Source organism: Arachis hypogaea, chromosome 6, assembly GCF_003086295.3.
Source record: "Arachis hypogaea cultivar Tifrunner chromosome 6, arahy.Tifrunner.gnm2.J5K5, whole genome shotgun sequence".
In the NCBI taxonomy this organism is placed as follows: Eukaryota; Viridiplantae; Streptophyta; class Magnoliopsida; order Fabales; family Fabaceae; genus Arachis; species Arachis hypogaea.
Window position 1 is genome coordinate 91,379,831 of NC_092041.1, and position 72,089 is coordinate 91,451,919.

Genomic DNA, 72,089 nt, shown 5'->3' on the forward strand with positions numbered 1-72,089 from the left:
AATTTTGAGCTTAAGCCTCAATTAGTTTCTCTGATGCAATAGAATTACAAGTTTCATAGACTTTGATCAGAAGATCCTTTTCAGTTCTTAACTGAATTCTTGCAGATCTGTGATACTGTTAAGACCAATGGAGTTGATCCCAAGGTCTATAAGCTTATGCTTTTCCCTTTTGCTGTAAGAGACAGAGCTAGAATATGGTTGGACTCTCAACCTAGAGATAGCCTGAACTCTTGGGATAAGTTGGTCACGGCTTTCTTAGCCAAGTTCTTTCCTTCTCAAAAGCTGAGCAAGCTTAGAGTAGATGTTCAAACCTTCAGGTAGAAAGAAGGTGAATCCCTCTATGAAACTTGGGAAAGATACAAGTAACTGACCAAAAAGTGTCCTTCTGACATGCTCTCAGAATGGACCATCCTGGATATATTCTATGATGATCTGTTTGAATTGTCTAAGATGTCATTGGACCATTCTGCAGGTGGATCTATTCACTTGAAGAAAATACATGCAGAAGCTCAGGAACTCATTGAAATGGTTTCAAATAACCAGTTCATGTACACCTTTGAAAGAAATCATGTGAATAATGGGTCGCCTCAGAGGAAGGGAGTTCTTAAAATTGATGCTCTGAATGCCATATTGGCTCAGAACAAAATGTTGATTCAGCAAGTCAATATGATTTCTCAGAGTCTAAATGGATTGCAAAATGCATCCAACAGTACTAAAGAAGCACCTTCTGCAGAAGAAGCTTATGATCCTGAGAACCCTGCAATGGCAGAGGTGAATTACATGGGTGAAGCCTATGGAAACACCTATAATCCATCATGGAAAAATCATCCAAATTTCTCATGGAAGGATCAACAAAAGCCTCAACAAGGCTTTAACAATAAAAATGGTGGAAGAAACATGTTTACCAATAGCAAGCCTTTTCCATCATCCTCTCAGAAACAGACAGAGAATTCTGAGCAAAACTCATCTAGCTTAGCAAATATAGTCTCTAATCTATCTAAGGCCACTCTTAGTTTCATGAATGAAACAAGGTCCTCCATCAGAAACTTGGAGGCACAAGTGGGTCAGATGAGTAAAAAGGTTACTGAAACTCCTCCTAGCACTCTCCCAAGCAATACAGAAGAGAATCCCAAAGAGAGTGTAAGGTCATAACTGTGATCAACATGGCCGAACCTGGAGAGAGTGAAAAGGCAGTGATTCCGGTGAGGAAGACCTCAGGGAACGTCCACTGGCCATTAAGGAGTACCCCAATGAGGAACCAAAGGAATTTGAGGCTCATACAGAGACTATAGAGATTCCATTAAACTTCCTATTACCATTCATGAGCTTTGATAACTATTCATCTTCTGAAGAAGATGAAGACATTGCTAGAGGGCAAGTTGCCCAGTATTTAAGAGCAATCATAAAGCTGAATGCCAAGCTATTTGGTAACGAGACTTGGGAGGATGAACCTCCATTGCTCATTAATGAACTGAATACCTGGATTCAGCAAACTTTACCTCAAAAGAAACAGGATCCTGGTAAATTCTTAATACCCTGTACCACAGGCACCATGACCTTTGAGAAGGCTATGTGTGACCTAGGGTCAGGTATTAACCTCATGCCACTCTCTGTAATGGAGAAACTAAAAATCTTTGAGGTACAAGCTGCAAGAATCTTACTAGAGATGGCAGACAAATCAATGAAACATGCTTATGGACTAGTAGTGGACGTGCTAGTGAAGGTTGAAGGCCTTTACATCCCTGCTGATTTTATAATCCTAGACACTGGGAAGGATGAGGATGAATCCATCATTCTTGGCAGACCTTTCCTAGCCACAACAAAGGCTGTGATTGATGTTGACAGAGGAGAGTTGGTCCTTCAATTGAATAAGGACTACCTTGTGTTCAGGACTCAAGGTTCTCCTTCTGCACACATGGAGAAGAAGCATGAAAAGCTTCTCTCAATACAGAGTCAAACAAAACCCCACATTTAAACTCTAAGCTTGGTGTTGAGAGGCCCCAACCATGCTCTGATTATTTGTGAGGCTCCATGAGAGCCCACTGTCAAGCTATTGACATTAAAGAAGCGCTTGTTATGAGGCAACCCAATTTTTATTTATCTATGTTATTTTATGTTTTCTTTAGGTTGATGATCATGTGGAGTGGTGCATGAAATTGTAAATCACACTTTTCACAATTCGTACCTCTAACCAGCAAGTGCACTAGGTCGTCCAAGTAATACCTTCCGTGAGTAAGGGTCGATCCCACAGAGATTGTTGGCTTGAAGCAAGCTTTGGTTATCTTGTAACTCTTAGTCAGGATATCAATTATAATTATCAGTTGACTTGTAAATGAACAAGAGAGCATGGATTAAATAATACTTATTATGCAGTAATGGAGAATATGTTGGAGTTTTGGAGATGCTTTGTCTTCTGAATCTCTGCTTTTCCCCTGTCTTCTTCTTCACGCACGCAAGGTTCCTCCTATGGCAAGCTGTATGTAGGTGGATCACCGTTGTCAATGGCTACCATCCGTCCTCTCAATGAAAATGGTCCAGGTGCGCTGTCACCACACGGCTAATCATCTGTCGGTTCTCACTCATGCTGGAATAGGATCCATTGATCCTTTTGCGTCTATCATTACGCCCAACCCTTGTGAGTTTGAAGCTCGTCACAGTCATTGAATCCCTGAATCCTACTCGGAATACCACAGACAAGGTTTAGACTTTCCAGATTCTCAAGAATGCTGCCAATGGATTCTAGCTTATACCACGAAGATTCTAATTAAGGAATCCAAGAGATACTCATTCAATTGAAGGTAGAACGGAAGTGGTTATCAGGCACGCGTTCGTAGGTTGAGAATGGTGATGAGTATCACAGATCATCACCTTCTTCATATTGAAGTGCGAATGAATATCTTAGATAGAAACAAGCGTGCTTGAATAGAAAACAGAAATAATTGCATTAATTCATCGAGGCACAGCAGAGCTCCTCACCCCCCAACAATGGAGTTTAGAGACTCATGCCGTCAAAGAGTACAAATTTCATATCTAAAATGTCATCAGGTACAAAATAAATCTCTAAAAGTTGTTTAATTACTAAACTAGTAACCTAGGTTTACAGAAAATGAGTAAACTGAGATAGATAGTGCAGAAATCCACTTCTGGGGCCCACTTGGTGTGTGCTGGGGCTGAGACTTGAGCTTTTCACGTGCCCGGGCTGTTTTTGGAGTTAAACGTCAGCTTGTAACCTGTTTTGGGCGTTTAACTCCAATTTGCAACCTGTTTCTGGCGTTTAACGCTAGAATGGAACATGGAACTGGCGTTAAAAGCCAGTTTATGTCGTTTATCTTCAAGCAAAGTATAGACTATTATATATTGCTAGAAAGCTCTGGATGTCTACTTTCCAACCCAATTGAGAGCGCGCCAATTGGACTTCTATAGCCTCAAAAATTTCATTCCGAGTGCAGGAAGGTCAGAATCCAACAACATCAGCAGTCTTTTTTCAGCCTGAATCAAATTTTTGCTCAGCTCCCTCAATTTCAGCCAGAAAATACCTGAAATCATAGAAAAACACACAAATTCATAGTAAAGTCTAGAAATATAAATTTTGCCTAAAAACTAATAAAAATATACTAAAAACTAACTAAAACATACTGAAAACTACATGAAATTATCCCTAAAAAGCGTATAAAATATCTGCTCATCACAACACCAAACTTAAACTGTTGCTTGTCCCCAAGCAACTAGATAAATAAAATAGAATAAAAAGAAATCAAGAAGCAATAATATCTCAGAGTTTTAAGTGAAGCTCAGATTCTAATTAGATGAGCGGGACTAGTAGCTTTTTGCTTCCGAACAGTTTTGGCATCTCACTTTATCCTTTGAAATTCAGAATGATTGGCATCCATAGGAACTCAGAATTAAGATAGTATTATTGATTCTCCTAGTTTAGTATGTTGATTCTTGAACACAGCTATTTTATGAGTCTTGGCCGTGACCCTAAGCACTTTATTTTCCAGTATTACCACCAGATACATAAATGCCACAGACACATAGCTGGGTGAACCTTTTCAGATTGTGACTTAGCTTTGCTAAAATCCCCAATTAGAGGTGTCCAGAGTTCTTAAGCACACTCTTTTGCTTTGGATCACGACTTTAACCACTCAGTCTCAAGCTCTTCACCTAGACCTTCATGACACAAGCCCATGGTTAGGGACAGCTTGATTTAGCCGCTTAGGCCAGGATTTTATTCCTTTAGGCCCTCCTTTCCATTGATGCTCAAAGCCTTGGATCCTTTTTGCCCTTGCCTTTTGGTTTAAAGGGCTATTGGCTTTTTCTGCTGCTCCTTTTTTTTCACTACTTTTTCTTGCTTCAAGAATCAAGTTCATGATTTTTCAGATCATCAATAACATTTCTCTTATTCATCATTCTTTCAAGAGCCAACAATTTTAATATTCATAAAATTCAATATAAAAAATATGCACTGTTCAGGCATTCATTTAGAAGACAAAGTATTTCCACCACATATAAATAATTAGAATTTTCCTTATTAAAAACTCGAAAAAATATTACCTCCTTATTATAAAAATCTGCTATTTTATTCATGTTTGATGATGATGAGAAAGATAAATTATAGCTTAATTGGAGATAAAATCAAAATAGGGATACTAATTACTACTACTCATATATAACTTCTAAGGTAAATTCCTAATAAGAACAATTATCATAGAGTTAAGGCAAAGATTAGGACTCAACAACCTTTATTTTGGGAGGTGGATGCTCCTTTAGTCTGTGGGGTGCTTGGCCCTTCAAGAGATAGCTTCTGACGCTTCAGTTGCTTCAATTCACACCCTTGCTCTTCTTGTTCCCTAAGCAGTTTGCAAAGCATGCTACTTTGATTTTGTTGTTCTTCCTTTAGTTGGTCCATAGCTTCTTGCAACTTGGTGACAGATGCTTCAAGACGCTCCCAGTATTCAATTTGAGGGATTTCCGGGAGGAACTCCTGTGCTTTCCTCTTAATGGGGTCGTCCTGCACTTGTTGTCCTTCCATTGAATTTTTGGTGATTGGTTGCTCAACTGAGATATACTCATTTACTCCCATCTTCACCCCAGCATCTTTACATAGCATAGAGATTATGCTTGGATAAGCTAATTTGGCATCTTTGGAGTTCTTGTTTGCAATTGTGTAAAGTTCACAAGAGATCAGCTGATGAACTTCTACTTCTTTTCCCAACATAAAGCAATGGATCATTACTGCTCTTTTGATGGTGACTTCAGAGCGGTTGCTAGTGGGCAGTATAGAACGCCCGATGAAGTCCAGCCAGTCTCTGGCAACTAGTTTGAGATCTCCTCTCTTGAGTTGGTTTGGGACACCCTTTGTGTTGGTTGTCCACTTGGTTCCAGGGAGGCATATGTCCTCTAGAATTTCATCCAAGCCCTTATTTGTTCTCATCATTCTCCTATTAAAGGAGTCTGAGTTATCTTGCAGTTGAGGCAGCTTGAAGATCTCTCTTATTTTGTCAGAGTGGAGGTGAACAATCTTCCCTCTTACCAGAGTTCGATAGTCATAGAAGGTGGTTCCAGCTATTCTCTGCCTGTCTGTTTGTCATAGATTAGAATAGAATTCCTAAACCATGTTTCTTCTCACCTTTGTTTCAGGATTAGCTAGGATTTTCCAGCTCCTGTTTCGAATTTGCTCTTAGATCTCCGGATATTCGTCTTCTTTCATCGAATTTAACTTCCGGGATCACTGACCTTAGACCCATTATTTTGTAGTAATGGTCTAAATGTTCTTTGGTTAAGAACTTCCCTTGATTCCAAAGTGGTTTTGGAATATTCTCTTTCTTGCCTCTTGGAGTGGTTTGTTTTCCCTTAGGGGCCATGATCTTAGTGGGTATTGGTTTAGTGATCACGGATAAATACACCAAACTTAGAGGTTTTCTTGTCCTCAAGCAAAAGAAAGGAAAGGAGAGGGATAGAGGAAGAGCTAAGTTCGAATTATGGAGGCGAGGAGGGAGCCGAACGTGGATTTAAAGGGAGGGGGTTGGTTTTCGAAAATTTTGAAGAAGATATGATAGAAGATATGATTTGTAAAAGATAAGTATGATAGGAAAAAGATGCTAAAATTTAAAAGATATGAATAATATGAAAGATATTTGAAAAAGATAGATTTGTTTTGAAAAAAGATATTGTGAAGATTTGAAAAAGATATTGATGAGTTGAAAAGATTTGAGAGGGAGAAGAGATAGATTTTATTTGAAAAAGATTTGAAAAGAAGTTGAAGAGGATTTGAAAAAGATTTATGTTTAGAATGAAGATACATTTGATATCTTTGAAAAAGGATTTGAAAAATTCGGATTTGTAATATGTTTATGCAAGAAATTATGGATGGAAACATGAAAATATGAAAAAAAATCAAGTTGGGAACAAAAACTTCCTCCCCTCTACAATCCTGGCATTAAACGCCCAACTACTGCATGTTTTGGGCATTTAACGCCCAGTTGGTGCTTGGTCTGCGTGTTTAACACCCAGCTGTTGCTTCTAGTTGGCGTTAAATGCCAGAAACTCCTTTATCACTGGGCATTTTTCTTAACGCTCAGGACGCTGTAAATCTGGCATTAAACGCCCAGTGGATGCCTCTTTTGGGCGTTTAACGCCCAAAACAGCTCTTACTGGCTTTTTCGCACCAGTGAGCTTCTTTTTGCTGTTTTATCCTCTGAATCCTTCTGTAACTCTGTGAACTCATGCAATTGCTATTTTACCTTGAAGATAATTAATATGAACCTGTAAAGTTATCATTTAATTAACAAATAAGCTTTGTTAATGGCTGGGTTGCCTCCCAGCAAGCGCTTCTTTATTGTCTTTAGCTGGACTATTACTAAGCGTTAATCAAGTTTCAGTTTTGAGCATTCTTTCTCAAAATTACTTTCAAGATAATATTTGACTCTCTGTCCATTAACAATGAACTTTTTGTCAGAATCATTATCCTGAAGCTCTACGTATCCATATGGTGACACACCTGTAATCACATATGGTCCTTTCCACCAGGATTTCAATTTCCCGGAGAATAATCTGAGCCTAGAATTAAACAGCAGAACTTTCTTCCTTGGCTCAAAGACTCTGGATGACAGCTTCTTATCATGCCATATTTTTGCTTTCTCTTTGTAAATTTTTGCATTTTCGAAAGCATTGAGTCTGAATTCCTCTAGCTCATTTAACTGGAGCAATCTTTTCTCTCCAGCTAACTTGGCATCAAGGTTTCTGGTTGTCCAGTAGGCCTTGTGTTCCAGTTCCACTGGCAAGTGACAGGCTTTTCCATACACGAGCTGGTATGGAGAGGTCCCTATAGGAGTCTTGAATGCTGTTCTGTATGCCCACAGAACATTATCCAAGCTTCTTGCCCAATCCCTTCTATGGTTGATCACAGTCCATTCCAGGATTCTTTTAAGTTCTCTATTAGAGACTTTAGCTTGCCCATTTATTTGTGGATGATATGGAGTTGCTACCCTGTGGCTAACTCCATATCGAACCATAGCAGAGTAAAGCTGTTTATTGCAGAAATGAGCGCCCCATCATTGATTAGTACCTTAGGGACACCAAATCTGCTGAAGATGTGTTTCTGGAGGAATTTCAGCACTGTCTTAGTATCATTAGTGGGTGTTGTAATAGCCTCCACCCATTTGGATACATAATCCATTACCACCAGAATATAAGTGTTTGAGTATGATGGTGGGAAAGGCCCCATGAAGTCAATACCTCATACATCAAACAACTCAATCTCCAAGATCCCTTGTTGAGGCATGGCATAACCATGAGGCAGATTGCCAGATCTTTGGCAATTGTCATAATTACGTACAAACTCTCGGGAGTCTTTATTGAGAGTAGGCCAGTAGAAGCCACATTGAAGGACTCTTATGCCTGTTCGCTCACTTCCAAAATGTCCTCTATACTGTGATCTATGGCAATGCCAAAGGATCTTCTGTGCTTCTTCTTTAGGCACACATCTATGGATTACTCTGTCTGCACATCTCTTGAAGAGATATCGTTCATCCCAAAGATAGTACTTTGCATCCGAGATTAATTTCTTTGATTGCTGCCTACTATACTCTTTGGGTATGAATCTAACAGCCTTGTAGTTTGCAATGTCTACAAACCATGGCACTTCCTGGATGGCAAAGAGTTGCTCATCCAGAAAGTTTTCAGAGATCTTAGTAAGAGGGAGGGATGCTCTTTCTACTGGTTCTATTCGGGACAGGTGATCTGCTACTTGGTTCTCTGTCCCTTTTCTGTCTCTTATTTCTATATCAAACTCTTGCAGAAGCAACACCCATCTTATGAGTTTCGGTTTTGAATCCTGCTTTGTGAGTAGATATTTAAGAGCAGCATGGTCAGTGTACACAATCACTTTTGATCCTACTAAATAAGATATGAACTTGTCAATGGCGTAAACCACTGCAAGTAACTCTTTTTCTGTGGTTGTGTAGTTCTTCTGTGCGTCATTTAAAACACGACTGGCATAATAAATGACGTGCAGAAGCTTGTCATGCCTTTGTCCCAGCACTGCACCAATGGCATGGTCACTGGCATCATACATTAGTTCAAATGGTAATGTCCAATCTGGTACAGAGATGACTGGTGCTATGACCAGCTTAGCTTTTAGAATCTCAAACGCCTGCAGACACTCCTTATCAAAGATAAATGGCGTGTCAGTAGCTAGCAGATTACTCAGAGGTTTTGCAATTTTTGAAAAATCTTTTATAAACATTCTATAGAATCCTGCATGCCCCAGAAAGCTTCTGATTGCCTTAACATTGGCAGGTGGTGGTAATTTTTCAATTACCTCTACCTTAGCTTGATCCACCTCTATTCCCTTGTTCGAAATTTTGTGCCCAAGGACAATTCCTTCAGTCACCATAAAGTGACATTTCTCCCAGTTTAAAACCAGGTTAGTCTCTTGGCACCTCTTTAGAACAAGTGCTAGATGGTCAAGACAGGAGCTGAATGAGTCTCCAAATACTGAAAAGTCATCCATGAAGACTTCCAGAAAATTTTCCACCATATCAGAGAAAATAGAGAGCATGCACCTTTGAAAGGTTGCAGGTGCATTGCACAGACCAAATGGCATCCTTCTGTATGCAAATACTCCAGATGGACATGTGAATGTTGTTTTCTCTTGATCCTGGGGATCTACTGCAATTTGATTATAACCTGAATATCCATCCAGAAAGTAGTAGTAATCATGACCTGCTAGTCTTTCTAGCATCTGGTCTATGAATGGTAAAGGAAAATGATCCTTTCTGGTAGTTGTATTGAGCCTTCTGTAATCAATACACATACGCCACCCTGTAACTGTTCTTGTAGGAACCAGTTTATTTTTTTCATTATGAACCACTGTCATGCTACCCTTCTTAGGGACGACTTGGAAAGGGCTCACCCAAGGGCTATCAGAAATAGGATAAATAATCCAAGCCTCTAGTAATTTAGTGACCTCCTTCTGCACCACCTCCTTCATGGCTGGATTCAGCCGCCTCTGTGGTTGAACCACTGGCTTAGCGTCATCCTTCAATAAGATCTTGTGCATGCATCTGGCTGGGCTAATGCCCTTAAGATCACTGATGGACCACCCAAGAGCTGTCTTGTGTGTCCTCAGCACTTGAATTAGTGCTTCTTCTTCCTGTGGCTTTAAGGTAGAGCTTATGATTACAGGAAAAGTGTCACTTTCTTCCAGAAATGCATATTTCAAGGATCGTGGTAATGGTTTGAGCTCGGGTTTAAGAGGTTTCTCCTCTTCCTGAGGGATTTTCAGAGGTTCTATTATTCTCTCTGGTTCCTCCAGATCAGGCTGAACATCTTTAAAGATATCCTCTAGCTCTGATTTGAGACTCTCAGTTATATTGACTTCTTTCACCAGAGAGTCAATAATATCAATGCTCATGCAGTCGTTTGGGGTGTCTGGATGCTGCATAGCTTTGACAACATTCAACTTAAAATCGTCCTCATTGACTCTCAGGGTTAATTCCTCTTTTTGGACGTCAATGAGGGTTCGTCCAGTTGCTAGGAAAGGTCTTCCTAGAATGAGAGTTGCATTCTTGTGCTCCTCCATTTCCAGCACCACAAAGTCAGTGGGAAAGGCAAATGAGCCAACCTTGACAATCATGTCTTCAATCACGCCTGATGGGTATTTAATGGAGCCATCAGCAAGTTGGAGACATATCCGGGTTGGCTTGAGTTCTTCAGTCAAACCAAGGTTTTTGATAGTGGATGCAGGTATTAGGTTGATACTTGCTCCAAGATCACATAGATCTTTCTTGGTACAAGTACCCTCTAATGTGTATGGTATCATGAAGCTTCCAGGATCTTTAAGCTTCTCTGGTAAGCTTTTCAGAATGACTGCACTGTATTCTTCAGGGAGGTAAACTTTTTCAATTTCTCTCCAATCCTTCTTATGACTTAAGATCTCTTTCATGAACTTAGCATAAGAGGGTATTTGCTCAAGTGCCTCTACAAACAGAATCTTTATTTCAAGAGTCCTGAGATAGTCTGCAAAGCGGACAAATTGCTTATCCTGTTCCGCTTGGCAGAGTTTCTGAGGATAAGGCATTTTGACTTTGTATTCCTCAACCTTAGTTGCTGCAGGTCTATTTCCTATAGATGTGGTTGGAGAAGCCTTTTTAGAGGGGTTGCTATCAGCACTCGTATGTGTCTGATCCCTCACTGGCGTTTGAATGCCAGGGTTGGAAGCTGGAGTGGCGTTAGACGCTAACTCCTTACTTGTTTCTGGCATCTAAACGCCAGAACTGAGCTTCCTTTGGGCGTTTAACGCCAACCCCTTACTTGTTTCTGGCATTTAAATGCTAGAACTGAGCATGGGTTGGGCGTTTAACGCCAGCTCTTCACCATTTTCTGGTGTTTGAGAGCCAAAATTATTCCTCTCTGGGCTCTTACTGTCCTCAAAGGGATTTTGGGTAGCATTTTGTTCATTTCTTGGTTTCCTGCTGCCTTGAAGTGAGGTATTTAATGTCTTCCCACTTCTTAATTGAACTGCTTGGCACTCTTCTGTTATTTGTTTTGATAACTGCTGTTCTGTTTGCTTCAACTGTACTTCCATGTTCATATTAGCCATTCTTGTGTCTTGTAATATCTCCTTGAATTCGGCTAGCTGTTTTGTTAGAAAATCTAATTGCTGATTGAATTCAGTAACTTGTTCTGTAGGACTGAGTTCAGCAGTTACTGTTTTAGCCTCTTCTTTCATGGAAGATTCACTACTTAGGTACATATGCTGATTTCTGGCAACTGTATCAATGAGCTCTTAAGCTTCTTCAATTGTCTTTCTCATGTGTATAGATCCACCAGCTGAGTGGTCCAAAGACATCTGAGCTTTCTCTGTAAGCCCATAATAGAAGATGTCTAACTGCACCCACTCTGAAAATATTTCAGAGGGGCATTTTCTTAGCATCTCTCTGTATCTCTCCCAGGCATCATAAAGAGATTCATTATCTCCTTGTTTAAAGCCTTGGATGTTCAGCCTTAGCTGTGTCATCCGTTTTGGGGGGAAATATTGATTCAGGAATTTTTCTGACAGTTGTTTCCATGTCCTTATGCTAGCCTTAGGTTGGTTATTTAACCACCTCTTACCTTGGTCTTTTACAGCAAATGGAAACAGTAATAATCTGTAGACATCCTGATCTACTTCCTTATCATATACTATGTCAGCAATTTGTAAAAACTATACCAGAAACTATGTAGGTTCTTCTTGTGGAAGACCGGAATAGTGGCAAATTTGCTGCACCATAATAATGAGCTGAGGATTCAACTCAAAACTACTAACTCCGATGGAGGGTATACAGATACTACTCCCATATGAAGCAGTAGTGGGGTTAGCATATGACCCCAGAGTCCTTCTGGACTGTTCATTTTCACTTAGGTCCATGATGGAGAAAGGGAGATGATGTGAATTTATTTTATTATAAAAAAATTTTCGAAATAGTAAAATAAAATAAAACAAAAACTAAAGTAAAAATAAAAATAAAATATTTAAAATATTTTATGAAGATTTTCGAAAAAGTGAGGAGAGAGAAAGTGGTTAGGATATTTTTAAAAAAAGATATGATTTTTTAAAAATTTTAAAAGGATAAGATTTGAAAAATTTTGAAATTGAAATCTGAATTTAAAAAAATTCGAAATAATTGTTTAAAAATAGTTAGAAAAGATAACTTTTTATTTTTGAATTTTATTATGAAAGATAAAAACACACAAAAGACACAAGACTTAAAATTTTTTAAATCCAATGCTCCTTGTTTTCGAAAATTTTGGAGGAAAAACACCAAGGCACACCAAAATTAAAAATTTTAAGATCAAAACACAAAAAAGACTCAAGAACACCTTGAAGACTCACAAGAACAACAAGAACAAAAGAAAGAACACCAAACTTAAAATTTTTAGAAAACCAAAATAAAATTTTTGAAAACTAAAGAAAAATTAACAACAGAACACCAAAATTAAAGTTTGGCACAAGATTTAATCAAAGAAAAATTATTTTTGAAAAAGTTTTAAAAGGAAGATACCCAATTACCAAGAACACAAACACAATGCTCTAGCCAATTGAGTTATAAATGTAACGTGTTTTAAAAAGGTATTTTTAATAAATAAAAATTTTTTGAAAACTGATATTTCGAAAAAGTACAAGAAAAATAAGAAAAGACACAAAACAAGACAAACTAAAGATCAAACAAGGAAAATAGACAAGAACAACTTGAAGGTCAAAGATGAACAAAGAAAATGCAATTCGAAAGTTGAGAGACAAAGAAAAGCATGCAATTGACACCAAACATAAAATATGACACTAAACTCACACAAAACTAAAAATTAATAAAAAAAATAATATTTTTGAAAAAATTTTTTGAAAAGAAAATAAAAGACTCTGACCCAAAAGACAAAATTTTCCTAATCTAAGCAACAAGATTCACCGTCATTTCTTCATACTCAAACAATCCCCGGCAACGGCACCAAAAACTTGGTGCACGAAATTGTAAATCACACTTTTCACAATTCGTACCACTAACCAGCAAGTGCACTGGATCATCCAAGTAATACCTTACGTGACTAAGGGTAGATCCCACGGAGATTGTTGGCTTGAAGCAAGCTTTGGTTATCTTGTAACTCTTAGTCAGGATATCAATTATAATTATCAGTTGACTTGTAAATTAACAAGAGAGCATGGATTAAATAATACTTATTATGCAGTAATGGAGAATATGTTGGAGTTTTGGAGATGCTTTGTCTTCTGAATCTCTGCTTTTCCCCTGTCTTCTTCTTCACGCACGCAAGGTTCCTCCTGTGGCAAGCTGTGTGTAGGTGGATCACCGTTGTCAATGGCTACCATCCGTCCTCTCAATGAAAATGGTCCAGGTGCGCTGTCACCGCACGGCTAATCATCTGTCGGTTCTCACTCATGCTGGAATAGGATCCATTGATCCTTTTGCGTCTGTCACTACGCCCAACCCTTGTGAGTTTAAAGCTCGTCACAATCATTCAATCCCTGAATCCTACTCGGAATACCACAGACAAGGTTTAGACTTTCCAGATTCTCAAGAATGCTGCCAATGGATTCTAGCTTATACCACGAAGATTCTGATTAAGGAATCCAAGAGATACTCATTCAATCGAAGGTAGAATAGAAGTGGTTGTCAAGCACGTATTCATAGGTTGAGAATGGTGATGAGTGTCACGGATCATCACCTTCTTTATATTGAAGTGCGAATGAATATCTTAGATAGAAACAAGCGTGTTTGAATAGAAAACAGAAATAATTGCATTAATTCATCGAGACACAGCAGAGCTCCTTACCCCCAACAATGGATTTTAGAGACTCATGCCGTCAAAGAGTACAAAGTTCAGATCTAAAATGTCATGAGGTACAAAATAAATCTCTAAAAGTTGTTTAAATACTAAAATAGTAACCTAGGTTTACAAAAAATGAGTAAACTGAGATAGATAATGCAGAAATTCACTTCTGGGGCCCACTTAGTGTGTGCTGGGACTGAGACTTAAGCTTTTCATGTTTCTGGGCTGTTTCTGGAGTTAAACGTCAGGTTGTAACCTGTTTTGGGCATTTAACTCCAATTTGCAACCCGTTTCTGGCGTTTAACGCCACAATAGAACATGGAATTGGTGTTAAACGCCAGTTTACGTTATTTATCTTCGAGCAAAGTATGGACTATTATATATTGTTGGAAAAACCTAGATGTCTACTTTCCAACCCAATTGAGAGCGCACCAATTGGGCTTCTGTAGCTCCAAAAAATCCATTCCGAATGCAGGGAGGTCAGAATCCAACAACATCAGCAGTCTTTTTTCAGCCTGAATCAGATTTTTGCTCATCTCCCTCAATTTCAGCCAGAAAATACCTGAAATCAGAGAAAAACACACAAACTCATAGTAAAGTCCAAAATTATGAATTTTGCCTAAAAACTAATAAAAATATACTAAAAACTAGCTAAAACATACTGAAAACTACATGAAATTACCCCCAAAAAGCGTATAAAATATTCGCTCATCCTGGAGTCACAAAAACAACTACAAAAATCAAAGCAAATTCAAAAATAGCATTAGAAATAGCACACTCTGGAGGAAAAACTTACTGGCGTTTAAACGCCAGTAAGGGTAGCAGGATGGGTGTTAAACGCCCAGTCTGGCACCATTTTGGGCATTTAACGCCAAAAATGGGCACTAGACTAGCGTTTAACGCCAGAACAGAGCACCAAGTTGGCGTTAAATGCCAGAAACAAGCAATAGCTTGGCGTTAAATGCCAGAAAAGGTATAAAGGCTGGTATTTAACTCCAGAAACAGGAATGAGTACTCTGGCGTTAAACGCCAGTATTGCATACAGAGGGCATCTTGCATGCCTAAATGGAGCAGGGATGAGAAGTCCTTGAACCCTCAGGATCTATGGACCCCACAGGATCCCCACCTACCCCACCTCTCTCTCTTTCCCCTTCACACATCTCTATAACATTCTACCCAAAATACCACTCACCTATCAAATCCTATTCTCTTCCCTATATTCTCTTCACCAATCACCTCCATTCCTCTTCCCCAAAAACCCCACCTACCTCACTTTTCAAATTCAAACACTTTTCCCTCTCAAACCCACCCAATTCCATTCGGCCACTCTCCCTCCCTTTCCCTATAAATATCCTTTTTCACTCCTTCATTTTCACACATCACAAATGCTCTCCTACCTCCTTGGTCGAACCTATCTCTCCCTCTATCTCCTCCATTTTCTTCTTCTTCCCCTTCTTTCTTTCTTTTTTTGCTTGAGGACGAGCAAACCTTTTAAGTTTGGTGTGGTAAAAGCATTACTTTTTGTTTTTCCATAACTATTTATGGCACCTAAGGCCGGAGAAACCTCTAGAAAGAGGAAAGGGAAGGCTAAAGCTTCCACCTCCGAGTCATGGGAGATGGAGAGATTCATCTTAAAGGTCCATCAAGACCACTTCTATGAAGTTGTGGCCAAGAAGAAAGTGATCTCTGAGGTTCCTTTCATGCTCAAGAAGAATGAGTATCCGGAGATCCGACTTGAGATCCAAAGAAGAGGTTGGGAAGTTCTCACCAACCCCATTCAACAGGTCAGAATCTTAATTATTCAAGAGTTCTATGCCAATGCATGGATCACTAGGAACCATGATCAAAGTATGAACCCGAATCCAAAGAATGGGCTTACAATGGTTCGGGAGAAATACTTAGATTTCAGTCCGGAAAATGTAAGGTTGGCGTTCAACTTGCCAATAATGCAAGAAAACTCACGCCCCTACACTAGAAGAGTCAACTTTGATCAAAGGTTGGACCAAGTTCTCATGGACATATGTGTGGAAGGAGCTCAATGAAAAAGAGACTCAAGAGGCAAGCCGGTTCAATTGAGAAGACCGGACCTTAAGCCCGCGGCTAGAGGATGGTTGGAGTTCATCCAACGCTCCATCATTCCTACTAGCAACCGATCCGAAGTAACTGTGGATCAGGTTATCATGATCCATAATATCATGATTGGGGAGGAAGTGGAAGTTCATGAGATCATACCTCTCGAACTCTACAATGTGGCTGACAAGTCTTCCACTTTGGCAAGCTTAGCCTTTTCTCATCTCATTTGTCACCTATGCAATTCGGCTTGGATTGACATAGAAGGAGACATCCTCATTGAAAAAGACAAGCCCATCACTAAGAAAATGATGGAGCAAACAAGAGAGTTACAACATAGATCTCAACAAGGGCAAGAGGAAATTCCTCATCAAGAAATCCCTGAGATGCCTCAAGGGATGCATTTTCCTCCACACAACTATTGGGAGCAACTCAACACCTCTTTGGAAGGCTTGAGTTACAACATGGACCAACTAAGGGTGGAGCACCAAGAGCACTCCATCATTCTCCATGAGATTAGAGAAGATCAAAGAGCTATGAGGGAGGAGAAACAAAGGCAAGGAAGAGACATAGAGGAGCTCAGACATTCCATTGGATCTTCAAGAGGAAGAACTAGCCGCCATCACTAAGGTGGACCCGTTCTTTGATTTCCTTGTTCTTATTTTTCTATTTTTCGAATTTGATGCTTATTGTTTGTCTATGTTTGTGTCTTCATTACATGATCATTAGTATCTAGTGTCTATGCCTTAAAGCTATGAATAATTCCATGAATCCTTCACCTCTCTTAAATGAAAAATGTGCCTAATTAGTTTAATTATTTTGATGTGGTGGCAATATTTTTTGTTTTTTGAATGAATGCTTGAACAGTGTATATTTTTTATAGTGAAGTTTATGAATGTTAAAATTGTTGGCTCTTAAAAGAATGATGAACAAAGAGAAATGTTATTGATGATCTGAAAAATCATAAAATTGATTCTTGAAGCAAGAAAAAGTTGTGAAAAAGAGAAAATAGCAAAACAAATGGCAAAAAAAAAAGAGAAAGAGAAAGAAAAAGCAAGCAGAAAAAGCCAATAGCCCTTTATGTAACACCCTAATATTCAAATCCTTATGCTCGAGTCATAAGTCAATGATATTACGGTGGTACGACTCTCAGGTGGATTTTTAATATATAAACATAGGTAATTTCGAAAGGAGTATTAATCGAGAAGCCTGAAAAGAGTAGAAATAAAATCGCGAAGACGTATCACTCACGATTCGACAACGAAAAGATAAAACGTGAAGCCAAAATCGATATATGGACAAGGCATAAAGGAGATTAAGAGATAGATAATAGATAGATATATATAACATAAGTAAATAGCCACTAGTCGTGACCCGCGAAGTTTAGGCCGGCTAGGGTACAGTATGAAAGTAGTTGACAACAGAACATCTTAATCTCTCCCAAAGGAAACATAAGAGCCTCTATAGGCAAGTTCCAAAAGAGTTCAACACATAATATAATCTTTTCAAAACAAAGGTGGAGAGATTCTAAGGAAAACACAAAGTAGAGAAAATAAATATCTTCGCCGTCTCTCAGACGAACCGCAGCTCACTTCTGAGCACCTGAACCTGTATCTGAAAAACAAGAGATATATACGGAATGAGAACCCCGGGCCCATGGGTTCCCAGTACGGTAAAAGTGCCAAATAAATACAATGCACTACAATAAAAACTCACTAAGCATCCTAAACTCCTTTTCACCAAGTATCCAGCCTAGATTCTCACTAATCCATAAATAGGCATCTGTCGTAAGGGGATACTAAATCTAGTTCATGTTACACATGTTTCCCAACTCGCTGATTCTTACACGAATCAGACTCAGAATCATAAGCAAAACCATCACCAGTTGTTCTGTCTCAGCAACTCTATATCAATACATCATACCCTCGCCTGGAGCTAGTGAAATCACATCACTGCGTCTACCCAGGGGGCTCAAATTATCTCATTCCAAAAATCATCATCATCATGCTATCGCATCATCAATTCATCTCATCAAGAACAGCCCTCAACATCCAGCGACACCAACATGAGGGATCTCTCAGTTGTACAAACACAAGCAATACAGACAAGTAATACACAAATAAGGTACAAGTAGAACAAGTAGCACGTAATCAGGTAACATAGCATGTATGATATAGAAACCCAAAACAAATAGGCAAACCCAAACAATTCAAACATATGCAAATGATGTATGCCTGCCCTATGGCTGATGATATCGTCTGTCGGTTATATAGCCAACCCGACATGTCCTGGTAGCTAACCATTGGACAGAAACACCCCTTGCGGAGCAAGTAGGTTTGAGCTACAACCCCCTTGCTACTACCCGCTCAGCCCAGAGCCAGTGGAACAACCACTACTGCGGCTACTACCCAGGCGGGTGTTTAACAGCTCAACCTGGAGCGAGTGGATTCACCACTACTGCCGCTACTACCCAGGCGTCACAATCTCTGACCTGGAGCAAGTGGGACGAACCACAACCCTTGCTACTACCCAGGTATCTTAAGCATTAACCCGGAGCAAGCGGGACGAACCACAACCCTTGCTACTGTCCAGGTATCTTAAGCATTAACCCGGAGCAAGCGGGACGAACCACAACCCTTGCTACTGCCCAGGTATCTTAAGCATTAACCCGGAGCAAGCGGGACGAACCACAACCCTTGCTACTGCCCAGGTATCTTAAACATATATTCATTCAATCTCAATTCATATTATCAATCTTCATCGTTATCAAATCTCAAACATTAACCTGGAGCAAGTGGGACGAACCCCAACCCTTACTACTGCCCAGGTATCAGAGTTACATTCATTCAAAACTCCATAATTAAACTCATTTATCATAAACATCCTTTTCCGTCTCACACCCGGAGCAAGTGGACAACGCCACTGCCTACTACCCGGGGTTACACATCACATTTCAACATCTTCCATTATTATCCATTTAACACATTCATTCATTAATCATATATGCAATTATTCTCAGCCATAATCAATAATGGCTTTGCCGTGACCCGGCAATAACTCAGCCATCCGGCTTATGGTCCAATCAAGAACCAGCCATTTATCAATAAATATAGCCCTTCGGCTCATGGCATACACGGTACTCCCACCGTCATCCTCCATATCTCATATAATCATCGTTGATCATCATTGATCATAACTTTTCCCTTGCTTCACTCGCAAGTTACCACATCCCCTAACTCTTTTCTCATTGCTAGGCATATCATAATGATTTAATACATAAGGGGTGAGATCGGAGGCTTAGAAGTATGAGATTTGGCTTTTAAAACTCAAATATCAACTTTGGCATGAAAACAATGCCACGCGTACGCGTACTCCACGCGCACGCGTGGATGACCTTAAAAACTCATCGACGCGCAAGCGTCATGCACGCTAACGCGTGGATTAAAAATTTGCCAAATCGACGCGCACGCGTCAACCACGCGTACGCGTGGATACTCTCGTGCCCCAGGCACAAAGCTGGCACAGTTCTGGCACAACTCTCTGGAAAATGGCTGGGCATTGGGTGCAGCACTATCGGCGCGCCCGCGCACATCACGCGCACGCGTGGATGGCGCTTTCTGGAAGATCGGCGCGTACGCGCCAAGTGCGCCCACGCGCAAGGGGTTATTCTGCTAAAAATTTTTTAAGTTAAAAACTGCAGAATTCACAGATTTAGACCCCAATCTTCCAATGGACATAACTTCCTCATTTTAAATCATTTTTCATCCGTTCTTCGAACGGCATGGACATCCCGGATCCCATTTCATTTTTAAACAGATTTGGCGCAAAACAGAGATCCGTAGTCCAAGTTATGTCTCACCAAAGTATGCCCAAAAACCATATTTTTCATAAAAATCACAAAGTGCCATTTCAAAACAAACCATTTCGAATCCTTTTCAAAGTCAACCAAAACATGCCAATTTTAACCCTTTTTGAAATCAATCAAAATATACCAAAATCAACATCAAGCCTCCTCAACTCATACATTAATACTTTACCACGATTCACAGAACCGCCATATGACCATTTTTACCCATTTCAACAAATGGCGAAATTACAACACATTAACATGTCATACATCCTTCCCCATCCCAATTTCCAACAATACTATTTCCAATCGGTCATCATTATACTTAATCAATATCATACTCACTATCACGTGGTTTCACCCACAAATCAACCTTAATCATTCCTCAAGCATATATCACAACATACATATCTCTCATGCATCATCATATCCTCAAGGCATCAATAATCGTAATTACATATATGACCACATAATATATCTCAACCAAAACCAAACATACCTCATCTACATAATTTCACCCAAAATTACCAAATTCCACACTTCAACTCCTCAAACCTTATTATTCAATAACCAACCCAATCATTCATACATTCATTATTTAAAACTCATCCAATCACTTGTGTCATCATACAATGCACACATCAACTTACCTTCCTTACCTCTTCTCGGCCTCCGGCCCAAAATTCACGGCCTCCGGCCCAATTTCACAATTTAAAAGCATAAACCACAAATCAATACTCATTACCCCATACATTCAATTCTCAATACACCAAACATACAAGGCCACACAATTCTCAACCCAATCATTAATTCACATTACATACCAACTATGCATATTAGCACCAACCATTTACACAATCCAAACTTAATCCTAGGGGCATCTAGCCTAGGAATTCTCATCACACCACACGGTACTTAAATGAAACTTAAACCGTACCTCTTGTAGCCAAATCAATTGAGCCTCTTCTTTGGGATTCTCCACCAACCATAGCTCCAAGCCTCACCAAAGCTCCTCAAGCAACACCAATCTCCCAATCGTGCACCAAAACCATCAAATGCACTAACATAACCAATATTACATACATACATCAACCTAGGGCTCATAAAGATGATAAATCACAAGGGTTTGAGCACTTCTTACCTCAGCCCATATGAAGTAGGGATAGAACCCACTTAGAATCCATGTTGGAGTATCCCTAAACACCCAAAATCACAAAATTTCAACACTAACTTCCCAAAAACGTGTAACAGTGGGGAATTTCGAAAACTGGGCAGAGATGAATGGAATACTCACCACAAAACTTAGATAGAATTGTAGAGGATGAGAAGAGCGACGCGTGACCGTAAACGGCTCGTCAATCGGAACTCCGTAGCTCAAGTTATGGTGGTTTGAAGATCAAAGAGAGTTAGGTTTTCTCTCTTCTCTTCTCTCTCCCAATTTCAGCGCCCAACACCCCCTTCTTTAGGGCAAAATGAGCTGAAATGCTCATAACTAATGTTTATATATGTTGGGTCTTGGGCCCACTTAGGCCCAGTTCACTTATTTTTGTCCGTTGGCCCAATTTTGGACCAAAACCTTTAAGATTAGCGCTCTAAATCGCACTTCAAATATTTCTACCTCCCCTAATCATAATTCCTCATTTCTTAATCTTATTTACTCATAATCAATTTTCTCAGCTGCAGTACCAGACAGGTCTCAGCCGGTACTGTCGGTCAAAATTCCACTGCGCGCTTTTACGCAGAAAACTATGTCTTCCGACTCGGAAAAATTCACTGAATCCAAATATTATATTTAAATCATCAAATTCCAATTGCCAAATATTCCAATCATATTCGCTCCTACTTAACTCATTATTTAATTAATTTCGGTTAGACCAGGTATTACACTTTAAACCAAAAGGCAAGGGTAAAGAGGATCCAAGGCTTTGAGCATTAATGGATAGGAAGGCCCAAGGAAATAAAATCCAGGCCTAAGCGGCTAAATCAAGCTGTCCCTAACCATGTGCTTATGGCATGAAGGTCCAAGTGAAAAGCTTGAGACTGACTGGTTAAAGTCATTATCCAAAGAAAAAGAGTGTGCTTAAGAACTCTGGACACCTCTAACTGGGGACTATAGAAAAGTTGAGTCACAATCTGAAAAGGTTCACCTAGTTATGTGTCTGTGGCATTTATGTATCCGGTGGTAATACTGGAAAATAAAGTGCTTAGGGCCACGGCCAAGACTCAAAAAGTAGTTGTGTTCAAGAATCAACATACTGAACTAGGAGAATCAATAACACTATCTAAAACTCTGAGTTCATATAGATGCCAATCATTCTGAATTTCAAAGGATAAAGTGAGATGCCAAAATTGTTCAGAAGCAAAAAGCTACTAGCCCCGCTCATCTAATTAGGACTAAGTTTCATTGATATTATGAGATTCGTTGTATATTCTCTTCTTTTTATCCTATTTTGTTTTCAGTTGCTTGGGGACAAGCAACAATTTAAATTTGGTGTTGTGATGAGCGGATAATTTATACGCTTTTTGGCATTATTTTTAGGTAGTTTTTAGTAGGATCTAGCTACTTTTTAGTATATTTTTATTAGTTTTTATGCAAAATTCACATTTTTGGACTTTACTATGAGTTTGTGTGTTTTTCTGTGATTTTAGGTATTTTCTGGCTAAAATTGAGGGACCTGAGCAAAAATCTGATTCAGAGGCTAAAAAAGGACTACTGATGTTGTTGGATTCTGACCTCCCTGCACTCAAAATGGATTTTTTCGAGCTACAGAAATCTAAATGGTACGCTCTCAATTGCGTTGAAAGTACACATCTAGGGCTTTCCAGCAATATACAATAGTCCATACTTTGCCCGAGTTTTGACGCCGCAAACTAGCGTTCAAATGCCAATTCCTGCCCTATTCTGGCGTTAAACGCCAGAAACAGTATAGAAGCTACAGTTAAACGCCCAAACTGGCAAAAAACTGGCGTTTAACTCGAAGAAAAGTCTCTACACATTAAAGCTTCAATGCTCAGCCCAAGCACACACCAAGTGGGCCCGGAAGTGGATTTATGCATCATTTACTTATTTCTGTAACCCTAGTAACTAGTTTAGTATTAATAGGACTTTTTACTATTGTACTCATATCTTTGGATTATTCTTAGATCATCTTTGGACGTTTAGTCCTTAAACCTTAGTCTTGGTTATTATGGTTCCCTCTCTGGGGCCGAAGCCAATGAACACAATGATCACTTATATATTTTCAACGGTGGGGTTTCTACACACCATAGATTAAGGTGTGGAGCTCTGCTGTTCCTCATGTATTAATGCAATTACTACTGTTTCCTATTCAATTCATGCTTATTCTTGTTCTAAGATATCTATTCGCACACAAGAACATGATGAATGTGATGATTATGTGACACTCATCACCATTCTCAACTTATGAACGCGTGCCTGACAAACACTTCCGTTCTACATGAAAACAGGCTTGAATGCATATCCCTTGGATTCCTGGTCCATGCGTTTGATTGCCTCTCCTGACAACAGAGCCTTCAATTCCTTGAGATCAGAGTCTTTGTGGTATAAGCTAGAATCAATTGGCAGCATTCTTGAGATCCGGAAAGTCTAAACCTTGTCTGTGGTATTCCGAGTAGGATCTGGGATGGGATGACTGTGACGAGCTTCAAACTCGCGACTGTGGGGCGTAGTGAGAGATGCAAAAGGATCATTGGATCTTATTCCGATACGATCAATAACCAATAGCTGATTAGCCATGCGGTAGCTGTGCCTGGTATTTTTCATCCGAGATGAGAAATCCTACAATTGATTAGCCGTACAGAAACCGTAGAGGACCATTTTTAATGAGAGGACGGGAGGTAGCCATTGACAATGGTGATCCCCAACATACAGCTTACCATGGAAAGGAGTATGAATGATTGAATGAAGACAGTAGAAAAGCAGAGATTCAAAAGGAATAACGCATCTCCATACGCTTATCTGAAATTCCCACCAATGAATTACAAAATTATCTCTATCTTTATTTTATGTTTATTTATCTTTTAATTATCAAGACTTCATAACCATTTGAATCCGCCTGACTGAGATTTACAAGATGACCATAGCTTGCTTCAAGCCGACAATCTCTGTGGGATCGACCCTTACTCACGTAAGGTATTACTTGGACGACCCAGTACACTTGCTGGTTAGTTGTGCAAAGTTGTGAAAAAGAGTTGAGATTACAATTGTGCGTACCAAGTTGTTGGCGTCATTGAGATCACAATTTCGTGCACCAAGTTTTTGGCGCCGTTGCCGGGGATTGTTCAAGTTTGGACAACTGACGGTTCATCTTGTTGCTCAGATTAGGTAATTTTCTTCTTGTTTCAACCTTTATTTTATTTTCAAAGAGTTTTCAAAAATCTTTCAAAAAAAATTTTCTTCTTTTTCGTCTTTCCAAAATAATTTTTGAAAAATTACAAAAAAAATTTATAAAATCATAAAATCAAAAAAAATATTTTTGTGTTTCATGTTTGAGTCTAGTGTCAAATTTTAAGTTTGGTGTCAATTGCTTGTTTTAATTTTTCTAAAAAAAATTTCTTTCGAAAATTCATGCATTGCATTCTTCATGATCTTCAAGTTGTTCTTAATGAATCTCCTTGTTTGATCTTCATATTTTCTTGTTTTGTGTCTTTTGTTGTTTTTCATATGCATTTTTGAATTCATAGTGTCTAAACATGAAAAATCTCTAAGTTTGGTGTCTTGCATGTTTTTCTTTTCTTTAAAATTTTTCAAAAAATATGTTCTTGATGTTCATCATGATCTTCAAAGTGTTCTTGGTATTCATCTTGACATTCAAAGTGTTCTTGCATGCATTATTTGTTTTGATCCAAAATTTTTATGTCCTGAGTCATTTTGTTGTTTTTCTCTTTCCACATTAAAATTCAAAAATAAAAAAAAATATATTTTCCTTTAATTACTCATAATTTTCGAAATCTTTAGGTTGATTTAGTCAAAAAATTTTAAAATTTGGTTGTTTCTTATTAGTCAAGTCAAAGTTTCAATTTCAAAATTTATCTTTTCAAATCTTTTTTAAAATCAAATCTTTTTCATTTTTCCTTTGTTTTTCAAAAATTTTCAAAAATCTTTTTCAAAACTTTTCAAAATCTTTTTCCTATTTTTACCTCATATTTTTCAAAATTAATACTAACAATTAATGTTTTGATTCAAAAATTTCAAGTTTGTTACTTTCTTGTTAAGAAAGATTCAATATTTGAATTTTAGAATCATATCTTTTAGTTTCTTGTTAGTCAAGTCATCAATTTTAATAATCAAATCTTTTTAAAAAATTTGCTTTTCAATCATATCTTTTCAAACATATCTTTTCAATCAAATCTTTTTTAACCATTTTCAATCATATCTTTTTAAAAATCAAATTTTCTTCAATCATATCTTTTCAATCATATCTCTTTTAATTTGATTTCAAAATCTCTTTCTAACTTCTTATCTTTTCAAAATTAATTTCAAAATCTTTTCTCAAAACCTCCTAACTAATTCTCTCTCTTTTAATTTTCGAAAATCACCTCCCTCTTTTTCAAAAAATCTTTTTAATTAACTAATTGATTTAAATTCTAATTTTATCTCTTCTAACTTTTTTTCAAAAAACACTAACCATTTTTCAAAAATAATTTTCGAAATTCTCTCCCTCTCATCTCTTTCTATTTATTTTATTTATCTACTAACACTTCTCTTCTACTCATAATTCGAACATTCTCCTCTCTCTGTGTTCGAATTTTTTTCTTCTCTCTTCTCCTCCTTCTATTCTTCTTCTCTTATACTCACATAAAGGAATCTCTATACTGTGACATAGAGGATTCCTCTTCTTTTCTGTCCTCTTCTTTTTCATATAAACAGGAGCAAGGACAAGGACATTCTTGTTGAAGCAGATCCTGAACCTGAAAGGACTCTGAAGAAGAAGCTAAGAGAAGCTAAAGCACAACAGTTCAGAGAAAACCTTAAAGAGAATCTCGAAAAAGAAGTAATGGTCGAATCCAACAATAATGCAAGGAAGATGCTTGGTGACTTCACTGCACCAAATTCCAACTTCCATGGAAGAAGCATCTCAATTCCTGCCATTGGAGCAAACAATTTTGAGCTTAAGCCTCAATTAGTTTCTCTGATGCAACAGATTGCAAGTTTCATGGACTTCCATCAGAAGATCCTTTTCAGTTCTTAACTGAATTCTTGCAGATTTATGATACTGTTAAGACCAATGGAGTTGATCCCGAGGTCTATAAACTTATGCTTTTCCCTTTTGCTATAAGAGACAGAGCTAGAATATGGTTGGCCTCTCAACCTAAAGATAGCCTGAACTCTTGGGATAAGCTGGTCACGGCTTTCTTAGCCAAGTTCTTTCCTCCTCAAAAGCTGAGCAAGCTTAGAGTGGATGTTCAAACCTTCATGCAGAAAGAAGGTGAATCCCTCTATGAAGCTTGGGAAAGATACAAGCAACCGACCAAAAAGTGTCCTTTTGACATGCTCTCAGAATAGACCATTCTGGATATATTCTATGATGGTCTGTCTGAATTATCTAAGATGTCATTGGACCATTTTGCAGGTGGATCTATTTACTTGAAGAAAACGTATGCAGAAGCTCAGGAACTCATTGAAATGGTTGCAAATAACCAGTTCATGTACACCTCTGAAAGGAATCCTGTGAATAATGGGACGCCTCAGAGGAAGGGAGTTCTTGAAATTGATGCTCTGAATGCCATATTGGCTCAAAATAAAATGTTGACTCAGCAAGTCACTATAATTTTTCAGAGTTTGAATGGATTGCAAAATGTATCCAACAGTACTAAAGAAGCACCTTCTGAAGAAGAAGCTTATGATCCTGAGAACCCTGCAATGGCAGAGGTGAATTACATGGGTGAAGCCTATGGAAATACCTATAATCCATCATAGAGAAATCATCCAAATTTCTCATGGAAGGATCAACAAAAGCCTCAACAAGGCTTTAACAATAATAATGGTGGAAGAAACAGGTTTAGCAATGGAAAGCCTTTTCCATCATCCTCTCAGCAACAGACAGAGAATTCTGAGCAGAACCCATCTAGCTTAGTAAATATAGTCTCTATTTCTCGGATCTATCTAAGGCCACTCTCAGTTTCATGAATGAAACAAGGTCCTCCATCAGAAACTTGGAGGCACAAGTGGGTCAGATGAGTAAAAGGGTTACTGAAACTCCTCCAAGTACTCTCCCAAGCAATACAAAAGAGAATCCCAAAAGAGAGTGCATGGCCATTACTGTGATCAACATGGCTGAACCTAGAGAGAGTGAAAAGGCAGTGATTCTCGGTGAAGAAGACCTCAGGGAACGTCCACTTGCCATTAAGGAGTACCCCAATGAGGAACAAAAAGAATCTGAGGCTCATACAGAGACCATAGAGATTCCATTGAACTTCCTATTACCATTCATGAGGTCTGATGACTATTCATCTTCTGAAGAAGATGAAGACATTGTTGGAGGGCAAGTTGCTCAGTATTTAAGAGCAATCATAAAGCTGAATACAAAGCTATTTGGTAATGAGACTTGGAAGGATGAACCTCCATTGCTCATTAATGAACTGAATACCTAGATTCGGCAAACTTTACCTCAAAAGAAACAGGATCTTGGTAAATTCTTAATACCCTGTACCACAGGAACCATGACCTTTGAGAAGACTCTGTGTGACCTAGGGTCAGGTATTAACCTCATGCCACTCTCTGTAATGGAGAAACTAGGAATCTTTGAGGAACAAGCTACAAGAATCTCACTAGAGATGGCAGACAAATCAATAAAACATGCTTATGGACTAGTAGTGGACGTGCTAGTGAAGGTTGAAGGCCTTTACATCCCTGCTGATTTCATAATCCTAGACACTGGGAAGGATGAGGATGAATCCATCATTCTTGGCAGACCTTTCCTAGCCACAACAAAGGCTGTGATTGATGTTGACGGAGGAGAGTTGGTCCTTCAATTGAATGAGGACTACCTTGTGTTTAGGACTCAAGGTTCTCCTTCTATACACATGGAGAAGAAGCATGAAAAGCTTCTCTCAATACAGAGTCAAACAAATCTCCTCACATTCAAACTCTAAGTTTGGTGTTGAGAGGCCCCAACCATACTCTGATTATCTGTGAGGCTCCATGAGAGCCCACTATCAAGCTATTGACATTAAAGAAGCGCTTGTTGGGAGGCAACCCAATTTTTATTTATCTATGTTATTTTATGTTTTCTTTAGGTTGATGATCATGTGGAGTCACAAAAACAACTACAAAAATCAAAGCAAATTCAAAAATAGCATTAGAAACAGCACACCCTAGAGGAAAAACTTACTGGTGTTTAAACGCCAGTAAGGGTAGCAGGATGGGCATTAAATGCCCAGTCTGGCACCATTCTGAGCGTTTAACTCCAGAAATGGGTACCAGACTGGCGTTTAATGCCAGAACAGAGCACCAAGTTGGCATTAAACACCAGAATCAAGCAATAGCTTGGCGTTAAACGCCAGGAAAGGTATAAAAGCTGGCATTTAACGCTAGAAACAGACAGCAGTTTGGCGTTAAACACCAGTATTGCATACAAAGAGCGTTTTGCATGCCTAAATGGAGCAGGGATGAGAAGTCCTTGACCCCTCAAGATCTGTGGACCCCATAGGATCCCCACCTACCCCACCTCTCTCTCTCCCCCTCACACATCTCTATAACACTATACCCAAAACACCACTCACCTATCAAATCATATTCTCTTTCCTATATTCTCTTAACCAATCACCTCCATCCCTCTTCCCCAAAAACCCCACCTACCTCACTTTTCAAATTCAAAGACTTTTCCCTCCCAAACCCACCGAATTCTATTCGGCTACTCTCCCTCTCTTTCCCTATAAATACACCTCTTCAGTCCTTCATTTTTACACATCACAAACACTCTCCTACCCCCTCGGCCAAACCTATCTCTCCCTCTATCTCCTCCATTTTCTTCTTCTTCCCCTTCTTTTTTTATTCTTTTGCTTGAGGACGAGCAAACATTTGAAGTTTGGTGTGGTAAAATCATTACTTTTTGTTTTTTCATAACTATTTATGGCACCTAAGGCCAGAAAAACCTCTAGAAAGAGGAAAGGGAAGGCTAAAGCTTCCACCCTCGAGTCATGGGAGATGGAGAGATTCATCTCAAAGGTCCATCAAGACCACTTCTATGAAGTTATGGCCAAGAAGAAAGTGATCTCTGAGGTTCCTTTCATGCTCAAGAAGAATGAGTATCTGAAGATCCGACATGAGATCCAAAGAAGGAGTTTGGAAGTTCTCACTAACCCCATTCAACAAGTCGAAAACTTAATGGTTCAAGAGTTCTATGCCAATGCATGGATCACTAGGAGCCATGATCAAAGTATGAACCCAAATCCAAAGAATGGGCTTACAATGGTTCGGGGGAAATACTTAGATTTCAGTCCGGAAAATATAAGGTTGGCGTTCAACTTGCCAATGATGCAAGAAAACGCACGCCCCTACACTAGAAGGGTCAACTTTGATCAAAAGTTGGACCAAGTCCTCATGGACATGTGTGTGGAAGGAGATCAATGGAAAAGAGACTCAAGAGGCAAGCCGATTCAATTGACAAGACCAGACCTTAAGCCCGTGGCTAGAGGATGGTTGGAGTTCATCCAACGTTCCATCATTCCTACTAGCAACCGATCCGAAGTAACTGTGGATCGGGCTATCATGATCCATAATATCATGATTGGGGAGGAAGTGAAAGTTCATGAGATCATACCTCTCGAACTCTACAATGTGGTTGACAAGTCCTCCACTTTGGCAAGGTTAGCCTTTCCTCATCTCATTTGTCACCTATGCAATTCGGCTGGGATTGACATAGAAGGAGACATCCTCATTGAAAAGGACAAGCCCATCACTAAGAAAAGGATGGAGCAAACAAGAGAGTTACAACATGGACCTCAACAAGAGCATGAGAAAATTCCTCATCAAGAAATCCCTGAAATGCCTCAAGGGATGCATTTTTCTCCACACAACTATTCGGAGCAACTCAACACCTCTTTGGAAGGCTTGAGTTACAACATGGACTAACTAAGGGTGGAGCACCAAGAGCACTCCATCATTCACCATGAGATTAGAGAAGATCAAAGAGCTATGAGGGAGGAGCAACAAAGGCAAGGAAGAGACATAGAGGAGCTCAGACATTCCATTGGATCTTCAGGAGGAAGAACTAGCCGCCATCACTAAAGTGGACCCGTTCTTTGATTTCATTGTTCTTATTTTTCTGTTTTTCGAATTTGATGCTTATTGTTTGTCTATATTTGTGTCTTCATTACATGATCATTAGTGTCTAGTGTCTATGCCTTAAAGCTATGAATAATTCCATGAATCCTTCACCTCTCTTAAATGAAAAATGTGCCTAATTACAAAAGGACAAGAAGTACTTGGACTTCAAATTTTATCTTGAAATTAGTTTAATTATTTTGATGTGGTGGCAATACTTTTTGTTTTTTGAATGAATGCTTGAACAGTGCATATTTTTGATAGTGAAGTTTAAGAATGTTAAAATTGTTGGCTCTTGAGAGAATGATGAACAAAGAGAAATGTTATTGATGATATGAAAAATCATGAAATTGATTCTTGAAGTAAGAAAAAGCAGTGAAAAGGAGAAAATAACAAAAAAATGGCAAAAAAAAAGAGAAAGAAAAAGAAAAAGCAAGATGAAAAAGCCAATAGCCCTTTAAACCAAAAGGCAAGAGTAAAGAGGATCTAAGGCTTTGAGCATTAATGTATATGAGGGCCCAAGGAAATAAAATCCAGGCCTAAGCGGCTAAATCAAGCTGTCCCTAATCATGTGCTTGTGGCATGAAGGTCCAAGTGAAAAGTTTGAGACTGAGTGGTTAAAGTCGTGATCCAAAGCAAAAGAGTGTGCTTAAGAACTCTGGACACCTCTAACTGGGGACTTTAGCAAAGCTGAGTCACAATCTGAAAAGGTTCATCCAGTTATGTGTTTGTGGCATTTATGTATCCAGTGGTAATACTGGAAAACAAAGTGCTTAGGGCCACGGCCAAGACTCATAAAGTAGCTGTGTTCAAGAATTAACATACTGAACTAGGAGAATCAATAACACTATCTAAAATTCTGAGTTCCTATAGATTCCAATCATTCTGAATTTCAAAGGATAAAGTGAGATGCCAAAACTGTTCAGATGCAAAAAGCTACTTGCCCTACTCATCTAATTAGGACTAAGTTTCATTGATATTGTGAGATTCATTGTATATTCTCTTCTTTTTATCCTATTTTATTTTCAGTTGCTTGGGGACAAGCAACAATTTAAGTTTGGTGTTGTGAAGAGTGGATAATTTATACATTTTTTGGCATTATTTTTAGGTAAATTTTAGTAGGATCTAGCTACTTTTTAGTATATTTTTTTAGTTTTTAAGCAAAATTCACATTTCTGGACTTTACTATGATTTTGTGTGTTTTTCTGTGATTTCAGGTATTTTCTGGCTGAAATTGAGGGACTTGAGCAAAAATCTGATTCAGAGGCTGAAAAAGGACTCCTGAAGCTGTTGGATTCTGACTTCCCTGCACTCGAAATGGATTTTTTGGAGCTACAGAAATCTAAATGGTGCGCTCTCAATTGCGTTGGAAAGTAGACATCCAAGGCTTTCCAGCAATATATAATAATTCATACTTTGCTCGAGTTTTGACGACGCAAACTGGCGTTCAAACGCCAATTTAAGCCCTATTCTGGCGTTAAACGCCAAAAACAGGATAGAAGCTGCAGTTAAACGCCCAAACTGGCATAAAAACTAGCGTTTAACTCCAAGAAAAGTCTCTACACATGAAAGCTTCAATGCTCAGCCCAAGCACACACCAAGTGGGCCCGGAAGTGGATTTATGCATCATTTACTTATTTTTGTAACCCTAGTAACTAGTTTAGTATAAATAGGACTTTTTACTATTGTACTCATATCTTTGGATTATCCTTAGATCATCTTTGGACATTTAGTCCTTAGACCTTAGTCTTGGTTATTCTGGTTCCCTCTCTGGGGCCGAAGCCAATGAACACAATGATCACTTATGTATTTTCAACGGTGGAGTTTCTACACACCATAGATTAAGGTGTGGAGCTCTGCTGTTCCTCATGTATTAATGCAATTACTACTGTTTCCTATTCAATTCATGCTTATTCTTGTTCTAAGATATCTATTCGCACACAAGAACATGATGAATGTGATGATTATGTGACACTCATCACCATTCTCAACTTATGAACGAGTGCCTGACAAACACTTCCGTTCTACATGAAAACAGGCTTGAATGCATATCCCTTGGATTCCTGGTCCATGCGTTTGATTGCCTCTCCTGACAACAGAGCCTTCAATTCCTTGAGATCAGAGTCTTCGTGGTATAAGCTAGAATCAATTGGCAGCATTCTTGAGATCCGAAAAGTCTAAACCTTGTCTGTGGTATTTCGAGTAGGATCTGGGATGGGATGACTGTGACAAGCTTCAAACTCACGACTGTGGGGCATAGTGACAGACGCAAAAGGATCATTGGATCTTATTCTGACACGATCGAGAACCAACAGCTGATTAGCCATGCGGTAGCTGTGCCTGGTATTTTTCATCTGAGACAAGAAATCCAACAGTTGATTAGTCGTACAGAAACCTTAGAGGACCATTTTCACTGAGAGGACGGGAGGTAGCCATTGACAACAGTGATCCCCAACATACAGCTTGCCATGGAAAGGAGTATGAATGATTGAATGAAGACAGTAGGAAAGCAGAGATTCAGAAAGAATAACGCATCTCCATACGCTTATCTGAAATTCCCACCAATGAATTACATAAGTATCTCTATCTTTCTTTTATGTTTATTTATCTTTTAATTATCAAAACTTCATAACCATTTGAATCCTCCTGACTAAGATTTACAAGATGACCATAGCTTGCTTCAAGCCGACAGTCTCCGTGGGATCGACCCTTACTCACGTAAGGTATTACTTGGACGACCCAGTGCACTTTCTGGTTAGTTGTGCAAAGTTGTGAAAAAGAGTTGAGATTACAATTGTGCGTACCAAGTTGTTGGCGCCATTGAGATCACAATTTCGTGCACCGGAGAGATTTTCATTTTTTCTCCTGAGTAACAAAAATGGAAGCAAAGTAGAGAAGATTTGAAGAAGTAACACCCAGATGTATCCTGGTTCAGCTACTTAGTGCAATGTAGTCTATATCCAGTCTCCATCACAATTATGATGGAATTTTACTAAATTTTTCAACACATTACATACATCAATGCTTTTCCTAGAATCTACCCAGTCCTATCTGGGACAAATCCAGATTCTAACCCAATCTGAACTTGACTAGGACTCAACCTAACTTTCAACAACCAAGTGCTAACCCAACTAGTAAGGGAATCCCCACAGGATCATGAAACAAAACTGGAAGATGTACAAAGAAAATTTGTGACATCATATGGCTTTTTTTCTCCTAGTTTAACTCATTGCCTTTTACCTCTCATGGGCTTTTTCTTACAAACTTCACCATGATTGCCTTTTTCAATGAGACTCAGACAGATTAAATAGAAGAAAAAAAACTAAATGAGAACCATGAAGGAGAAGAACTCAAAAGCTTAGGAAGCTATGAGAACCGAACTCTGTGCTTTGTTCTTTTTCTCTTGCCTTCAGCCCTTGGCCGTTCACCCTTATTATAGAAGAGTGAAGCTTCCAAGTTTGAAGCTAGTTCAAAGTCCATACTGTCTTCTTCTCCTTCACAGAGCTTACAGTGGCTTTGTCAGTGATGAAAAAGAGATCCAAATCTATTGCATGCAACTTACCCATTCTCTCTCATCCTTTTTCTTCAAACTTCTTCAATCTTGACCGTAGAGCTTTGCTTTCGCTCCAAGTTTAGATTTGGTCCATGGATGAGCAACTAACCAAAGTTGACTTCACTTCCTCCATAGTTGCTCAATTTATGCTTGAGACTTTGTAGATTTCTTCTTGGTTCCTCAATGTAGCACAAAAGAGGGAAGAAACTTTTTGATGTGCTCTTACCGAAGTATGACTAACTTCTTGGTTATAGCCCTTTCTTCTTGCTTGGAATTGGAAACAAGTCTTTTGTTCTTTGATGTGAGAGTTAATGTTGATCTAAAATTTCACAAAAATAGAATCTCGTTGCAAACATAGTCTAGACCAACAATTAACTCTCAATCAAAGTTTAAATTAAAGATGTCACAATCAACACAAATTAATTGAGAGTTTGAAATTCCGGGTCGTTCTCCCTAGGAATTGTAATTAAGTGCTCAATTATTGGCTATGGAGAAAGTGGGGTTTTGATGATAGCAATCAGCAAGAAAATTAAAAGGCAAGAAATTAAATAAGCATGCAAGGAAATTAAAACTCAAAGCAAGCAATATCAAAAATAGAATTCAAGTGACAAAAATGACTCTTGGCAAGGATTGGGGAATTGAGGATTCCTGTCTTAATCATGGACCACAAACATGGTAATTGCGTAGAATTAATCCCAATTAGTCTATCCTAACATCGAGGATGAGTCAAAAGGACATAATTGATCTTAATCCATAAGTCCTAGTCAACTCACTAATTAATTTAGTGAAAGACTAGCGTTAATGGAAACCAAACCAACTAATAATCCTAACACAATATGGATTGGACATCCATAACTTAAGTTCACCTAATTATCTAAGTCCAAGTCAAGAATGTGAAAAACTATACAAAAACTATAAGAGACATTTTATCAAACACCTAGCATGCATAAAATAAAAATATCATAAAATGAAATAATAATAAAATCTATAACTACCAATTGTAATAAAATGATAATAACAACTCAAATAAGCATCAAATAAACATAAAATATTAAAATTTCATTAATGAAACCAAAATTGATAAGAGTATTCATAAACTAAAAAAAGACAAAATTGAAAAAATGACAAAAGAAATTCAGAAGATTAAGACAAGAAAGCATACAAACATAAATGAAACTACATTAAAATAAGAATTAAAATCTGAAATTAAAAAGAAACTAAGACAAAAACCCTAAATTCTAGAGAGAAATGGGAGCTTCTCTCTCTAGAAAACTATCCTAAAACATGATAAAACCTAAACCTAATTGCTCCCCCCTTCATCCCTCTTCAATTTGGCTTGAAATAGCTTTAGAAATGAGTTGAATTGGGCTCTGCAAGCCCAAAAATCACTGCCAATATTTTGCATTTAATGAGGTCACGTGCCAGGACTTGTGCGTACGTACACTTGCTGATTTTCTTCTTGTCCGTACTCACAAGTGTGTGTGTACGCATACCCAAACTCCATGTCCACTATAGACATGCATATCATTTTGAAACCTCGGATATTAGCTTTCCAATGCCGCTGGAAATGCCTCATTTGGACCTCTATAGCTCAAGTTATGATCAATTTAGTATCGAGAGGTCAATATTAACAACTTTACAAATCCTTCATTTCTTGAGAATTCTCTCATTTTGCATGCTTTCCTTCCTCACTTCTTCAATCCATATTTGTCTTCAAAACCTTAAATCACTTAACAAACACATCAAGGCATCAAATGGAATTAAAGTGAATAAAATTTAGCAATTTTAGGGCTTAAAAAGCATGTTTTCACTTTTAAGCACAATTTAGGAAGAAATCATGAAACTATGTTATTTCAATGAATAAATGCAAGAAAAGTCAATAAAATCCACCCAATTAGACCAAATAAATACCATGAAATGTGGATTCATCATTCTTCAACCTACCATACCTTTTGCACTTTCCTTTTCTTTCTTTTTTTTTTTTGTGAATGACGTGACCAAAGTGAAAGGAGAGAAGAGAGAACTGTTGACTTTAGGTGGAAGCTAAGTAGGATTAAAGTGAATTGAACTTGGGATTCAAGTTTCTTGAGGTATGGGAGTAGGTAACCGTATGAGGCTTCAAGAATTTTGGGCTCATTTATTTATTTCCTCATATTTGGTTTATGGACTTGTGATAAGGCTTGGCTTAGTTATGATGGACCACAATGTGTGGGCTTGATTATTTGTTCCTTGGGCCAAGATGTTTGATTTGTTTTTTTTTTTTGCACACTAAACCAAATAAGTTAAACTAACAATTATGTTTGTTCATCATATGGATTAGTTTTTCAAACTCAACATGATGTACTTTTCTTATCATTGAACTAATTGGGTGGTATTGAATTTATGTATAAGAGGTTTAACTATTTTTGTCTCATTTATAACAAATTGATGTATTTTTTTTATTCTAAAATATATTTAAATATATTTTGTTGGTTGAATGAGTTAAGATTTTAAATTTGTGATTCTTTAAAGACTTTTTGTGTCATTTACTAAAAATTTCTATGTCATTTCTAACTAAATGATATGTTTTATTATCACTAAATTGATTGTGTGGTATTAAACTAAAAAAGAGGAGTAGTTTTGAATTATGCATAATTTAATAAACAATAGCACCGAAACTTTTTAACCATGATACAAGAAGTTTTTTAATTTTTGACATTGAAATTTTTTAGCCGTGACAGATTTTTATTAGAAGGGTGAAACAAGAATTATAAAAATATGAAATAAAAAATGACTATGATGACCATAAGGAGGAAGAGGAGAAGGAGGAATGATAGTTTTAAATTATCCAAAATTAAAAAAAATCGAAATTTTTAATCGTGACAGAAAATTTTTTAACCGTGTCATTTACAACTAAATGAATCGTTAAACTAATGGTGTAATATTTAATTAAAAAGAAGAAGAAGATAATGATTATGGTGATGATAATAAAGGAAAAAGAGAAAAAAAAAAGGAAAAACAAAAGAAATCAAATAAAAAGAAGAGGAGAAAGAAGAAGAGGTAGTCCGGACTGACGAGGACAATGATAATAACAAAAGAGAAAGATGAAGGGGAAAAAAGAAAAAGAAACAGTAGAAGTATAAGAAAAAGAAGAAACGAATAAGAAATAAAAAAAACAAAAATACACATAAAGTATTTAGTTAAGTATTTTACTTTATTGCAGATAAATATTTTTTTTGCTTGTGTAACTTTTTTATCCTCTAATATCAGGGAGTTTTTAGACATTAGTTATTATTTTCCCAACGGACCATCTTCAACTTAATAAATTAAGGAAAAGATAAAATAAAAAGCGATAATTAGTCTTCAATTTGCAGTTTTGCACATTTGTGGCAATGATCATTTAATTAAAAACAGATTTCGGTTTGAAAACTAGTAACACTTTTTTTCCAAATGAAAAAACAATGTAAGGGGTGTGGGGTCTACTTATGGGGGACGATGTCTTCAATCCAAACACTTTGGTTCTTAAAGCTCTATTGACTCCAAAACTTAAGTTGAAAAGAAATCCGATTTATCAAACAATAATTAAGCATATATAGGCATAAATGCAGTCCAACAATTACGCCAGCATTTTACACTTTAGATTCAGCATATTGGGCAGTATTAGAAATCAAGGTCTTTCTACACAAATGAGCAATTCAATAACTTATGCACGAGTTAACTCATTTTTTTAAGAGTTACTATATTATTTGCCTATAGAGCTTTGTCCCAAACATAACCTGTGACATCAACTGATTATGTTACTGCCGCTGCAAATTTTTAATTGCAAGATTTTAACAGCTTAAAGGCATGATCTTGATTTTGCTCAACATGGACTTCCAAAGAGTGAGACAATGAAGTCAACATCTGGATTTCTCATTAATTTTTGTACATAGAAGAACATATTTTTTTCCACTCTTATCAGTTGCGTTATATAAATTCCCAAAAGCTGGAAAGTCAGCTACCTGCTAACTTTCTGCAACACCAAATTTTGAGGTCGAACCCGACTTCGTGCTATCCTGAATCCAGTAGCTCCACAAGATGATGAATCCTAACTATCTCCTCCAAAATCAACTTGTTTCCTTGCCATTTTACAATTTGATGAATTCAGCACTTAAGTCTGAGGTTACCTCGATCCTTCTAGTTTTGTTAATTTGAATAATTGACTGAAGCTTTTTTTACCACCTTCATGAGTGTTCTGAGAGAGATGTTGACTCATCTTAAACCCCATTTCCAAAAGAGGATGTATTGGAATTTTCCTTACGCTACTCATTCAGAGCCTAATAGGTTGTTCTGAGTCATACAGCCGGAATCTATACTGGAGTCTATCATCACTGTATCAGCCGACACAGCAGCGGAAACTGGCTCCAGCTTGACTGACATCCTAATGCGATCTAGCTTGATCTCTTCCTTGACCTAAGAAGCAGCAGCTTTGGCTTTAAGTATGGGAGCAACTAATTATATATAGCATACAAATTCACAAGGTAGTGTAATCACACAAGCCTCATTAGATGATTCAGAATTGCCAAAAATATGTAAGAGAAATACTGGTTTACATCCTCTGCATGTAAGAGACATACTTTGTAATGTTCCAAGACAAAAAGCTAACCTTCTCATTAGGATTAAGCCTATTTCTTGAAGCTGAATCGCCTGACAGAGCATCAGCAATAGCATCAATAGGCCCTCCTACTACCTGTACATTTGTTACATCATCCCATCAACCATCAGCAATAATTAGATTTATGCTGTTCACTCAGGCCAAAACAATAAAATAGCATCAATGCGAGTAAATTAAAACTTTCGATTTCAACCATAGGTGCAGAGGAAGTGCATCAAGGTTGCACTAAGACTCACCTGTGGAAGCTCTAAAGTTAGACAACTGGATTTAATTTTTACTTGTCCATTCATATCTTCATGCTGAGAGCAATCCTCCTTCAGATCATAAGAAAATGGAAGGGTCTCTGAGATATTAACACAGGTTGAATTATCAATGACAGTACTTTCTTCTTCGGGTGTATGTTCAAAATCTAGCAGATGAGAAGCTTCTACTCCATCTTCAACAGGAGCAGCATCTACGACCTGTAAGGTGATCATATAGGTTTTGATGCACACAATTATAACCAAACAAAAATCTGAAAATATCAACAATTTTTAAGCACTCAACTGTGTCAATTAGGCTAGACCAGGCCATTGGGGGCCTAATATAGTGAGGGGCGAGATCATAGGCCTAGTCCAATACTATGCGGACATGGGTTATGCACTTATGCAGGCCAACCAGTTAGTTGGTACTCTATGTATACATACATTTGACTATAGTCTAAAAATAAAAATTTCAATAACTTGTTTAACAAAAGATACTAATTTCAATAACTTATTTAACTTTTATAAAATGACAAATATTTACTTCTAATAATTTTTTTTCAAAAATAAAAATAGATTACTATATGTGATAATGATGTGAATGGAACTAAGGCTTGTAACTTTAATAATTGATTTTGGTATCTCGGACTTGCAGGCTGACTGTAACCAAACCCCACATTGGCAGAGTGCCAGAGTCAAGTCAAACTTATTTTTCACTTCAGTTTTGTTGGTCCAACACACATTTGGTCGAGATTTTCAGGTCAGCTGATCAAGCTTATAGAGAAAGGAAAGACGAGAAAGTGAGGAAAATAGAAGTGCTTATAGATATTTTATGAATAATTTTTCAATTATTGAATTGTAAATTATGAAATTGGATAGTTCATACACATAAAGAACTTAATCCTATATAACATTGGGGAATTAATTAAGAGCCATACTAACAATGACACAAGATTTGTATTTTCTATCTCATTGCATATTACACACTGGATACAGGTATGATAACAGACTATATACACACCTTGTGTTTAGTCAGATTGACTTAGACCGCTCATCTTGATCATATATATAATTATGAACAAGCTTCCAGGAAAAGAAAAATAACCACCAAATAGTTAAGAAATAAGATTAAACCAACACTATGGAAGTCCCTGTATAGTACCACACGTACATAATATCAAAAAATACAGTCAAATCATTTCTAGAAACTTTTAACTGTAAAATATATATCACTTACACTTGCTTCTTGTGCTGCTTTCAATCTTGCTTCCTTCATTTTTGCAGCATATGTTTCTTTCAAGCGTAGTGCCGCTTCTTCAAAAGGAGCAGCATTTTGAATGGCATGTCTGACAATGTTGACAATGACATCAAGATTGTGATCAACATATGGGAGCTTTGATGATGTCAATCGCCGAAGACCGCTTATAGTAACAGGCATCTGCTTTGCTTTAGATGATATTAACAAAGTTTAGTTTGATGTATGTCCACAAACTCCTACTTGTTAGACCAACATTCTCCAAAATCTTCCATAACTTTTATTTACCTATTTCAAGAAGTACTTTATTTGGTAAAATAAAGCCAGTACTCTCATCTTCTGAACGAGCCAAAATGTCCCGCCATTCATTAAGCCCCTGCCAGCCACAAGAGTAAAATATTTGAAATATAATGTATGGGCCATAAGCAACGAATGCTACTATTTCTTTTGGTACAAGTGTGTGGCAATTTTATGAACTCTAGACACTGCACCTGGTTCATGCTGTATTACATGTTCATACCTGGTTCATTGGTTTATGTTTCTAATTAAACTTATGTCATGCAGTTTGCTATAAAAGAAAGTATATTTGGGGGCCCAACCAAATCTGTTTCTCATGATAGAACCCACCTTCAGCATGTTAACCATTCTAAACTAGTGCCAGCTGGGTTACTAAGAAAATAGAAGGCAAAAAAAAAAAAAGAAACAAAAATGCATCTGTATTAGAGAAGATACAAGAACAACATGCAGTATGCTTTATCTCCATATCCGTGTTGTAAAACTTGAGGTGGATATGATACTAGACACTATAGTACAAACCTGTCATTTTATTTCATTAAAATATAGAATTACCCCTAGAACACCATAAGTACAGGGTCGGAATCACTTTTCCACACTTGAGTGAAAGAGAATCCTGATGAAACCCTAGCTCCATCCTCCCCCCTCCCAAAAAAAACAAAAAAACAAAAAAACATCCATGTTTCTCTTCACAAAATAGGACTGACCAGTAAGTCCAAATCTTGAAAAGATTTCGCCACGGGGTACATAGACACATAACAAAACTGGTGTTCAACAGAAGAATCAGACCCATTTTCATTTCCCAAGTAACTGAGCGTATGCGATAAACAAATCAGAAATTGAAGAGCAACTTACTGAAACAACAGCAAGCTGCTGAGCATTAAAACCAGCCCCCAGCAACCTGTATATAAAATAGTAATTCATCTTTTGTGGACACCTTTTGGGAGGAACTAAATGAGTAACAGAAACCTCAACAGACAAATACTACATAAGAATAAATAACATTACAAACCCATATATATGAAGATACGAGTCTTCTGTTAGAAGCTCTTTCTCATATAGTTGCATGCAGACATCATAACTACGCTTGTAAACCTGCCAGTGACAATAAATGAAATTTAAGGGAAAAATAAACAAATAAGTAGATAAATAGAAGAAAAAAAATCATTAAATCAGGCAGCCAGGTACTCAGCAATGGTTTACATTTTCTTTCTCAAAAAGCTGTTTTGCTGTTTGATTAAGGGAATAAAAAGAAGGATGTATAATTAAAATATTGACCAGGTAAAAGTCAAATAGGTCACCAGCAATTGCATGCTTTCAGTATCCTTTAGAGTGCAAATAGTAGAAACAAAGCAGTCTAAGAGAACAAAGTAGGCCCACAGCTTAAGTAAAGGATTGATAGATTACTTGCTCATCTAGCTAGTTTGATATCAACTTACCTCCACCAGAGGATTTTCAGAACTTTCAGATTCCTTGGACAAAGCAAATAACTTGATTCTCAGTTGGTCATATATATACAGCAGATAGTGTGTATCTTCTCTGCCATATCTGTCATCAGAATAACAGTTCATAAAAATTGTAGTAATTAAACTGCAGGGAGAGTCTACAAATCCATGACATCAGGGAATAACAAGAATAAACAAGGAATCAAAACAACATTGCACCTTATCATAACATCAGGAAGAGGGCGTTGTCTCCAATCTGCATTCTGGTATCTGCAAGGAGTTGAAGAACATCAGCAAGAATGAAAGGAATAAGCCAAGCCACAGACATTAAAAGATAATTAAAAGATCTGTGTTCACGCAATAGAACAACTCAAGGAAGGGCAACTCTTAAAATAAACAACACAACTTACTCTTTGTTTGCAGTAACCCCACACAAGTGTAGTAAAAGATATTGCAAACTAAATCTCTCCAATTTTAACACCCTAGAAGCCTGAACAATACAATCAATATTTCAATACATGTGTTTTAGATATATAATAATGCAAGAGTGTATAGCAAAACATGGGATGACGGAAAGCTAAAAAACTATACAACTTGGTTCACCATTTCTTAAAGCAGTGTTTGGTTAGCGTCCATGTCAACCAGAGACATGTACACGGTGGTACATGTCTACCGGTTTTTTTGTTGAGACATGAATCTCTTTAAAGCTGCTTACACTAAGACACAAGTTTTGAGACAATTTTTCCCACTTTGGTCCCTGATTAATTTTTAAAATTTCAGCTTTGTCCCCTAACATAACCCTAATCCCTCTTATCCCACTCTCTGCTCCCCCCTTTTTCTATCCCTCCTCCTTCTGCCTCCTAGCTCCCCCCTCTGCCACTGCCTTCTCCCTCAACCCTCTTTGTCTTCACCGCACCTCCTTCCTTCTTCGTATTGCACCTCCGTCTCGAGTCGTTATATGCCTTGCCTCTCTTCCTCCTCCACGTCCACCTCTCTTCCTATTCATGTCATCCACCACCATCACGTTTTCCAGATCTGCACCGCATCCACCTCTGCTCAACCTTCACTGCCTCCCTCTCACCTTCCTTTCTTTTCCTTTTCAATCTGTTTTAGTTTTTTTTTTCCTTTTCTTTAAAAAATAATTGTTGAATTGTTTATTAAATTAGAGTTGTTGATGGTAATAATTTAGCTTGAGGTTGAAAAATCCCTGGTGGTGATGGTGAAAAGCAATCTTGGTGGTGGTGGTGGTGGTGAAATAGTGGTTATAGCATAGAGGGTAGAATTGACATTTGGTATAGCCTATTGTGTCTAATGCATCATCACCAAACATAGCAAAAAATTTGTATATCTTTGTGTCTAAAAGACACTAACCAAACACTGCCTAATATCACAGAAGAGACCAACGCACAATGAATGCATGAAATAGTTTTCATTTATGTAATTGTCAAAATGAAAATAAATTTCTTATTAGATCTTGAGGTTATATGACTAGCTTACAGCCAATAGAGAATCCACGAAATGCCTCAAAATAGTGGTGATGGTGATGGTGAAGGTGATGGTGAAAAGCAATGGTGGTGGTGGTGGTGAAATAGTGGTTATAGCATAGAGGGTAGAGTTGACATTTGGTATAGCCTATTGTGTCTAGTGCATCATCGCCATAGTAAAAAATTTTTGTATCTGTGTCTGAGAGACACTAACCAAACACTGCCTAATTTCACAGAAGAGGCCAACGCACAATGAATGCATGAAATAGTTTTCATTTACGTAATTGTCAAAATGAAAATAAATTTCTTATTAGATCTTGAGGTTGAGGTTATATGACAAGCTTGCAGCCAATAGAGAATCCAGGAAATGCCTCAAAATACTAACATAAAAAAACAGCTAGCTATTTTTCCCATTTCAAAAGCACTCATATAATTAAATATGCAGAAACTCGTGAAGTAACTAGAGCAGACCAGACAAACAAGGAAAGGCTCAATAAAACACAAAGCACCGATAAATCTCACTATAGGCTCAATTCAAGCATTTTGTCCATTGCTGGCAAAAGTACAATGATATATTATTACTCCCAAGGTAGTTGAAAATTAGTGGTCCCAAACTCATCCAAAATGCATACAATCATGTATGACTAGTTTAAAAGATAGATTAAAGAGACAGTTGAGGACTTAGGATCTGCTGAGATAGTGTGCTGAGCATCTTTGGAGCTGAGTAGAGATTTCATACTTCCATCAATGCGGAGTTCATTCTTTTAAAATTTTATGACTGCAGGCAGCATGATATGGGATTCATTTTCTAGAGTTACTCTATATTTTCCTTTACAAAGATTTGGTTTGCCCGTAATGAAAGCCAAATGAAGGATGTGGAGTGGTGGTAATGGAAAAAGAATATAAGGACAATAGAAATTCAAGGAATTTAGTTGTAAGTAAAGCACTTGTTGGTAGCTTGAAGATCATTGAGGTTTTATAGCAGTTTCCTGTGGAGATATTGGCACAAGGTAGATATAAGATATGCATACTTTCCTCTCTTTTTAGGTTAGTTTACCATTGTACTATTCTCACCATATTATTTTATTTGGAATTATAATTATAATACACAAACCTGGCCCGTGTCAAACATATTACAAACATATATTCCAAAATCCCGTTGCAACCACACAATATCTCGATCTGCTCCATGCAAGACCTGATTAACCATTAAAAGGGTCAACACAAAGAAGCAAAATTTAAATAAATAAACATCAAGCATGTATATCAGACCTTCTTCTTTGTAGGGTCCTTAAAGACTTCACGCAGATAAGGCCCAACATGGACACGGAGCTTTAAAGTATCTACAATAAAATCCTCAGTCCTGGTTGAGATTTGCATCAAGCAAGTCAAACCTTGGAATGAACGATATTGATTATGTTCCAAATCCACCTAAATATCATAAGAGAATAAGAAAAAAGTCAAAAGAATACTATAAGTAATATTATAGGTGCAGTAACTACAACAAACTGAAAATGTTGGTCCAATAGTTATACTATATGAATTGAAACAAAATAGCATTCACAAGACAAAAGAAAGAGCAAAAGAACTACATAGCACAAAAACAAAATTAAATCATCTTAACCTAAATGCATTTTGAAAGGGGGAAAAGATCCCCAAAATAACGGACTATGATTGACAACTAGGTAAACATAAATCCAAACAACACAATTATGAGATCATATCTGTGATATTTAAGCATTGAGCATATCACTACATTACTTCAATAAATCATCCACCATGTTAAGTACATAAATCACAGTTTCCTATTTTCGTTTTCAGTTTACAAGATTTTTTGAAGAAAAAAGAGAAAGCATAATAAAATTGTGTTTGCCATTTCACTTTTCATGTCACATTCCAGAAACAGAAACACTACAGAGATCGAACACATAAACCAAACAGGAGGGTCTATCGCTAATTTCGTTTTTGCTCACTCGCCAATAACTGTTCAATAAGCAGCACATAGCAGAATAGTTAACTGGATGCAAACATAGAATCTAGTGGCATAACAAGCTATGAAAAGGAAAACTTTTAGCAACACATAACAATAGGACTTATGTTTTACCGCAAATTCATCAGCAGCACGCAGCTTCGCAGCCAATTCCTTCAATCCTTTGACGTCCTCCACTAGCTTGAAAGGAGTGCATTCCATTGCAGGAGGCTTCATTGGCACTAAACCCTCAAGATTTTTATCAACAAACTCCAAATAAGAGTGTTTCTCCTGAAATGTAAATTAGTTATAATAATCATACAGTAATTCAATAAAAACATGGTAATAATATAATACTGATAAAAATACAAAAGCAATAAAACTAACACAAATAAATAAGAACCAAAATTTTGAAACATTTAAGCATAGCAAAAACAAAAACAATGAAAAGAAATGTAAATTTGTTTGCAGATAACCAATGAAATTATGCAAAACAAGTTCAGCCAGCCAATAAAATATAAAGGTTCAATACTACCAAGTCCGACACCAAGATTTAATGCCAATAAAGACGAGGGAAAAAAAAGAAAAGATTATACTTATTTAATAACAACCATTACTTCACCAGAATAACTACGTGGGCAAAAATCGCAGTAAACTTCATGGTTTATACTTGCATGTAGTAATGTCACACATAAATGCAATCCAAAAATGTTCTCCCCATTTCCTCACCCCACAAGTGTATCTTCTCCGCTCAGGAGAGAGAGAGAGAGAGAGAGAGAGAGAACAAAAATCAAACTTCAATATATCAACCAAATTCCAATGTGCATTGTGGAAAAAAAAAAGGAACAAAAAAAAAACAAGAAAAAGAGAAACACACCAAAGGATGAATGAACCTCTGATCATCCTCACTCTTCTCCAACCAAATATGCTCAAACGGCACGTTGGTGTTGTTAACGACAATGTCGTACACATCCTGAGGCTTCCTAACCGTGGCTAAGTGAAACGACACCTTCGGCTTCGTCGTTTCCGTAGTCCCCGCTGCTTCCACCTTCTTCTTCCCAACACCACCTCCCTCCTTCTTGACTCGAACCAACCCGAACCCGTTCTCCAGCTCCACCTCCTCGAACTCCTCGTCCTCCTCCCTCGCCTTCCGAACCTCGCTCACTGACTCGTCAAACCATTCCAAGAGCTCATCGTTCATGTCAACCACCCACTCGTAAGCATCGTCGATGTCGGACGGGAAATCCACGCCGGTGTTCCATGCATGCGTGGTGACGCCGATGCTCTCCAGCATCGACTGCGAGCGACGTGCGATTTCGTCGATCGGGCGCTTGAATTCGTCGAAGTTGAGGTAGAAATGGTGGAAGCTCTGCTCCGTCGGGATTCGCTGGGAAGAGCCGGAGAGCTCCTTTAGGTAGCGGTCGACGTTCATGGCGATGACGAAGGAGAATTGGTCGGAGAAAATGAAGGCTATGGAGTTAGGGTTTGCGCAAAATCGGCATTGCTGTTTGGGAATTTTGGGAACTCTGCGTTTTGGTTTCGGAGACGGAGAGAAGAGTGTGTGTCTTTTTGTTTTTTTTTTTCCTTCCTACTTTTTTGTTTGTTTCGTTGAGTTTTGAGTTTTGACTAACAACTGAAAAAGCTCAGAATAATGAACGAAAGTAAGAAGGCAATGGAAATAATGGGTCTCAAAATTGGGCATTGCAATGATAAATTGATAATACTAAATTATAGTCAGAAAAATAAAATTACAATTTTGCTAACGAATATTTTTAAGATACTAAAAAAAGAATTTATATGAAAAACTGATAAAAATTAATTATCGATGAAACTAAATACATTAATTCTAGTTTTTTAAATAAAAAAAGTTTTTCTTTTGCTTACTTAACAAAAATTAATATTTTTTATCTTTAAAATAAATATTATTTTTATTTTAATTTCATAAAAAAATAATATATCTAAATAATTTTTTTATCTAAATATATTAATTTTTTAGAAAATTATAAAAATAAAAATAACACTTATTTTAAAACAGAAGAAGTAGTAATCAAAATCCATTAAAATAAAGATTATTAAATTATTATTTGATATTCAATTCATCTATCATTCATCCTGTGTTACTTTGGTAACATCATTGAAAGAGGTGTTGCAGAATATGCAATCCAACTAATCTAATAGTAGATGATGAATGAGTTGTCACATCATCACGTGCTATGTGGTAGGCAAATATTTCTTATATTTAGTTCAGTCTTTCGAGGCTGATTTTTTTAAATATTGGATGACAGTTGATAATACATAATTATTTTAAAATTTATAAAATTAATGAATAATTAGTCAATAAATTAATTATTATTTAAATAAATTAAAAAATTAAATTTTATAATTTAATAAAATAAAAATAATTAAAATATAAATTTTAATATTAATTTTAAAAATTTTGATCTAAAATTAAATTAAACAGATCAAATTAGATAATTAAATTCATATTGAATCTAAGGCCGAACCCAATTCACCTAATATTAAGAGTTTTATTCTTCTTTTTCTTTCTCTCAAATAAAACACAGTTTGCATGAAGAAAAGGGAAGAATATTCAAATCCTTGCTCAAATCTTCTATTCCACATATCTTTTTATTCGGAGTTTTGATTGATGAGTCATTAGTGGCCGCGCATTCTTCACGGAATTCTCTACAAAATCCACCGAACAATTTGGTAAGGAACTTGAGATTTCATGCCCAGTTCATACCTCTTCAGTTTCGAATTTTAGGATTTTGATTTTTTGAGATATTATGTAATTTTGATATTTATGATCAAATTAGTCTTGAAAACTTACTGGGTCTTATCCCAAATTTCCATTGATAAGGTGAGAATTCTCTAGATCTTGTGAAATTATTGGTATAGCGAATCCTATATTGATTTAGTAATATTTGTATGGTGTTAGATTGAATTATGAGTCTTTGGAGATAAATTGATGGAAGTGAAATCTTGAATTTGAATCTTGGAGGCTAGATTTTCTGTTTGGTATATATTTGGAGTTTTGGACATTTGTGAAATGGTGTATTTTGTGGCGTTCCAAACTTAAGCAAGAATCAGTCAAGATATGGTTTTGATTTTTCGTAGATAATATATAATGTTGTGTGAAAATCAAGGCTAGTTGATTATAGATTAAGTTGAACTAAATAGAATTGCTAAGGTTTAGTAAATATTGTGTAAATTGTTAAGTTTGTGATAAGGGTGTATTGAGTATTGATATTAATGAGGGTTGATAAAAATTATTGATGATTGTGGTGCTTGATGATGATAGTAACTTATGATGATGAAATTGATGAATGATGTCTGTAATTTGGATTGAAAATTGTTGAGTATATTGATGAGATTATAGGTATGAATGATAAAAAAATGATTGGAACATAGATGAATGATGATTGCGTGGTTGTTTTGGTTATAAACTTATGCTATAGGATTTAGAATTTGGAAAGCATAGGGGTTGTGGTGTTTTTGGCAAGAACTTGATTTTTAACCAACTTCGTTGAGTCATAACTCGATTTTTGGACTCTTAAATTTTGTCAAACTTGTTTTAACTAAAAATTGGGTTTGTGAAGTTTATGCCGTTCAAAAAACAGAAGAAAAATCATTCAAAACGAAAAAGTTATGAGCATTTGAAGTTTGGTGCAAAAATATAATTTTTTTATATTTAGCAATTTTTTTAAGGAAAGGGAAGGCATGCATACGTGGAAGCCTGCGCGCGACGCAGGATTTAGACTCTACTCAGATGTCATGCGTACACGAAAGGCAATGCATACACAGAAATTCCCATTTTTAGACACTTGCGTACGCGAGAGTACACACACGACGCAGGGGATCACCCCTGTTTTCAGACTCGCGTACGTGGAACAAGGGTCACGTACGTGAGGTACTCAATTTTCGCACATTGTGCGTATGCACAAGGGCATGCATATGCAGGGATCCCTGTTTTGGCAAAAATATAATTTTTCAAAGTTTAACCAATCTTCTGACTTTCCAAATCTCTGTAGTTATTTTCTATGGTCCGATACCTAGTGATTCAGCTCAGCAAATAGAGTGAACCTACAGGGGATGTTGAGTGGCAGTGAATGGGTTACGAAAGATAGAGTTTTAACTGAGAAACATGTGAATGTACTAATCATTATATGAATGAGAACTATAATGATGTTGATTAATTGAGAATGGCGAAGTATTGATGAATTATGATTAATGATTGAGTTAATGTGGATTATTTTGGGAAGTGCAAACATATTATGAATGTATGAATGATGAATGAGATATAATTGATGATGAATTCAAAGTTTATTTTCACTTATAAATTGAGACAATTGTTGACCCTTTATACGTAAGATGTGACCGGGCACTTTAACTTCGCGAGTTCTCCCATGGGCATGTATATAAATGAGTTTGAGTTTGGGTTGCTTCACCCATGTATAAAATTTGAGCTTGGGATTTTGTCTCCCCCATGGTTGAGCTTGGGATATTTCCTATGGATAATATTAAGCTTGGGGATGCGCGTTGATGAACGGATATTTTATACGCTTTTTGGGGGTAATTTCATGTAGATTTTAGCATGTTTCAGTTAGTTTTTAGTAAAATAATATTAGTTTTTAGGCAAAAATCATATTTCTGGACTTTACTATGAGTTTGTGTGTTTTTCTGTGATTTCAGGTATTTTCTGGCTGAAATTGAGGGAGCTGAGCAAAAATCTGACTTAGGCTGAAAAAGGACTGCTGATGCTGTTGGATCCTGACCTCCCTGCACTCGAAATGGATTTTTTAGAGCTACAGGAGTCCAATTGGCGCGCTCTCAACGGCGTTGGAAAGTAGACATCCAGGGCTTTCCAGCAATATATAATAGTCCATACTTTGCGCAAGAATAGATGACGTAACTTGGCGTTAAACGCCAAGTTCATGCTGCTGTCTGGAGTTAAACGCCAGAAAAACGTCATTATCCGGAGTTGAACGCCCAAAACACGTCATAACTCAAAGTTTGACGCCAAGAAAGGCCTTTGCACGTGGAAAGCTTTAGTCTCAGCCCCAGCACACACCAAGTGGGCCCCAGAAGTGGATTTCTGCACCAATTATCTTAGTGTATTCATTTTCTGTAAACCTAGGTTACTAGTTTACTATTTAAACAACTTTTACAGACATATCTTGTACCGCATGACATTTTCAGATCTGAATTACATACTCTTTGACGGCATGAGTCTCTAAACCCCATTGTTGGGGGTGAGGAGCTCTGCAGCGTCTCGATGATTTAATACAATTCCTTTGTTTTCCATTCAAACACGCTTGTTCTTATCTAAGATGTTTATTCGCGCTTAACTGTGGAGAAGGTGATGATCCGTGACACTCATCACCTTCCTCAACCCATGAACGTGTGCTTGACAACCACCTCCGTTCTACATCAGATTGAATAAATATCTCTTAGATTCCCCAACAGAATCTTCGTGGTATAAGCCGGATTGATGGCAGCATTCATGAGAATCCGGAAAGTCTAAACCTTGTCTGTGGTATTCCGAGTAGGATTCCGGGATTGAATGACTGTGACGTGCTTCAAACTTTAACCTACTGGGCGTTAGTGACAGACGCAAAAGAGTGATTCTATTCCAGTAGGAGCGGGAACCAACCGGTGATTAGCCGTACTGTGACAGAGTGCGTGCATAGTTTTCACTGCGAGGATGGGAAGTAGCCATTGACAACGGTGACACCCTACATAGAGCTTGCCATGGAAGGAACCTGCGTGTGAGAAGAGGATTTCAAGGAAGAGTTGAAGTCAGAGGACAAAGCATCTCCAAAACTCCAACATCTTCCCCAGTACTGAAAATCAAGTAACTCTATTATTTTAACTTACAATTTTATGAAATTTGCAGTTTGGCTTTTTACAAATAAATCCAAATAACTTCTTTAGCCTCCTGACTAAGATTAATAAAATAAGCATTGATTGCTTCAAACCAATAATCTCTGTGGATTCGACCCTTACTCACGTAAGGTATTACTTGGACGACCCAGTACACTTGCTGGTTAGTTGAACGGAATTGTGTCCACTCATGCCAATTTCTTAAATTCCATAATTTTACAATGATACCAAAAGGCACAAAATAGTGATCACAATTTCGTCCACCAAGTTTTTGGCGCCGTTGCCGGGGATTATTGAGTTTGGACAATTGAAGGTTTATTTTATTTCTTAGATTAGGAATAATTTATTTTTATTTTTATTATTTTTATAGAGTCATTAAATTTTGATAGGATAGTTTCTTTTCAAAAAAAATTTCTTTTCAAAAATTATTTTTTTAATTTATTGTTAATTTTCGTGAGTTTAGTGTCTTGTTCTAAGTTTGGTGTCAATCGCATCTTTTATATTTTTCTTGGAAATTTTCGTGTGAGTGTTCTGTGTTCTTCCTTGATCTTTAAGTTGTTCTTGATAATTGGTTATACCCTTTGGAACCTTTTTCAAAAATAATTTTTCTTGGATTGAATCTTGTGCCAAACTTTAAGTTTGGTGTTTTCTTGTTAATCTTTTTTTTTTATAATTTTCGAAAATTTTCTTAAAAGTTTTCTAAAAATTTTAAGTTTGGTGTTCTTGTGAATCTTCAAGGTGTTCTTGAGTTTTTCTTATATCTTGATCTTAAAATTTTTAAGTTTGGTGTTCCTTGGTGTTTTCCCTCCAAAAATTTTCGAAAAATAAGGAGCACTAGATCTAAAAATTTTAAATCTTGTGTCTTTTGTGTGTTTTTCTCTTTCATCAAAAAAATTTTCAAAATTCAAAAAAATTTTGTTTTCTAACCAATTTTTTTTAAAAAAAAAAAAAACTACTTTTTCGAAATTTTTAATATAAAATCCAAATTTCAATTTCAAATTTTTTCGAAAATTTTCACAAAGTACTTTCAAAATATTTTTTACAAATTCCATTTTTATTTATTCCATTATTATAACACAGATAATAGCAACATACATATCATCTCTTTTATTCCATTATGGAATTAAATGGGAGTGATCAGTCCAAGAGGACTCTGGGGTCATATGCTAACCCCACTACTGCTTTATATGGGAGTAGTATCTGTATACCTTCCATTGGAGTTAGTAGCTTTGAGCTGAATCCTCAGCTCATTATCATGGTGCAGCAAAACTGCCAGTATTCTGGTCTTCCACATGAAGAACCTACAGAGTTTCTGGCACAATTTCTGCAAATTGCTGATACAGTACATGATAAGGAAGTGGATCAGGATGTCTACAGATTACTACTGTTTCCATTTGCTGTAAAAGATCAAGCTAAGAGGTGGTTAAACAACCAGCCTAAGAACAGCATAAAAACATGGAAACAGCTGTCAGAAAAATTCCTGAATCACTATTTCCCTCCAAAAAGGATGACACAGCTAAGGCTAAGCATCCAAGGCTTCAAACAAGGAGATAATGAATCCCTTTATGATGCATGGGAGAGATACAGAGAGTTGCTAAGAAAATGCCCCTCTGAAATGTTTTCGGAATGGGTGCAATTAGACATCTTCTACTATGGGCTTACAGAAAAAGCTCAGATTTCTCTAGACCACTCAGCTGGTGGATCTATACATATGAGAAAAACAATTGAAGAGGCTCAAGAGCTTATTGATACAGTTGCCAGAAATCAACATCTGTACTTAAGCAATGAATCTTTCAGGAAAGAAGAAGCTAAAACAGTAACTGCAGAACTCAGTCCAGTGGATCAGGCTAATGAGTTTAATCAGCAATTAGACTTTCTAACTCAGCAGCTAGCCGAATTCAAGGAAATGTTACAGGAAACAAGAATGGCTAACAGGAACATGGAAGTACAATTAAAGCAGACAGAAAAACAACTGTCAAGACAAATAACAGAAGAATGTCAAGCAGTTCAATTAAGAAGCGGGAAAACATTAAATACCTCACTTCAAAGCAGCAGGAAACCAAGAAATAAACAAGTGGATACTCAAAATCCTCCTGAAGACAGTCCGAGCCCAGAAAGGGACAAAGCTGGTGCTGAACGCCCAAACCATGCTCATTCCTGGCGTTCAACGCCAGAAACAAGCATGGATCTGGCGTTGAACGCCCAAAAGAAACATGGTTCTGGCGTTCAAACGCCAGAAACAAGCAGGGAGGTGGCGTTTAACGCCACCCCAGCTTCCACCACTGGCATTCAAATACCAGTGGGGAATCAGTCACATACAAGTGCTGATAACAACCCTTCTAAAAAGGCTTCCCAACCCACTTCTGTAGGTAATAAACCTGCAGCAACTAAGGTTGAGGAATACAAAGCCAAAATGCCTTATCCTCAAAAACTCCGCCAAGCGGAACAGGATAAGCAATTTGCCCGCTTTGCAGACTATCTCAAAACTCTTGAAATAAAGATTCCGTTTGCAGAAGCACTTGAGCAAATACCTTCTTATGCTAAGTTCATGAAAGAGATATTAAGTCATAAGAAGGATTGGAGGGAAACTGAAACAGTTTACCTCACTGAAGAATGCAGTGCAGTCATTCTAAAAAGCTTACCTGAGAAGCTTAAAGATCCTGGGAGCTTTATGATACCATGCACATTAGAAGGTGTTTGTACCAAGCAAGCTTTATGCGATCTTGGGGCAAGTATCAACCTAATACCTGCATCTACTATCAGAAAGCTTGGTTTAACTGAAGAAATCAAACCAACCAGGATATGTCTTCAACTTGCTGATGGCTCCATTAAATACCCATCAGGCGTGATTGAGGACATGATAGTCAAGGTTGGGCCATTTGCCTTTCCTACTGACTTTGTGGTGCTGGAAATGGAGGAGCACAAGAGTGCAACCCTCATTCTAGGAAGACCTTTCCTAGCAACTGGCCGAACCCTCATTGATGTCCAAAAAGGGGAAGTAACCTTGAGAGTCAATGAGGAAGAGTTCAGGCTGAATGTTGTTAAAGCCATGCAACATCCAGACACCCCAAATGACTGCATGAGTGTTGATATTGTTGACTCTCTGGTAAGAGAGGTCAATATGGCTGAGAGTCTCGAATCAGAGCTAGAGGAATTTAGACTCAATGCTTTCGAAAATGCAAAGATTTACAAAGAGAAAGCGAAAAGATGGCATGATAAGAGATTGTCATCCAGAGTCTTTGATCCGGGGCAGAAAGTTCTGCTATTCAATTCTAGGCTCAGATTATTCCCTGGGAAATTAAAATCCCGGTGGAGAAGTCCATATGTCATTACAAACGTATCACCATATGGATACATAGAGCTTCAGGATAATGACTCTAACAAAAAGTTCATTGTTAATGGACAAAGAGTCAAACATTATCTTGAAGGCAATTTTGAGCAAGAATGCTCAAAACTGAGACTTGATTAAAACTCAGTCCAGCTAATGACATTAAAGAAGCGCTTGCTGGGAGGCAACCCAGCCATTCACAAAATTTTATTTTATTTTATTTTTGATCAAGTTTTACAGGTAGATGCTAGAGTCTCTTCAAAGGTGAAATAGCAATTGGTTGAAGTCACAGAGTTACAGAGAAATTTGGAAGCTCACTGGCGTGAAAAAGCCAGTAAGAAATACTCTGGGCGTTTAGAAAAACGCCCAGTGAAGAAGGATTTCCTGGCGTTCAACGCCAGAAAGAAGCATCACATGGGCGTTGAACGCCCAGGAGAAGCAACATGTGGGCGTTAAACGCCCAAACCATGCACCATGTGGGCGTTTAACGCCAGGATGCTGGGAGGAGGTACAATTCGTTTTTCTTCATAATTTTTCAAAATTTTTAAGTTTCAATTCATGATTTCTTGCATAAACATGTTTCAAAATGTCATCCTTCAAAATCAAATTGGTTTTCTAAAGAACCCTAATTTCTAAAATCCCTTTTTCAAAAATATCAAATGTATTTTAATTCATAAACATAAATCTTTTTCCAATCCAATTCTTTTTCAAATATTTTTAATTTCTTCTCATATCTTTTTCAACTCATCTTATCTTTATTTGAAAAATGCCTTTCCTTCTACTCCTCTCCTTTCCTTTCTTTTGCTTGAGGACAAGCAAACCTCTAAGTTTGGTGTGATTTGCCATGATCACTGAGCTAAAACTCATTAAGATCATGGCACCTAAGAGAACAGGAAGAGCAAGGATGTGAACTTAAGGGAGCTGAAGCGTCAGAAATTAATTCTTGAAGGCACCCTACAGACTAGAGGAACATCCACTTCCCAAAATACAGGTTGTTAAGTTCTAATTCTAGCTTTAACTCTGTGATAGTATTATTATAGGATTTTACCTTAGAAGTTATATAGGAGTAGTAGTAATTAGCATATCTATTTTGGTTTTATTTCCAACTAAGTTATAATTTATTTTTCCCATCATCATCAAACATGAATAAAATAGTAGATTTGTAGAATAAAGAGGCAATTTAATTTTTTTCGAGTTCTTAATAAGGAAAATTCTAATTATTTATATGTGGTGGCAATACTTTTTGTCTTCTGAATGAATGCTTGAACAGTGCATATTTTTGATCTTGTTGTTTATGAATGTTAAAATTGTTGGCTCTTGAAAGAATGATGAACAAAGAGAAATGTTATTGATGATCTGAAAAATCATGAAATTGATTCTTGAAGCAAGAAAAAGCAGTGAAAAAAGCAAAAGCTTGTGAAAAAAAAAAAGTGGCGAAAAAAAAAATAGAAAGAAAAAGAAAAAGCAAGCAGAAAAAGCCAATAGCCCTTAAAACCAAAAGGCAAGGGTAAAAAGGATCCAAGGCTTTGAGCATCAATGGATAGGAGGGCCCAAGGAAATAAAATCCAGGCCTAAGCGGCTAAATCAAGCTGTCCCTAACCATGTGCTTGTGTCATGAAGGTCCAAGTGAAAAGCTTGAGACTGAGTGGTTAAAGTCGTGATCCAAGGCAAAAAGAGTGTGCTTAAGAGCTCTGGACACCTCTAACTGGGGACTCTAGCAAAGCTGAGTCACAATCTGAAAAGGTTCACCCAGTTATGTGTCTGTGGCATTTGTGTATCCGGTGGTAATACGGGAAAACAAAGTGCTTAGGGCCACGGCCAAGACTCATAAAAGTAGCTGTGTTCAAGAATCAACATACTAAACTAGGAGAGTCAATAACACTATCTGAATTCTGAGTTCCTATGGATGCCAACCATTCTGAATTTCAAAGGATAAAGTGAGATGCCAAAACTATTCAGAGGCAAAAAGCTACAAGCCCCGCTCATCTAATAAGAATCTGAGCTTCACTTAAAACTCTGAGATATTATTGCTTCTTTATTTCTGTTAAAACCTATTTTATTTATCTAGTTGCTTGAGGACAAGCAACAGTTTAAGTTTGGTGTTGTGATGAACGGATATTTTATACGCTTTTTGGGGGTAATTTCATGTAGATTTTAGCATGTTTCAGTTAGTTTTTAGTAAAATAATATTAGTTTTTAGGCAAAAATCATATTTCTGGACTTTACTATGAGTTTGTGTGTTTTTCTGTGATTTCAGGTATTTTCTGGCTGAAATTGAGGGAGCTGAGCAAAAATCTGACTTAGGCTGAAAAAGGACTGCTGATGCTGTTGGATCCTGACCTCCCTGCACTCGAAATGGATTTTTTAGAGCTACAGGAGTCCAATTGGCGCGCTCTCAACGGCGTTGGAAAGTAGACATCCAGGGCTTTCCAGCAATATATAATAGTCCATACTTTGCGCAAGAATAGATGACGTAACTTGGCGTTAAACGCCAAGTTCATGCTGCTGTCTGGAGTTAAACGCCAGAAAAACGTCATTATCCGGAGTTGAACGCCCAAAACACGTCATAACTCAAAGTTTGACGCCAAGAAAGGCCTTTGCACGTGGAAAGCTTTAGTCTCAGCCCCAGCACACACCAAGTGGGCCCCAGAAGTGGATTTCTGCACCAATTATCTTAGTGTATTCATTTTCTGTAAACCTAGGTTACTAGTTTACTATTTAAACAACTTTTACAGACATATCTTGTACCGCATGACATTTTCAGATCTGAATTACATACTCTTTGACGGCATGAGTCTCTAAACCCCATTGTTGGGGGTGAGGAGCTCTGCAGCGTCTCGATGATTTAATACAATTCCTTTGTTTTCCATTCAAACACGCTTGTTCTTATCTAAGATGTTTATTCGCGCTTAACTGTGGAGAAGGTGATGATCCGTGACACTCATCACCTTCCTCAACCCATGAACGTGTGCTTGACAACCACCTCCGTTCTACATCAGATTGAATAAATATCTCTTAGATTCCCCAACAGAATCTTCGTGGTATAAGCCGGATTGATGGCAGCATTCATGAGAATCCGGAAAGTCTAAACCTTGTCTGTGGTATTCCGAGTAGGATTCCGGGATTGAATGACTGTGACGTGCTTCAAACTTTAACCTGCTGGGCGTTAGTGACAGACGCAAAAGAGTGATTCTATTCCAGTAGGAGCGGGAACCAACCGGTGATTAGCCGTACTGTGACAGAGTGCGTGCATAGTTTTCACTGCGAGGATGGGAAGTAGCCATTGACAACGGTGACACCCTACATAGAGCTTGCCATGGAAGGAACCTGCGTGTGAGAAGAGGATTTCAAGGAAGAGTTGAAGTCAGAGGACAAAGCATCTCCAAAACTCCAACATCTTCCCCAGTACTGAAAATCAAGTAACTCTATTATTTTAACTTACAATTTTATGAAATTTGCAGTTTGGCTTTTTACAAATAAATCCAAATAACTTCTTTAGCCTCCTGACTAAGATTAATAAAATAAGCATTGATTGCTTCAAACCAATAATCTCTGTGGATTCGACCCTTACTCACGTAAGGTATTACTTGGACGACCCAGTACACTTGCTGGTTAGTTGAACGGAATTGTGTCCACTCATGCCAATTTCTTAAATTCCATAATTTTACAATGATACCAAAAGGCACAAAATAGTGATCACAATTTCGTCCACCACGCGTACAGAAGGATTGTCCACAGTTAGCTATCAGTACATATCACACTAGTTATGTAACCGACAGATGATATCATCAGCCATAAGACAGGCATACATCATATGCATTTGAATGTTTTGTTTGAGTATGCATTATCTTGGTTTGCCTAACTATTTATCTATGCTCGTTTGCTAATTGTTTCTTTGCCGTATTTATATTCTACTTGTATTTTCCTTACTTGAATTGTATGTCTGTGCAACTGAGAGACCCCTCGTACAACGGAGGCGCAATGAGGGTAGTTCCACCAATGTTTCGGAGGTTGGATGAGGTAAAAGTGAAGTATTGAGTTAGGATTAGATTCGGAACTAGAGAACTTTAGACAGTTTACCTAATTTATGGTTTAGTTTATCCCTTAAATTTAATTTTGAGTGTCGGAGTTTTAGAATTGTCTCTGTCCTTCCAGGAACCTTGTATATTATGTACGCTGGTACCTTTACCATGCTGAGAACCTCCGTTCTCATTCTATACATATATTGTTGCTTTCAAATGCAGGTCGAGAGCACCTCGCTGAGCGTCTGGAGTTTCTTCTGCAAGCAAAGTTGGGTATTTTAGGATTTTTGTATTTTGTTTTATACCTTGTTTATATGTATATAGACTCTCCTTTTGTGTATTTTGAATTTTGTCCCTCTAGACATTACTTGGAGAAACAAGTTTTTAACTTTCTGTATTTTGGTATATTTAGGATATATATATGGTATTTTCCGGCTAGCCTTAACTTCATAGGTCGAGTTGGGGGCTTGATATTCTGTATCTTTTGCTATTCCACTCTTATGTATATATTTCTTTATTTTATTTCCTATTCTAATTTCTGTACACACGAGAGATGCGTTTTTCAATTTTGCGACTTGTTGCTTAAGTTTTCTTTCAAGACTCTTCAATTATAAATTCATTTCAACTATTATTATATATCTATTTTTTAGAGATCATAATACCACAGCATTTCTGTTTTATGACTTAAGCATAAAACTCTGTATAGATTACAGTTATGATGTAGTTATATATTTTATTAATATATTTAAAATAATTTTAAATTAAAAAATTGCTCTCAATAATTTGTATATAATAAAAAAAAAGACAAAAAAATTTATTGGAGGTGATTATCGTATTAATCAAAAATAAAGTTTTTTTCAAAAAAACAGAACATGGTGGGAGCTAATAAATATATAGTGGACGTGATTTGATATATGATGGGAGTAATTTATAAAAAAATAAATAATTTAAATGTGAATAGATATAAGTGACGTTAAAAATCGCACACTACATTCATTTTGTGGTTTCTATTCTTGTTGTTTTTCTTTTTTCTATTATTTTTTCCATTTTTCTATTTTATTTAAAAAATGTTATTAAAAAAAAGAACGAATGATAAAATTAATTTGAGAGTGTATTACAATCAAGGTTGTCAAAACAAAACTCATTAATAAATTGGTCAAATAACTAGTTCAATAATTTAACGATATGATCGGAGTCAAACTGATTTAAATAAATAAATATTAAAATTGTTTAAAATATAATATAAATTTTTGGATATTCCAAAATAATAATTAAATATTAATAAATTTCAACATTATATATTCCTAGTATATCTAATTTGCACTAAAATATTTATATTCAACATAATTATTAATTAATATATATACAATGCTAACAATTTAATATTAATAAATTTTAAGATTTTATATTCTTAATATATCTATTTACATAATAAAATTTCACATTCAATATAATTACCAAATAAAAATTTACATTTAATACAATTAGCAATTACAATTACATTTATTATACCTTTTAACCTAAAAAAAATCTTAAATCATAATCTTACCCCCTCTCTCTCTCTATCTCTCTCTCTCCATTTATTATACCCTTAAATCTTAAAAAAATTCTTAAATCATAATAACCTAATTTTAGTCATTCTCCTTTCTCTCCTGTCAGCTATCACTCTCCTTCTTATCTCCTTTTTCATTTTTTTCACGCCGCCTCCGAGCTCTGCTTCCATTGTCACGCACCCTGCTGATTCAGCGCCATTGTTTTGCTTTGATCTACAGACGTCGTTATAGCTGCAAATCATAGTTTAAAGGAGTAGTAGTAGACAAGAACAATTGAGACAGATCTGGATAGAAGCAAAGCCAGGCGCGAACCAAGGCGAATCACTAAGAGACGGGCTGAGAAGAGAGCAGTGCAGTGAAGAGTAGGGATGCGGTAGGCAAATTTATAATGTTAAATATGATCTAGGTGGTTTGTTTTGCTTCTATTTTGTTTGCTTTTTTTCTTTGAAGATGGTTTATTTGTTTTTCTGATCGGCGATGTTGTAATTCTTCTTTATTGTTTCGTAACCACTTACCTTGATTGGGTGGTAATTCTTGTAATCTATCCAAACAAAAAAAAAGAATCTGTTACATTTAGATATGATCTATTAGAAAAATTAGGGTTTGGAAGATTTCAAATTGGAGTTTTTTTAGATTTGAACCCAAAAAATAGTACTGGTTTAACCAGCTCGACGATTTACCAACGATTTTGCCAATTTTTTTCTGATCTTTTGCAAACAAGTTTTATGTGTGAACTGAACCGGACAAAAAACTGATTTTCAGTTAACCCGATTGAACTAGCCAATCCAGTTTGATTTTCAGAACATTGATTACAATAGTCAAATTCTATTTCAGACACACGAAGGTAAAAGATTTATATATGAGAATCCATGTGACATTTTTTCTTTCACAATATTATTTGAAAAATAAAAGGGTATAATCTGTAAAATGATAGATGCTCAAATATTACAGAGAGTGACCAGTATTTTATACAAGTATCCTATATTAGTATTGGTGGCTTCATACAATTCGAGACGAAATATGTCACTCATGAAGCATATATTTCAATATATTATAGAAGTCGATCACAAGAGTCTGATATCAAGCTATATGTTAAGTTTGAACACTGATGAGCGGATATTTTATACGCTTTTTGGCATCATTTTTATATAGTTTTCATTATGTTTTGTTTAAGTTTTATTATGTTTTCATAGATTTTAGTGCAAAATTTACATTTTTGGATTCTACTTTGAGTTTGTGTGTTTTATGGTGATTTCAGGTATTTTCTGGCTAAAATTGAAGAGCTTGAGCAAAAGTCTGATTCAGAGACAGAAAAAGGACTGCAGATGCTGTTAAGAACTTACCTTCATGCATACGAAAGAGATTTTATGCAGCTACAGAAGTCCAAATGGCGCGCTCTCAATGGCTATGGAAAGCTAACATCCACGGATTTTCAAAAATATATAATAGTTCATACTTTTCTTTGGAAATGAAGGCCTTAAACTGGCGTTCAACGCCAGCCACCTACCCTATTCCTGGCGTCCAATGTCCAAAAGGGAGTAGCTGGCGTCCAACACCCAAAAGGGAGTTCCAAGCCAGCGTTCAACACCTCTAAAGAGTCCTAGCACGTGGAAACACTCTTAGCTCAGCCCAAACACTCACCAAGTGGGCCCCATAAGTGGATTTTTGCACTATCAACCTAGTTTATCTTATTTCTGTAATCCTTAGTTATTAGATTAGTATATATAGGAGAAGATCAACCTTGTTTAAGACCTTCTACCTGATCTTCTTCCTCCCCCAATCGAATTCATCACTTTTGTACAGTATCAGTCACTAACCTCATAAGGTTAAGGTTAGGAGCTCTGTTGAGTTTCATGGATAAATAATATTACTGTTCTATTTTAATACAAGTCTGATTCTATTCTCTTATGCATTCTCATTCTTCATCTCATGAATTGAGGGTGATCCGTGACAATCACCCTTGTTCTACATGGGTTCCATGCAAGTCCTGACCCGGATAGCGTTGAATTAAAGCTAGGGATTGCATTGCAGATTCCAATAGAGTACCTGGGCAACTTTGGATACGTGACATGAAATCTCGTTGACCGAGGGTAAGTGAGGTCTTTGTGACGTTAAGGCTAGAGTTAAAGAAGCAACACTTTTTGATCCGGAAGATTTGCCTTGTTTGTGGCACCTTGAGTAGGATCGTGAAGGGGAGTGGATTGCTTAGAGCTTCATCTTCTGCTACAGTGAGAAGCCTAGAGGTGGCTTGATAAGAGGACATGAGTCACTTCAACATTGTGGATTACTGCAGTAGAGGAGGTTAACTTGATGAGAGCACATGAGTTAATCACTTACGGCTGCCATTGAAGGAATCAGAAAGTTATTAAAGAAGACAGTAAGAAAAGTTAATCCGGAAAGATAAAGCATCTCCGAAACCTCAATTGGTCTCATACCATTGATTTCACACCTATCTAGTAACATTTTATTTATTTATCTGTTTTATGCATTTTTCCGTGACAAACTATATTTTCGATTCGCCTAACTAAGATCTGCAAGATAACCACTGCTTGTTCAAACCAACAATCTCCGTGCGATCGACCCTCACTCACCTGAGGTATTACTTGGATGACCCGGTATACTTGCCAGTCTATTTGTGCGAAACGTGCGGAGTCAGTTTTGTGCACCAAGTTTTTGGTGTCGTTGTCAGGGATTGTTCGAATTTAACAAACTACTGGATTATCTTCTTGCTTAGATTAGGCACTTTTTACTATTTTGATTGAGTCTTTTATTTTTTTTTCAAAAAAATAAATAAATAATTTTTCAAAAATCTTTGCTTTTCTTTATTAATCTTTGTCTTGTGTTTGAGTCTTTTGTTCTTGTTTCTTGTTAAAAGTTTGAACTTTATTGGTTTCTTTTTCAAAAACTTTCAAAAATAGTGTCCTTTGTTTGAGTCTAGTGTCAATTCTTAAGTTTGGTGTCCTTTGTGTGTTTATCTCTTCTTTAAAATTTTCGAATATGTTCTTATTGTTCTTTCTTGGTATTCAAGTTGTTCTTGATTCTTTTCTTGTTTTGATCGTAAAACTTTTAAGTTTGGCGTCTTTTGGTGTTTGTTTTCTTAATTTTTGAAAAATTAGTACTCTTTGATCTAAAAATTTTAAGTTTGGTGTCTTTTGGTTGTTTTTCTCTTTCTTCATTAATTCAAAAAAATATCCTTTTTATCTTTATTTCAATAAAAAATTTTGAAAATTCCAAAAAATTTTCAAATTTTAACTTCAAATCATTATCTTATCTTATCTTAATTTCAAATTTCAAATTTTATCTTTTTAAATATTTTCAAATCTTTTCTTTTAATTTGAATCTTTCCTATCTTATCTCTCTTTCAAAATTTTAAAATTAAAAACTTTTTCAAATCTTTATCTTATCTTGGGTTTATGTTTCTTTTAATTTCAAATCACTATCTTATCTTATCTTAATTTTAAATTTCAAATTCCAATCTTCACCATATTTTATCTTTTCAAACTTATTTTCAAATCTCAATCCTATCTTATCTTATTTCAAATTTCAAATTCAAATCTTTTTCAAAAATCAAATCTTTTTCAAATCTTTTTCAATTTTTTATCTTATCTTGTTGACTTTCCCTTTTCAATTTTAAATTTCAAAATCTTTTTAAAATCTCTTATCTTATCTTATTTTCAAATCTCTCTTAATTAGTTACATGTTTTATCTTATTATCTCCTTATTCTCCTTTCTCTTTCTTCTTTTTCAAAACTTCCTAACTACTTTCTCTCTCTTCTTTTTCGAAAATTTCCTTTTCTTTTCCATCTCTATTTTTGAAAATATCTTCCCTTCTCTCTTTATTGATTTTTGAAAACTATCCTCATTAAAGGACATAGTCTTTTATTATCTTCTTGATCTATCTCTCTCTAAGAAAGGACCTCTATACTCTGACATAGAGAATCCTTTTCTTTTTCTCTTCTTGGATTCTTTTTTCTTATTTATGAGTAGGAACAGAGATAAAGTATCTCTCTTTAATCTTGATCCTGAACCCGAAATGACCCTAAGAAAGCGTTTGTAAGAGGCTAAAGCACAACAGCCCGGAGGAAACCTTACAGAGCTATTCGAATAAGAAGATGAGAACATAGATATGGCAGCCGAGCCTAATAATGAAGGAGATACAAGGAAGGTTCTTGGTGACTACACTGCACCAATTTCTGACTTCTATGGAAGAAGTATCTCCATATCTACCATTAGAGCAAACAACTTTGAGCTTAAGCCTCAATTAGTCTCTCTAACGCAACAGAATTGCAAGTTCCATGGACTTTCACTAGAAGATCCACATTAATTCTTATCTGAATTCTTGCAAATTTGTGGCACTATTAAGACCAATAGAGTAGATCATGAGGTCTACAAGCTTATGCTTTTCCCTTTTACTGTTAGAGACTGATGAGCGGATAATTTGTACGCTTTTTGGCATTGTTTTTAGTATGTTTTTAGTATGATCTAGTTAGTTTTTAGTATATTTTTATTAGTTTTTAGTTAAAATTCACTTTTCTGGACTTTACTATGAGTTTGTGTGTTTTTCTGTGATTTCAGGTATTTTCTGGCTGAAATTGAGGGACCTGAGCAAAAATCTGATTCAGAGACTAAAAAGGACTGCAGATGCTGTTGGATTCTGACCTCCCTACACTCGAAGTGGATTTTCTGGAGTTACAGAAGCCCAATTGGTGCGCTCTCAACGGCGTTGGAAAGTCGACATCCTGGGCTTTCCAGCAATATATGATAGTCCATACTTTGCCCAAGATTTGATGGCCCAAACCGGCGTTCAAAGTCACCTTTAGAATTCCCAGCGTTAAACGCCGGAACTGGCACAAGGATGAGAGTTAAACGCCCAAACTGGCACCAAAGCTGGCGTTTAACTCCAAGAAGAGTCTCTACACGAAAATGCTTCAATGCTCAGCCCAAGCAGACACCAAGTGGGTCCGGAAGTGGATTTTTATGTCATTTACTCATCTCTGTAAACCCTAGGCTACTAGTTCTCTATATATAGGACCTTTTACTATTGTATTAAAAATCTTCTGATCTTTGGAATCTTTTGATCTTTAGATCTTTTGATCACTTTGGGAGGCTGGCCATTCGGCCATGCCTAGACCTTGTTCTTATGTATTTTCAACGGTGGAGTTTCTACACACCATAGATTAAGGTGTGGAGCTCTGCTGTACCTCGAGTATTAATGCAATTACTATTGTTCTTCTATTCAATTCCGCTTGTTCTAGTTCTAAGATATCACTTGTTCTTCAACTTGATGAATTTGATGATCCATGACACTCATCATCATTCTCACCTATGAACGTGTGCCTGACAACCACCTCCGTTCTACCTTAGATTGGGTGGTGGTAGCGCGAAATTGTGAACAATACTTTTTCACAACTCTCATAATCCCCGGTAATGGCTCCAAACACGTGGTGGCTCAATACCATGGCATTACACAATTTCGCACAACTAACCAGCAAGTGCACTGGGTCGTCCAAGTAATAAACCTTACGCGAGTAAGGGTCGATCCCACAGAGATTGTTAGTATTGAAGCAAGCTATGGTCATCTTGTAAATCTTAGTCAGGCAAACTCAAATGGATATAGTGATGAACGAAAATAACACAAAGGTAAAGATAGAGATACTTATGTAATTCATTGGTAGGAACTTCAGATAAGCGTATGAAGATGCCTTCCCTTCCGTCTCTCTGCTTTCCCACTGTCTTCATCCAATCCTTCTTACTCCTTTCCATGGCAAGCTCGTGTAGGGTTTCACTGTTGTCAGCAGCTACCTCCCATCCTCGCAGTGAAAACTAATGCTCATGCACTCTGTCACAGTGCGGCTAATCACCGGTTTGGTTCCCTCCCCTACCGGAATAGAATCACTCTTTTGCGTCTGTCACTAACGCCCAGTAGGTTACAGGTTTGAAGCACGTCACAGTCATTCAATCATTGAATCCTACTCAGAATACCACAGACAAGGTTTAGACCTTCCGAATTCTCTTGAATGCCGCCATCAGGTCCTGCCTATACCACGAAGACTCTGATCTCACGGAATGGTTGGCTCGTTTGTCAGGCGAGCACTCGGTTGTCAGGCGATCAACCATGCATCGTGCAATCAGGAATCCAAGAGATATTCACCAAGCCTCATATGCTTGTAGAACAAGAGTGGTTGTCAGTCACTTTGTTCATGAGTGAGAATGGTGATGGGCGTCAATCATCACCTTCATCAAGTTGAAGAACTAGTGATATCTTGGAACAAGAACAAGCGGAATTGAATGGAAGAACAATAGTAATTGCATTAATACTCGAGGTACAGCAGAGCTCCACACCTTAATCTATGGTGTGTAGAAGCTCCACCGTTGAAAATACATAAGCATAAGGTCTAGGCATGGCCGAATGGCCAGCCTTCCAATGATCTAAGATAGCATAAAATGAAGATAGCTACCAAAGTCCTCTTTTTTTACAATAGTAAAAGGTCCTACTTATAAGAACTAGTAGCCTAAGGTGTACAGAAATGAGTAAATGACATAAAAATCCTCTTCCGGGCCCACTTGGTGTGTGCTTGGGCTGAGCAATGAAGCAAATTTCGTGTAGAGACTCTTCTTGGAGTTAAACGCCAGCTTTGGTGCCAGTTTGGGCGTTTAACTCCCATTTGGGTGCCAGTTCCAGCGTTTAACGCTGGGATTTCTTGAGGTGACTTTGAACGCCGGTTTGGGCCATCAAATCTTGGGCAAAGTATGGACTATCATATATTGCTGGAAAGCCCAGGATGTCTACTTTCCAACGCCGTTAAGAGCGCGCCAATTGGGCTTCTGTAGCTCCAGAAAATCCACTTCGAGTGTAGGGAGGTCAGAATCCAACAGCATCTGCAGTCCTTTTTGGTCTCTGAATCAGATTTTTGCTCAGGTCCCTCAATTTCAGCCAGAAAATACCTGAAATCACAGAAAAACACACAAACTCATAGTAAAGTCCAGAAAAGTGAATTTTAACTAAAAACTAATAAAAATATACTAAAAACTAACTATATCATATCAAAAACATACTAAAAACAATGCCAAAAAGTATACAAATTATCCGTTCATCACAACACCAAACTTAAATTGTTGCTTGTCCCCAAGCAACTGAAAATCAAATAAGATAAAAAGAAGAGAATATGCAATGAATTCCAAAAACATCTGTGAAGATCAGTATTAATTAGATGAGCGGGGCTTTTAACTTTTTGCCTCTGAATAGTTTTGGCATCTCACTCTATCCTTTGAAATTCAGAATGGTTGGCTTCTTTAGGAACTCAGAGTCCAGATAGTGCTAATGATTCTCTTAGTGAAGTATGATGATTCTTGAATATAGCTATTTATTGAGTCTTGGCTGTGGCCCAAAGCACTCTGTCTTCCAGTATTACCACCGGATACATACATGCCACAGACACATAATTGGGTGAACCTTTTCAGATTGTGACTCAGCTTTGCTAAAGTCCCCAATTAGAGGTGTCCAGGGTTCTTAAGCACACTCTTATTGCCTTGGATCACAACTCTTATTTCTCTCTTTTTTCTTTTTTCGTTTTCTTTTTCTCTTTTTTTTTCTTTCGGTTTTTTTTTTGAAAGTGCTTTTTCTTGCTTCAAGAATCATTTTAATGATTTTTCAGATCCTCATTAACATGTCTCATTTTTCATCATTCTTTCAAGAGCCAACATTCATGAACCACAAATTCAAGATACATATGCACTGTTTAAGCATACATTCAGAGAACAAAAATATTACCACCACATCAAAATAATTAAACTATTATAAAATTCAAAATTCATGCAATTCTTTCTTTTATCAATTAAGCACATTTTTATTTTAGAAAGGTGATGGATTCATAGGACATTCATAACTTTAAGGCATAGACACTAAGACACTAATGATCACAAGACACAAACATGGATAAACATAAGCTTAAAATTCGAAAAACAGAAGAACAAATAACAAGGAAATCAAAGAACGGGTCCACCTTAGTGATGGCGGCTCTTTCTTGCTCTTGAAGATCCTATGGAGTGTTTGAGCTCCTCAATGTCTCTTCCTTGTCTTTGTTGCTCCTCCCTCATGATTCTTTGATCTTCTCTAATCTCATGAAGGATGATGGAGTGTTCCTGATGCTCCACCCTTAGTTGTCCCATGTTGGAACTCAACTCTCCTAGGGAGGTGTGTAGTTGCTCCCAATAGTTTTGTGGAGGAAAATTCATCCCTTGAGGAATTTCAGGGATTTCATGATGAGTGGGATCTCTTGTGTATTCCATCCTTTTCTTGGTGATGGGCTTGTCCTCATCAATGGGGATGTCTCCCTCTATGTCAACTCCAACTGAATAACAGAGGTGACAAATGAGATGAGGAAAGGCTAACCTTGCCAAGGTGGAGGTCTTGTCTGCCACTTTATAGAGTTCTTGGGCTATAACCTCATGAACTTCTATTTCTTCTCCAATCATGATGCTATGGATCATGATGGCCCGGTCTATGGTAACTTCTATTTCCCCTTGAATCTTGCTTCCATTGTGCGCCCTCTTCACATATGACTGTGAGGACTTGGTCCAACCTTTGATCAAAGTTGACCCTTCTAGTGTAAGGATGCTCATCTCCTTGCATCATAGGCAAGTTGAACGCCACCCTCACACTCTCCGGACTAAAATCCAAGTATTTCCCCCGAACCATAGTGAGATAATTCTTTGGATTCGGGTTCACACTTTGGTCATGGTTCTTGGTGATCCATGCATTGGCATAGAACTCTTGAACCATCAAGATTCCGACTTGTTGAATGGGGTTGGTAAGAACTTCCCAACCTCTTCTTCGGATCTCATGGCGGATCTCCGGATATTCACCCTTTTTGAGTGAAAAAGGGACCTCGGGGATCACCTTCTTCAAGGCCACAACTTCATAGAAGTGGTCTTGATGCACCCTTGAGAGAAATCTATCCATCTCCCATGACTCGGAGGTGGAAGCTTTTGCCTTCCCTTTCCTCTTTTTAGAGGTTTCTCCGGCCTTGGATGCCATAATGGTTATGGAAAAACGAAAAAGCAACGCTTTTACCACACCAAACTTAAAATGTTTGCTCGTCCTCGAGCAAAAGAAGAAAGAAGAGAGTAGAAGAAGAAGAAATGAGGAAGAGGGAGATGGTGGTGTGTTCGGCCAAAGAGGGGGAGAAGTGGTGTTTAGGTTGTGTGAAAATGAAGGGTAGAAGAAGGGTATATATAGGAGAGAGGGGGTGAATGGTTCGGCCATGATGGGTGGGGTTTGGGAGGGAAAGTGGTTTGAATTTGAAGGGTGAGGTTGGTGGGGATTTATGAAGGATGGATGTGAGTGGTGAAGAGAAAGATGGGATTTGATAGGGGAAGGGTTTTTGGGGAAGAGGTGTTGAGGTGATTGGTGAATGGGGGAAGAAGAGAGAGAGTGATGGTAGGGTCCTGTGGGGTCCACAGATTCTGTGGTGTCAAGGAAAAGGCATCCTTGCACCAAATGGCATCAAAATCCACGTTTTGAGCCAATTCTGGCGTTAAACGCCGGGCTGGTGCCCATTTCTGGCATTTAACGCCAGGTTCTTGCCCTTTACTGGCGTTTAACGCCAGTCTGGTGCCCCTTTCTGGCGTTAAACGCCCAGAAGGGTGCCAGACTGGGCGTTAAACGCCCAACTGCTAGGCTGACTGGCGTTTAAACGCCAGCAGCATCTTCCTCCAGGGTGTGCTGTTTTTCTTCCTGTTTTTCATTTTGTTTTTGCTTTTTTCATTGTTTTTGTGACTTCTTATGATCATCAACCTACAAAAAAGATAAAATAACAAAAGAAAATAATTAATTATAAAACATTGGGTTGCCTCCCAACAAGCGCTTCTTTATTGTCATTAGCTTGACAGAGGACCCTCATGGAGCCTCAGAAATGCTCAGAACCGTGTTGGAACCTCCCAACACCAAACTTAGAGTTTGAATGTGGGGGTTCAACACCAAACTTAGAGTTTGGTTGTGGCCTCCCAACACCAAACTTAGAGTTTGGTTGTGGGGGCTCTGTTTGGCTCTGTTTTGAGAGAAGCTCTTCATGCTTCCTCTCCATGATGACAGAGGTATATCCTTGGGCCTTAAACACCAAGGATTCTTCATTCACTTGAATGATCAACTCTCCTCTATCAACATCAATCACAGCCTTTGCTGTGGCTAGGAAGGGTCTGCCAAGGATGATGGATTCATCCATGCACTTCCCAGTCTCTAGGACTATGAAATCAGTAGGGATGTACTGGTCTTCAATCTTCACCAAAACATCCTCTACAAGTCCATAAGCTTGTTTTCTTGAGTTGTCTGCCATCTCTAGTGAGATTTTTGCAGCTTGTACCTCATAGATCCCTAATTTCTCCATTATAGAGAGGGGCATGAGGTTCACACTTGACCCTAAGTCACACAAGGCCTTCTTGAAGGTCATGGTGCCTATGGTACAAGGTATAGAAAACTTCCCAGGGTCCTGCCTCTTTTGAGGTAGTTTCTGCCTAGACAAGTCATTCAGTTCTTTGGTGAGCAAAGGGGATTCATCCTCCCAAGTCTCATTTCCAAATAACTTGTCATTCAGCTTCATGATTGCTCCAAGGTATTTAGCAACTTGCTCCTCAGTGACATACTCATCCTCTTCAGAGGAAGAATACTCATCAGAGCTCATGAATGGCAGAAGTAAGTCCAATGGAATCTCTATGGTCTCATCTTGAGCCTCAGATTCCCAAGGTTCCTCATTGGGGAACTCATTGGAGGTCAGTGGGCGTCCATTGAGGTCTTCCTCAGTGGCGTTCACTGCCTCTTCTTCCTCCCAGAATTCGGCCATGTTGATGGCCTTGCACTCTCCTTTTGGGTTTTCTTCAGTATTGCTTGGGAGAGTGCTTGGAGGAAGTTCAGTAATTTTCTTGCTCAGCTGACCCACTTGTCCTTCCAAATTCCTAATGGAGGACCTAGTTTCAGTCATGAAACTTTGAGTGGTTTTGATTAGATCAGAGACCATGGTTGCTAAGTCAGAGGTATTCTGCTTAGAACTCTCTGTCTGTTGCTGAGAAGATGATGGAAAGGGCTTGCTATTGCTAAACCTGTTTTCTTCCACCATTATTGTTATTGAAACCTTGTTGAGGTCTCTGTTGATCCTTCCATGAAAGATTTGGATGATTCCTCCATGAAGGATTGTAGGTGTTTCCATAGGGTTCTCCCATGTAATTCACCTCTTCTATTGAAGGGTTCTCAGGATCATAAGCTTCTTCCTCAGATGAAGCTTCCTTAGTACTGCTTGGTGCATTTTGCATTCCAGACAGACTTTGAGAAATCATATTGACTTGTTGAGTCAATATTTTGTTCTGAGCCAATATGGCATTCAGAGTGTCAATCTCAAGAACTCCTTTCTTTTGACTAGTCCCATTGTTCACAGGATTTCTTTCAGAAGTGTACATGAATTGGTTATTTGCAACCATTTCAATCAGTTCTTGAGCTTCAGTAGGCGTCTTCTTCAGATAAAGAGATCCTCCAGAAGAGCTATCCAAAGACATCTTGGACAGTTCAGAGAGACCATCATAGAAGATACCTATGATGCTCCATTCAGAAAGCATGTCAGTGGGACACTTTCTGATCAATTGTTTGTATCTTTCCCAAGCTTCATAGAGGGATTCTCCTTCCTTCTGTCTGAAGGTTTGGACTTCCACTCTTAGCTTACTCAATTTTTGAGGTGGGAAGAACTTTGCCAAAAAGGCATTGACTAGCTTTTCCCAAGAGTCCAGGCTTTCTTTAAGTTGAGAGTCCAACCATGTTCTAGCTCTGTCTCTTACAGCAAAAGGGAATAGCATAAGTCTGTAGACCTCAGGGTCAACCCCATTAGTCTTGACTGTGTCACAGATTTGCAAGAACTCAGCTAGAAACTGATGAGGATCTTCCAGTGGAAGTCCATGGAACTTGCAATTCTGTTGCATTAGAGAAACTAATTGAGGCTTAAGCTCAAAGTTGTTTGCTCCAATGGCAGGGATAGAGATGCTTCTCCCATAGAAGTCGGGAGTAGGTGCAGTAAAGTCACCCAGCACCTTCCTTGCATTGTTGGCATTGTTGTTGTTTTCGGCTGCCATTTGTTCTTCTTCCTTGAAGAGTTCGTCCAGGTGCTCTAAAGAGAGTTGTGCTTTGGCTTCTCTTAGCTTTCTCTTCAAGGTCCTTTCAGGTTCAGGATCAGCCTCAACAAGAATGCCTTTGTCTTTGCTCCTGCTCATAAGAAAGAGAAGGGAACAAGAAAATGTGGAATCCTCTATGTCACAGTATAGAGATTCCTTTAGGTGTCAGAGGAAAAGAAGAATAGAAGACAGAAGTGGAAAATTCGAACTTAACAAAGGAGATGGAGTTCGAATTTTGCATTAAGGGAT

At 37.5% G+C, this 72,089-nt stretch overlaps 1 protein-coding gene across 1 annotated transcript; it reads right to left on the reverse strand.

Moving 5' to 3' along the window:
• Nucleotides 1-37,389: 37,389 nt before the first annotated feature.
• LOC112696925 (protein RRP6-like 2) lies at nucleotides 37,390-46,656 on the reverse strand. Its single transcript, XM_025749875.3, has 14 exons — nucleotides 45,782-46,656; nucleotides 45,040-45,195; nucleotides 44,208-44,366; nucleotides 44,050-44,133; nucleotides 41,862-41,941; nucleotides 41,671-41,721; nucleotides 41,446-41,554; nucleotides 41,019-41,101; nucleotides 40,862-40,907; nucleotides 40,001-40,088; nucleotides 39,695-39,903; nucleotides 38,452-38,676; nucleotides 38,207-38,290; nucleotides 37,390-38,013 (listed from the first exon to the last, which is right to left on the reverse strand). Exons 1-14 carry the CDS (start codon nucleotides 46,334-46,336, stop codon nucleotides 37,867-37,869), a joined length of 2,076 nt encoding a protein of 691 aa, XP_025605660.1. The 5' UTR covers nucleotides 46,337-46,656; the 3' UTR covers nucleotides 37,390-37,866.
• Nucleotides 46,657-72,089: the final 25,433 nt, after the last annotated feature.

What these genes read in the sequence shown, in the direction of transcription:
- LOC112696925 (XM_025749875.3), bottom strand. Translation starts at nt 46,336, where the DNA reads ATGAACGTCGACCGCTACCTAAAGGAGCTCTCCGGCTCTTCCCAGCGA. An exon ending in ATATGTTTGACACGGGCCAG is followed by an intron (nt 41,942 to 44,049) that starts GTTTGTGTATTA and finishes TGTATTGTTCAG; the next exon opens with GCTTCTAGGGTGTTAAAATT. An exon ending in TAACTTTAGAGCTTCCACAG is followed by an intron (nt 38,291 to 38,451) that starts GTGAGTCTTAGT and finishes ACAAATGTACAG; the next exon opens with GTAGTAGGAGGGCCTATTGA.